General features: G+C 44.6%; 2 protein-coding genes across 3 annotated transcripts in view; both read left to right on the top strand.

Moving 5' to 3' along the window:
* Positions 1-5,698: 5,698 nt before the first annotated feature.
* Positions 5,699-31,367, top strand: SKA2 (spindle and kinetochore associated complex subunit 2). Its single transcript, XM_070945005.1, has 5 exons — positions 5,699-5,764; positions 20,528-20,617; positions 24,052-24,228; positions 29,835-29,921; positions 30,947-31,367. Exons 1-5 carry the CDS (start codon positions 5,699-5,701, stop codon positions 30,965-30,967), a joined length of 441 nt encoding a protein of 146 aa, XP_070801106.1. The 3' UTR covers positions 30,968-31,367.
* A 14,731-nt stretch (positions 31,368-46,098) lies between these two features.
* Positions 46,099-62,776, top strand: part of TRIM37 (tripartite motif containing 37) — a 60,375-nt gene continuing 43,697 nt past the window's right edge. The window contains exons 1-7 of one of the 2 annotated variants that reach the window (XM_070931991.1): positions 46,099-46,182; positions 52,199-52,300; positions 53,656-53,696; positions 54,691-54,807; positions 57,523-57,610; positions 58,741-58,863; positions 60,812-60,935. In XM_070931991.1, coding sequence (XP_070788092.1) covers positions 46,162-46,182; positions 52,199-52,300; positions 53,656-53,696; positions 54,691-54,807; positions 57,523-57,610; positions 58,741-58,863; positions 60,812-60,935 — 616 coding nt within the window. In that variant the 5' untranslated portion in view covers positions 46,099-46,161. The remainder of the gene's footprint in view (positions 46,183-52,198; positions 52,301-53,655; positions 53,697-54,690; positions 54,808-57,522; positions 57,611-58,740; positions 58,864-60,811; positions 60,936-62,776) is intronic. The other variant, XM_070931992.1, reaches the window with a different exon arrangement.

The raw sequence follows: 62,776 nt of genomic DNA, 5'->3' as shown, positions 1-62,776 counted from the left end.
AATAAAAAGAATTTTTTAAAAAAGAGGAAGAAATCAGATATCTTTATTGCCGTGTCTGACAAGTCTTTAGAATTTTTTTAAAAAGAAATAGTTTGAGACAGGGGGTGAAATCCAAAATGTTTCCCTACCGGTTCTGTGGGCTTGGTGGCTTGGTGGGCGTGGTAAGGAAAGGATATTGCAAAACCTCCATTCCCTCCCCACTCCAGGGGGAAGGATATTGCAAAATCTCCATTCTCTCCCCACTCCAGGGGAAGGATATTGCAAAATCTCCATTCTCTCCCCACTCCAAGGGAAGGATATTGCAAAATCTCCATTCTCTCCCCACTCCAAGGGAAGGATATTGCAAAATCTCCATTCTCTCCCCACTCCAAGGGAAGGATATTGCAAAATCTCCATTCCCTCCCCACTCCAGGGGAAGGATATTAAAAAATCTCCATTCCTTCCCCACTCCAGGGGAAGGATATTGCAAAATCTCCATTCCCTCCCCACTCCAAGGGAAGGATATTGCAAAATCTCCATTCCTTCCCCACTCCAGGGGAAGGATATTGCAAAATCTCCATTCCCTCCCCACTCCAGGGGAAGGATATTAAAAAATCTCCATTCTCTCCCCACTCCAAGGGAAGGATATTGCAAAACCTCCATTCCCTCCCCACTCCAGGGGGAAGGATATTGCAAAATCTCCATTCCCTCCCCACTCCTGGGGGAAGGATATTGCAAAATCTCCATTCTCTCCTCACTCCTGGGGGAAGGATATTGCAAAATCTCCATTCCCACCTCACTCCAGGGGAAGGATATTGCAAAATCTCCATTCCCTCCCCACTCCAGGGGAAGGATATTGCAAAATAATCCATTCCCACCCCACTCTGGGGCCAGCCAGAGGTGGTATTTGCCGGTTCTCCGAACTACTCAAAATTTCCGCTACCGGTTCGTCAGAACCTGTTAGAACCTGCTGGATTTCACCTCTGGTTTGAGGCAGCAATTTGTTATGGCAGTGGCTCTCAAATGGTGGTCCGCAGACCCTGGGGGGGGGTAATGTGCTGATGTCACAGAGGTTCCCTGAAGGCTTGAAGAAATATCATGATTTAAATCCTGAGTTTACGGTAAGTCTTGGGGTTCCGTGGCCACAAAAGATATTTAAAGAAGGTCAATGGTGAGAAGAAAAAAAAAGAGGTTGAGGACCACTGCATTATGGGGAAAAAAAGGATAATTAAATGACATATCTAATTATAGGTAGCCCTCAACTTGAAACCATTTGTTTGAAGTGACAACAGCACTGAAAAAAGTTACGGCTGTTTTTCACGCTGACGACTGTTGTACTTTCCCAATGGTCGCATGATTAAAATTCGGACTCTTGGCAAAATGACGCGTGGTTATTATGAGAACCCTGTTCCGGAGTCACGTGATTGCCTTTGACGGCCTTCTGATGAGCAACGTCAATGGCGAAGCCCGATTCACTTAACATCCGGGTCACTAACTTAGAAACTGCAGGGTTTCACTTAACAACGGGGGCAAGAAAGGTCGTAAAACGGGGCAAAAGCCACTTAACAACTGTCTTGCTTAACAGTGTATATCAGTGATGGCTAACCTTTTTGCCGTCGCATGCCAAAAGCAGGGGGAGTACAGGGGGGTTGCGCAGGTGCGTGCCCACACCCATAATTCAATGCGTCCCCCCCTGCACATGTGTGTGCAACCCCCCCCAATTTTGGCATGTGATGGCCCAGTGGGCCCGTTTTTCACTTTCTTGGAGCCTGGGGAGGGTGAAAACAGCCTCCCCCCCCCACCCAGAGGCCCTCCAGAGGCCAGAGAAAGCCCGTTTCCCAACTTCCGGTGGGCCCGGAAGGCCCCTTTTTCGCTCTTCCCAGGCTCCAGAGTCTTTCTAGGAGCCTGGGGAGGGCAAAAACGGGCTTCCCCACACCCCTGTAGGTCCTCCGGAGGCCAGAGACAGCCTGTTTCCCAACGTCCGGTGGGTCCAGAAGGCCCAAAAATCAGCTTGCCAGCATGCACATGCGTGCTGGAGCTGGGCTAGAGCAAAGCTCGCGTGCCCACAGATATAGCTCCGTGTGCCACCTGTGGCATGCGCACCATAGGTTCGCCATCATGGGTGTATATGATGGGTTCATTTGTGGTTGTAAGGCGAGGATTACTTGTAATCTGTTTCGGTGGATCTTGGCTGAAGTTCCTGTTATAAGAAGCATCAAGCAACTGAGTTATGCATTTCTTTTTTCTTTGTTAACCTGACCTTTCCAGATCTACCCAAACAAGAGGATTAAGAAGAAAACCAGAACCGTAAAACTGGCTTTCTCACACTCTGGACTAGGTTTTTTTTTTTTTAAAGTTTGTTATTTTTTAAGACAAACAAACATTTAATACATCAATGATCCCTCCCCTGTGACATCTTGGTATTAACTTCTTCCGTTCTTTTTGTTCTTCTTGTTCCAACAGTTTCTTCTCTCTTAATCGTCATCCAAACCACTATAAAAGTTCATTCCTATAACCATATTCTTGCCATCAAATTTTTACACACAGTTACAAAATTAATCATTTATATCTCTTTTCCAACCCACAATAGAAGTAATTCCATATTCTGAAGTATTCTGATTCTTCCCTATCTTTAATCAACAAAGTTAATCGGTTCATTTCTGCACAATCTAAAATCTTTTTTATTACTTCATCTTCCAAAGGTATTTTCTCTAATTTCCAATTTTGAGCATAAACAATTCTTGCAGCTGTTATTACGTGTATAATCAAATAACTCTCTGGACTAGGTTGTGGGCAAGGAAGACCAGCCACACGGAAGACTTCCAAAATTCAACACGACATACCGTGTTTCTCAGAAAATAAGACCGAGTCTTATTTTCTTTTAGACTTGAAAATTGGAGGCTTTTTGGCAAACGGGAGGAAAATGGGGAAGGGGATTTTCCTGCCTGCCATCCTTCCCTCAGTCTGTGCTGAGCTTGAGGAATGGATGACAGGCAGGAAAATCCCCCTCCCCATTTTCCTCCCATTCTTCAAAAAGCCTCCTGAGCGCCTTCCAAAGAGGTGTAGGAAGTTATCACCCACCCCTCTCCTAGAAGAATGAAATATTTTAGGAAATATTAAAAAAGGCAGAATATTATGTTTCCCTGGATGAGAAATGGAGAAACATCTTTTAAAGACTAAGCAGCTTTCTGCCTCCCACCTTTGTCAATGGACGATTAAGGCCTCAGACAAGCTCACTCATTCCCCCCACCTTTGTCAATGGACCATCATCTTCAACACAATAGGACCCATCTAGCAACAGAAACTCACCGCATGGCACCTGGGAAGATTACATCAGCCAGCAAGGCTAGCTAAGACCCCACCCCCTGGGAGTCTGACAACCAATCAGGATACTCTTTCTGGGCCCCAGAAGTTCAAAGCCAGAGAGGGCCTAAAACCTGGGGACTCACAGCATCTCCGCCCCTTTTCTGTTCAAGAACTCAAGCCATGTGATCCTGTCCACCATTAAACCATCTTTCCAAGCAATCTCCATGTTTCCAGTGTCTTTCCCCACTTGGAGCTGAACTCAGAAGGAGATTTCTTCCAACAGAGGGAAAAAGCAAAGTAGCTGGCCCAACAAGCAGAAGCGCTGCGCCCAGAAAGAGAAGGGCAAAAGCGGTATTTGCGCTGCCCCAAGGGGCCAGTGGGCTGCAGTTGCAGCCGGGCAGTTGCCCCCCCCGCACTGCCACTTGTTCTGGCCACGCCCATTCCCCCCCCAGCTTATTTTTGGGGTGGGGTAATATTAGGCCCACCCTCGAAAAATTAGGCTTGGGCTAATTATTGAGGTGGGTCATGTTTTCGGAGAAACACGGTACTAAATCCCCATTGGCCAAACACAAGGGTTCTGTTTACAGCACAGGCGGTCCCCAAACAAATACAGGTAGTCCTCGACTTACAACCACAATTTCTGTTGTTCAGGAAGACATTTGATAAGTGAGTCTTGCCCCATTTTACGACTTTTCTTGCCCGTTGTAATCACTGCAGTTGATAAGTTACTATGGTGGTGCAGTGATTAGAAGGCAGTACTGCAGGGCTACTTCTGATGACTGCCAACTGCCTGCACCTTGGCAGTTCGATCCTGGCTGGCTCAAGGTTTACTCAGCCACGGCTGAGTAAACCGAAAGGATGGAACGGGTTCCATCCTTTTGGAGGTTGGTAAAATGAGGACCCAGATTGTTGGGGGCAAAAGGCTGACTCTGTAATCTGTTTAGAGACTACTGTAAAGAACTGTGAAGCAGTATATAAATCTAGGTGGTAATACTATTGCAGGCTAACTCTGCTCACTGCCAGGAGTTTGATCCTGATCAGCTCCAGGTTGACTCAGCCTTCCATCCTTGGTAAAATGAGGACCCAGATTCTTGGGGGCAAGAAGCTGCTTAGAGAGGGCTGTAAAAGCACTGTGAAGCGGTATATAAGTTCAAGTGGTATTACTATTGCAGGCTAACTCTGCTCACTGCCAGCAGTTCAATTTTGACCAGCTCAAGGTTGAATCAGTGTTCCATCCTTCCTTACGAGGTCGGTCAAGTGAGGATCCAGATTGTTGGGGGCAAGAGGCTGACTCTGGAAAACCGCTTAAAGAGGGCTGCAAAGCATTATGAAGCGGTCTATAAGTCTAAGCGCTGTTGCTACTAACCCGGTTGTTAAGTGAATCCGGTTACCCCATGGATTTTGCTTGATTAGACGGTCGCAAAAAGTGATCAAATGACCCCATAAGGGTTGTATATATGAACCAGTTGCCAAGCATTTAAATTTTGATCGCATGAGGGTGCAAAAGTTGTGGTTTTGAAAAAACGGTCATAAGTCATTTTTTTCCCCCAGTGCCGTTGTAACGTTGAACGGTCACTAAACGAAACCGCTGCAAGCCGAGGACTACCTGTAAACCACTGCCCAAGTTCATGGTTGACCCATCCCGTGGACAAAACGACTGGATTCCCACGACTCACTGAACCCAATTGCTCACGTGTCGTGCGAACTTGCCCCAGTGAGCCGAGATTTTATGGCAGGAAAGGGTTTCCTGTCCAGGTCAGGATTCCTCGGGGACGATCCCCGTTCAAAACCACCCGGGATGAGCAGCCTCCCGAGATGCGAGTAGCCACGTCTGAACGCGCCTGCAGCATCGCCCACGCCGAGCAATTCAAACTCCGCCGGAGCCAATCACAGCGCAGCAAGTGTGAGCCAACGTTCCATCCGCCTCAAACTTCAATGGCATTAAACGTCTTTCTGATTGAACGGCCTTTCAGCGAATCGTCTTTTCCCGGTTTCCAACGCGAGCCAATCGGAATTAAAAGTCGGCGAGGAAGGTGGGGCCAACGAAAAGGGGAGGCAGAGCGAAAGGAGGGCATCGAGGAGCCGGGCCCGCCTTTGAAAATTAAAAGCTACGCCAAGGGCCAATGAAGCGACGCATGCTGACCCACATCAACCAATCCGGTCTCCCGGTTCAGTTTTCTCCCAGCTCGCTTCGCTATTAACCAACCAATAGGAAAAGGGCGTTAGCTTCCAAGCCACTCAATCGGAGCTCTCGTTTCATCTTGGGGCGTTATCCCAGGCGTTGTCCAATAGGTGTAAAGACGCCCTCGGGAGAAGCCAATGAGGAAGAGGATGGAATGACAACCGACCAATAGAAAGCGCCGTCTCTTCCGCTCAGCAAAGAAAAGGGGCGGTCCGGCCAGGGGAGGGGAGAATGCCACCGCCTGAGGAATGTCAACTATTCAACATGGAGACGGCGGTTACTACGCTCGAGACCATGGTAAGTCTCGGGACCGCTGGCCGGGCCGCCACCCCCGCAGAACGGAGCCGCCGTTCCCTTGAGGACCGAAAAGGCCTCCCGAAGAGCGGCCTAAACGAACGGAAGGAAACAAAAGGGGTGGAAAAGCCGCGGCTGAGGGAAGGAATGTAAGAAAACCTCCCCCCCTCCCCCTCCCCGCCGGATGCAACCATTCCTCACGCCTGGAAGGGGGGGAGAAAGCCCTAGAATAGATCTGGACGCGCCCATTATTCACCCCGAAAAGAGGGGGGGGTTGTGTGGGCTCGCTGCGTTCCTTTCTGCCGTCTTGCTCCAGGGGGGGCGTGGTCCGTCGGTGGGCGTGGCCTCTTGGGCTGGTCCATTTCTTCCCCCCCAAACTCGATTCCCGCGGGGGCGTGGCCAATACTGCGTGTAGGCGTGGCTTGTATGCTGGGCTGGTTCCCAGTGGTGGGTCTCCCCCTCTCTTCTCCTGCTCCCCCCAAGCGATGGAGGCCTTTGGGGAAAAAAATTGAAGGAAAAATGAAAAATGTTGGGAAGAGAAAGTCCATGGAGCTGGATGGGAAATGGCATTTGAAAAGGGAAAAAAAAAATCGCTTTTCTCTGCCTATAGATAGTCCTCAACTTAATGATAGTTCATTTACTCACCATCATCTTCATTTAATGACCCCATAATCCCTTGTGGGGTGGAGTCTTGGCCACTGAATGGAGCTGAGTGATTTCCTGGCCGGATGCCTTTCCTGTTGCCAATGCGGAGTCATATTCAGCAGATATATTCTTGTTGTGCCCAGAGAGAGAAATATCTGCCTCTACCTAGGATCGAACTCGCGGCCTCCTGATTGTGAGGCGAGAGCGCCACCTCTAGGCCACCGCACCAGTCTAATGACAGTTCATTTAGTCATCATCATCTTCGTTTAACGACCCCATAATCCCTTGTAGGGTGGAGTCTTGGCCACTGAATGGAGCTGAGTGTTTTACTGGCCGGATGCCTTTCCTGTTGCCAATGAGGAATTTTGTTCAGCAGATATATTCTCAGTGTTCCCAGAGAAAGAAATATCTGCCTCAACCTAGGATCGAACTCACAGCCTCCTGATTGTGAGGTGAGAGCTCCACCCCTAGGCCACCGCACCAGTCTAATGATAGTTCATTTAGTGACCTTTCGAAATTACAATGGCATGAAAAATCATTTTCCAAACTTAACGACCACTACGGTATCCCCATGGTCAAAAATTTCAGCCGCTTGATATGATTGACTCATATTTATGACGGTGCCAGTGTTTGGGGGGTCACCTTTTTTTGCCACTTTTTGACAAAGGGTCAATGGTGACGCCAGATTCACTGAACAACCGTGTTACTAACTGAACCCCTGGCAAGAAAGGTCGTAAAAAGGGACGGAGGTCGCTTAATGACTGTTTCGCTAAGCAACAAAAACATTGGGCTCAAATGGTCGTAAGTCGAGGACCGCCTGTATTGAAGTACCGGTGCAAATTATTGATTTGTTTTGTCATCTGAAAGGTTATTTATTCTTTTTTTCCTTATTTATTTCCTATTTTTCATTATCTGGAGCAGGGGTCTCCAAGCTTGTCAACTTTAAGACTTGAGGACTTCAACTCCCAGAATTCCCCAGCTTTGCTGGCTGAAGAATTCTGGGAGTTGAAGTCCACAAGTCTTAAAGTTGCCAAGGTTGGAGACCCCTGCTCTGGAGGGGCCATCTGGCCTCTAAATCCTATCCTCTACCCCAGGGGTGGGCAAATGTGGCCCTTTTACAACCTGTGGACTTCAACTCCCAGAATTCTTGAGACAGCCAAGCTGTCTCAGGAATTCTGGGAGTTGAAGTCCACAGGTTGTAAAAGGGCCACATTTGCCCACCCCTGCTCTACCCGTACAAAATGCTTCCTGGGGTTGATTCCTCTTGCAATGTAGCAGATCTGGAAAGTACCAGGTTGAGAAAGGCAGATGTAGCACATTTCTACCCATAAGAGAACTGAAAATAAGTTCACGATGTTGTACGGCACCCTGTATTCAGTGCCATTTTCAGCCATGAATGGATTTTTTTGCCATCCTAGTTGGCATTGCACAATTATTATGAGGCTAAATGGCAATGAGAGCCAGTTTGCTCTAGTGGTTAAGGCACCAGGCTAGAAATCAGGAGACAGTGAGTTCTAGTTGTCCCTTAGACATGAAAACTGGCTGGGTGGCTGGGCCAATTACCAGGAGACAGTGAGTTCTAGTCCTGCCTTAGCCATGGAAATCAGCTGGGTGATTTTTGCGCTGGCTGAGTGGGCCAATCAGCAGGAAATGGTGAGTTCTAGTTCTGTTTTAGGCATAAAAGCTGGCTGAGTGATTTGGGGCCACTCCCTCTCTCTTGGCTCAACCCACCTCACAGGGTTGTTTTGGGGAAAATAGGAGGAGGCAGGAGTATTTGGTGTCTTTCCTATCTTGAGAGTTAGTTGTAAAAACAATAAAGGCAGTAAAGAAATAGTAAGGGAACCCTACATGCTGTTTGAGCATCTTTGAGAAAGGGCAATGTGACAATTGGGAAGAAGCCAATGAAGGAGACAGCGTTTAGGGAATGAAGTTCAGTGTAGAGAAAAGGAAAGTTTTACACTTAGGCAAGAAAAACCAAAAGGACACGTAGACTGGGTGAAGCCAGGTTTAATAGCAGGAACTGTGAGAGGGATCTTGGAGTCTTAGTGGACAGCCAGCTAAATATGAGCCAGCAGTGTGTGGCAGCAGCCAAAAAAGCCAACGCAATCCTAAACTGCATTAACAGATACAATCAAGATCAAGGGAGGTACTAATACCCCTCTGTAAAGCCTTAGTAAGGCCACACCCTAGAGTACTGCATCCAGTTTTGGTCACCACACTACAAAAAAGATGTTGAGGCTCTAGAAACAGTGCAGAGAAGAGCAACAAAGAGGATTAGGGGACTGGAGGCTAAAACATATGAAGAACAGTTGCAGGAACAGGGCATGGCTAGTCTAGTGAAGAGAAGGACCAGGGGAGACAGGAGAGCATCTTCCAATATTTGAGGGGCTGCCACAGAGAGGAAGAGGGTCAAGCTATTTTCCGAAGCATCTGAAGGCCAAGCAAGGAACAATGGATGGAAACTGACCAAGGAGAGATTCAACCTAGAAATAGGGAGACATTTTCTGACAGAGCAATCAACCAATGGAACAGAAGTTGCATTAGGAAGTTGTGGGAGCTTCATCAATGGAGGCTTTCAAGAAGAGACTGGACTGCCATATGTCAGAAATAGTGTAGGGTCTCCTGCTTGGGCAGGGGACGGGTTGGACTAGATGACCTACAAGGTCCCTCCCAACTCTGTTAATCTGTTAAAAGTAGGTGTAGAAAAAAGCTGCTCAGAAAGAAGACTTTGTATATCAAATATATAAATATATTTTAAAAATAGATTAATGGAAGAAAACGGAGAAAGGTGAGGGAAGAATAAATGATCTGGATGAGCCAATATTTCACCTTTCTGTATGGTTGTGTTGGAATGGTTATATTACAGGCAGTCCTCGATTTAGGACCACAATTGAGCCCAAAAATTCTATTGTTAAGTGAGACATTTGTTCAGAGAGCTTTCCCCCATTTTACAACTTTTGTTGCCACACTTGTTAAATGAATCACGGCAGTTGTTAAGTGTATCATGTCACTGAGTGAATCTGGCTTTCCCCCCCCCCCGACTTTTCTTGTCAGAAGGTCACAAAAGGGGGATCATGTGACCCCAAGACACTTGCAACTGTCATAAATATGAGTCAGTTGCCAAGTGTCTGAATTTTGATCACCTGATCATGGGGGAAGGCTGCAAAGGTCGTAACTGTGAAAAACAGTCATAAGTCATATTTTTCAGAGTCGTCGTAACTTTGAATGGTCACTAAACGAACTGTTGTAAGTCCAGTATTGTATCCATTTTAATAATGAATATTGTTCAGCAATAGAAAGTTAATATTTTACATACACATAAACACATGTATACAGTTTTATCACTAGAAGCTATGGGGATTATTCTTATTCTTTGCCCTGGAGTTGTGAACTGTCAGACACTCTTGTATAAGAAACTTGCAGTGTGTGCTTTTTCATCCTAATGAATGCAGCAAAAATGGGAGATAATTCCTCTGGATGTTGCTACTGTTGGAAGAAATGTCCTTTTGGGTTCAGTTCAGTGGTGGATTCCTCCTGGTTCGGCCCGGTTCGGCCGAGCCGGTAGCAGTGACGATATGACGTCACCGAACCAGTTCTCTTTGTTCGGGAGCTGGCCCCACCCCGCCCCCCGCCCTGCGTTATTCTTACCTTTTATTTGGCCCCACCCCCAATCTATTCACTGCCTCCTGAGTCCCAGCTGACTGGCTAGAAGAAAAAACACTGTTTAAACTCTTGCCCCGGGGCTTCAAAGGGCCGGCCTACAGCTGAACAGTGTTAAAAGGCAGTGTGGTGGTAGATTGGTGCCTCCAAAAACGAATGAGTAGACTGGTGCCTCCAAAAACGAATGGATAGATTGGTGCCTCCAAAAATGAGGGTAGATCGGTGCCTCCAAAAACGAATGGGTAAACCAGTGCCTCCAAAAACGAATGGGTAGACCAGTGCCTCCAAAAACAAATGGGTAGACCAGTGCCTCCAAAAACAAATGGGTAGACTGGTGCCTCCAAAAACGAATGGGTAGACTGGTGCCTCCAAAAACAAATGGGTAGACTGGTGCCTCCAAAAACGAATGGGTAAACCAGTGCCTCCAAAAACGAATGGGTAAACCAGTGCCTCCAAAAACGAATGGGTAGACCAGTGCCTCCAAAAACAAATGGGTAGACTGGTGCCTCCAAAAACAAATGAGTAGACTGGTGCCTCCAAAAACGAATGGGTAGACCGGTGCCTCCAAAAACAAATGAGTAGACCGGTACAGGTCTGCAAGCAGTTAAAAGCCTGGTAGACCAGTATCTCTGCTAAATCCTAAAGAATTGTCATGTGACCATCAAGCCATGCCCACAAAATAAGCCATGCCCACAGAACCAGTAGTAAAAAAATTTAGAACGCACCCCTGGATCAGTTCCAAGTGGGGGAAAAAACACTGGAAACATGGTGGCTGTTTGGTTTAATGGTGGACAGGACCACGTGGTTTGAGGTCCTGGGCAAAAAAAGCATCCTTCCAAACAGCCAGCAGGTTTCCAGTGTCTTTTTCCCCACCTGGAACTGAACCCAGATGGATATTTCATCCAACAATTTGGCACCCCGGATGGGACTCCAAGCTAACGTGACCAATGGACCTGGCCCAGGTAAGCCTCCCTTGCTGGCAGCAGACCCATTGAGTCTGTGGGTGAGTTTTCCTGGGCCTTGGCCATTTGGAACAAGGGGGTTTGAGTGTTGGGCTCAAAGGCTGCTTGGAAAGAAGGTGAGTATCTCTAAATTTTCATTTTATACCCCGGAAAAGTGTGGGAAATGTGTGTATGCCTGTGTGTGTGTGAGTGAGAGGATCCTTCTCCGAATCACAGCTGGACCTTGCTTCCTCTGTGTGTTCTACCAAGAGAGCCTGAAAAGTATAGGACAGTGATTTAATTTAATTTAATTAATTCAATTTATATGCTGCCCCTCTCCGAAGACTCAGAGCGGCTCACAATACATTTAAAAAAAAAATTAAAAAAACATTGAAAAATTAAAAACATTAAAAACTCATTCACACCATTCATGGCCGGATCTCGCCAGATCACAAGAGCAAGATCAACGGCCAGAAAGCCAGGTCTTCGCCACTTTTCAGAAGGCCAATAGGGTGGGGATGGTCCGGACCTCAGGAGGTATGACTAACCGTTTCCAGACTGAGTGCCCAAAGCGCATGCATGCACACGAGAACCCCCAAAATGCAATGCACGTGTGGGCCCCCCCGCATGTGCCCCACATATGGGCGTTGCGACTTTCCTTGCCACGGCTCTTAAGTGAATCACTGCAGCTGAGCAGTTAGGAACCACGGTGGTTAAGTGAACCTGGCTTCCCCGTGGACTTTGCTTGTCAGAAGGTTGCAAAACGGCAATCCCGTGTCCCCGGGATGCTGCAACCCATCATAAATATGAGCCAGATGCCCAGCATCTGATTTTGATCACGAGGATGCTGCAAAGCACGTGAGTGGTGCGGTGGCCTAGAGGTAGAGCTCCCGCCTCACAATCAGGTAGCTTCTTCTAGACCGCCTTCTACCGCATAACTCCCAACGACCAGTAAGATCCCACAGAGTTGGTCTCCTCTGGGTCCCGTCAGCTAAACAATGCCGATGTCAGCATTCTGATGCTGCCATAAAAAGATGAGGCTTGACTTTTCACCTACTTATTTTCTCTGTAGATAATATCCCCTAGGAGATGGGACGGGAGGGGGGAACATTCCTGTGGGGTGAGGTCAGAAGCTGGGGAGACTGACTTGGAAGATGGCCAATGAGAAGATGAGAATTGGGGAACGGAAAGGGAAGGGTTTGGGGGTCAGAGGGTTAGTATCGGCTACGACGAAGTCGGGGCCAGATCTGTCATACTCAATAAATGGAATATTTCAGCAAAGATTAATTGTTTGGGAGTGCAATTTATTTGAGATGACATCGAAACCTGACAGCCGGCTGGCGGGCCCGCGGGAGAGGGCCTTCTCTGTGGCTGCCCCAGCTCTCTGGAACCAGTTACCTCCTGAGGTCAGGACCATCCCCACCTTATTGGCCTTCCGAAAAGCTGTGAAGACCTGGCTTTTCCGGCAGGCCTGGGGCCGTTGATCTCGCTCTTGCGATCCGGCAAGATCCGGCCATGAATGGTGTGAATGACTTAATGTTTTTAATTCTTAAATGTTTTTTATAATGATTTTAAATGCATTGTGAGCCGCCCTGACTCTTCGGAGAGGGGCGGCATACAAATTGAATTAATAAATAATAAATAAATAATAAATAGCTGTGAGTTTGATCTTAGGTAGAGGCAAGATATTTCTCTCTCTGGGCACAATAAGAATATATCTGCTGAACAAAACTCCACATTGGCGTCAAGAAGGGCATCCGGCCAGTAAATACTCTGCTAGCTCCATTCAGTTGCCCAGACTCTACCCCGCAAGGGATTATGGGGTGGTTAAATGCTGCTGCTCCATGGCCGCGTTTATCCAGCAACCGGGCAGAGAACCCCTTGCTAAAATTTTTCAAGGCCACCCCTGAGTAGCCCCCAAACCTTTTGGGCACCACGGACCAGTTCCATGGAGAGAGGCTTTTATTTATTTATTTATTGGTTCGATTTATATGCCGCCCTTCTCCGGAGACTCAGGGCGGCTTACAATGCGTTAAGCAATAGCCTTCATACTTTTGTATATACCTGCTTAGTAGGGCTTTTGCCCCCCCCCCCCAGCGGTGTTCTTTTTTTTAATACAAAGTCAGCTTATTGCCCCCACAATCCGGGTCCTCATTTTACCTACCTCGAAAGGATGGAAGGCTGAGTCAACCTTGAGCCTGGTGATATTTGAACTTGCAGTAATTGCAGGCAGCTGGTGTTACCTTAACAGTGATTTAAGTCTGCTGTGCCACCAAGGCTTTTTTCCATGGACCGGAGGGGTAATAGTTTTGTGTGCTGCCTGCATGCTCTGGATGCGGCTTTGTTTGTTTGCGCGGCCCGGTTTCTGGCCTGCTGTGGCCCGCTGCCGGTCCACGGTTCCTAACCTCTGATCTAGAGAAAAGAAGGACCAGGAGTGACACGATAGCAGTCTTCCAATATTTGAGGGGCTGCTACCAAAGAACAGAGGTCAACCTATTCTCCAAAGAACGAGAAGCAACGGATGGAAACTGATTAAGGAGAGAAGCAACCTGGAATTAAGGAGTAACTTCCTAACAGTGAGAACGACTAACCGGTGGAACAGCTTGCCACCAGAAATTGCGGGTGCTCCCAACACTGGAAGTTTTTAAGAAGAGACTGGACAGCCATTTTCTTGAAATGTTATACGTTCTCCTGCCTGAGCAAGGGTTGGACTAGAAGACCTCCAAGGTCCCTTCCAACTCTGTCGTTCTGTCTTTTCTATTTCCTGGATGGGGAGAGGTGTCCGTCCACTGCCCTTTTTATGTTGTACTACTAGTGAGCATGCACAAAAAGCAGTGCAATGTTAAAAGGGCATTGGCCGGTAATGCTCAGTCAGCTAAAAACCCACAACGTGAAGGGAAATCCTGTTATCGTAAAGATTTGGGAGGCTGCACGATGGCTTAAAACGATAATGGAAAATCCCATCTTCCTCTCTGACCTTTTTTTTTTTTTTTTTTTTTTTGAGTTTTGCCACGGAAGCATTAAAACACGAGTGCGCTTTGGCCTACGGTACAAGTCCACCAAAGTTTCCTCTCGGCGAATCCAGGCGTCCTTTGCCTATAAAAGAGCCTCCTTTTCTTGCAGAATACTTTGTCTAAAAAACAAAACTCAATTCCCCAGATTATTGAGAATCAGCTCTTCCTCCTGAGAGGCCAATGGCCGCATTGGGAAGCTCCATCTGCAGGAATGAAACTCCCGCTTGTAGCGCCTGTGTTTTTTTCATCCTGTCTGTGTGTCTGCACACCCATTTCCACCCCGGCTGTCCCTCGTGCCGGCATCCAGGACCAAGGAGGACTGTGTTTATCTCCTACTTTTACCGATAGCAGTAGCACTTATATACCGCTTTACAATGCTTTACAGCCCTCTCTAAGCGGATTTAGAGTCAGACCTCAACAATTTTGGGTCCTCATTTTACCCACCTCGGAAGGATGGGAGGCTGAGTCAACCTTGAGCTGGTCAGGATCGAACTCCTGGCGGTGGGCAGAGTTAGCCTGCAATACTGCATTCTAATACCTGCGCTTCCAGAGAGAGAGGGAGGGAGGAATGAAGGAGAAAGAAGGGAGGAAGGAAAGGAAGGAAGGAAAATAGCAATAACCCTTGGATTTATATATCACTTTACAGTACTTTATAGCCCTCTGTAAGCGGTTTTACAGAGTCAGCATCTTGCCCCCAACAATTTTGGGTCCTCATTTTACCCACCTCGGAACGATGGGAGGCTGAGTCAACTCCTGACTCAGCATCGAACTCCTGGCTGTGGGCAGAGTTAGCCTGCAATACTGCATTCTAACCCCTGAACTTCCAAAGAGGAAGGAAGGAAGGAAGGAAGGAAGGAAGGAAGGAAGGAGAGAGAAGGAAGGGAGGGAGGAAGGAAGGAGAGAGAAGGAAGGAAAATAGCAATAGCACTTAGACTTATATACCGCTTTACAGTGCTTCACAGCCCTCTCTAAGAGTTTACAAAGTCAGCCTCTTGCCCCCAACAATCTGGGTCCTCATTTTACCCACCTTGGAAGGACAGAAGACCGAGTCAACCTTGAGCCTGGTGAGATTCGATCTGCCCAATTGCAGGTGGCCGGCAGTCAGCAGAAGTAGCCTGCAGTACTGCACTCTAACCACTGCGCCACCGTGCCTCACAATAACTCTCTTATTGGTCAGACCACTTGAATCCGGCTGATTTTACCCAGGGAGAGATGGGCCCTCTGAATTTGGCGAGTCCAAACCAGGAAGGAACACCGTCTGTCCGTTGGAATAAGTTGTGCTGCAGGTGGTGTGGTTTGAACCGAGCTGGTTCTTCTTTTGGAGGAGAAGCGAAACGTCTTCAAAAGAAAAAAAAGCAAGAAAAGTCCAGTTGCCTCCTGAAAAAAGCACCTTTGGGACGATCAAGGCAAGAACACGCAGCAAGGAAGCTCAACAGCATCGCCTCCCATCAATCTGCTGTGCTAAATAGCCAACTTCTGCATCCCATCAAGAGGGGCGAGGCTGCCTCCACACAAGTAATCAGGCCAACCTTCGCTGCTCCTGCCTTTTCTCTGCCCTACGGGCTCGTGGATCAGGTGCAGAAGGCAGTTCCTCTTCCTCATCGCCGGCCGGTTGCAGCTGCAAGTGTTCCTCACCTGAAGCCTCAGGGATGTTTTGCTGTACCTATGCTTCAGCCAAATCCCTCTTGGAGCCATTGACCAGCTCTTGACGTGCCTCTGGAACTGGTTCATCCTCCTCCGAACTGACCACTGGAGAGGAATCCGGCCAAGTTATCACACGCTGGAGGTTCAAATAAAGGAGAATATTTGTAGCTCAGGGTTGACATGCTTCTTTTCTTGCAGACATTTCAGAATCCTACATACCCTAGCACTGATGACGTTACTTAGTTTGGGTCATGAAACCTCTGCAAGAAAGCACCCAAAGCTCAGCGAGCACCAAGGACCTCACAGTTTTCAGTCCTGAGCTACAAATATTCTCTTCTATCAGCAGTACACACAGACAGACAGACACACAGAGCCTATGAGCACCAAGGACCCCACAGTCCTCCTCTTCCTCCACTCTTCAAAACCCACCTTCTAGCACTGATGATGTTACCTAGTTGGGTCATGAAACGTCTTCAAGAAAACAACTAAGCTCAGGGAGCACCAAGAACCCCACAATTATCCTCCTTTTCCTTCTTTCCACTTCTAACACTGATGAAGTTACCTAGTTGGGTCATGAAACAACTGCAAGAAAACAACTAAGCTCAGAGAGCACCGAGGACCTCACAATTATTCTCCTCCTCCTTCCCCCTTCTAACACTGATGAAGTTACCTAGTTGGGTCATGAAACGTCTGCAAGAAAACAAGAAAGGACCTCACCCTGGGGGTTTTTTAAGAAGAGACCGGAAAATCATTTGTCCAGAACGTTGTAAGGTCTCCTGCTTGACCTCCAAGGTCCCTTCCGACTCCGTTATTCCGTTTTCCCCAAGCCTTTTCCTGCTGACGGGGGCTCTGACTTCATTGCACTACTGTACTTGCCAGCTAGCAGTGCAATAGTATTGTCAAAGCACTTGCAAGCAGAAACTGCAACGGCGGCCTGGTGGTATCTCTCCACGTTTCTCCAACCCTCCGTGGCTGGATAGGGAGCAATTTGGACTCCAAAGGATCTGGGCTCTCACGTGACTTGTCCATAAAGACAAGTCAACTTTAACCGGTCAAAGAATAAAAAGAAAAGGGTCTGGTCGGTAGGTCCGTTTTGCTGAATGGGCAGCTGGGAGAAATTGCTTCAACTGGTTTCTGAAACTGCCTGCGGTGGAGGTCCAAAGGTTTCTCCTCGGTGAGGCCTCTTCTATGGCTTCACAGTTGGTTGGGTCCAATCGACGAATCCTGCAATGACCCTACAATTTGTTCACAGGACAATTTATTTAATTAATTTTAATTTATTGATCTGCTAAAAAAATTTTTATCCTGCCTTTATTGTGTTTTATATAATAACTCAGAGGGATTCGGTGGCTAAGACGCTGAGCTTGTCGATCGAAAGGTCGGCAGTTCAGCGGTTCGAATCCCTAGTGCCGCATCACAGGGCGAGCTCCCGTGACTTGTGCCAGCTTCTGCCAACCTAGCAGTTTGAAAGCAGGTAAAAAATGCAAGTAGAAAAATAGGGACCCCCTTTGGTGGGAAGGGAACAGCGTTCCGTGCGCCTTTGGCGTTGAGTCGTGCCGGCCACATGACCATGGAGACATCTTCGGACAGCACTGGCTCTTCGGCTTTGAAACGGAGATGAGCACCGCCCCCTAGAGTCGGGAACGACTAGCACATATGTGCGAGGGGAACCTTTACCTTTTACCTTTATATAATAACTCAAGGTAACGAACATGCATAACAACTCTTTCCTCCTTCTGTTATCCGCACCTGTGAGGTGGGTTGTTGGTAGAAGGACTGGCTGAAGTCACCCAGCCGGCTTTCATGCCTAAAGCGGGACTAGAACTCACCGTCTTCTGGTTTCTAGCCTGGTACCTTAACCACGACTACCCCAACGAGCTGAAGGACAGAATTTCTCTCTCTTTAAAAGTTCTCAGTTCCCACCTTCTGTTAACAAGGCCTGGTCTAATCCTAATCCTAATCCTAAACCCTAATCCGTTGGTATATGAAATCTGTCTTGTCTGCAAACGCTGCTGAAATCACAATGGCTTTATATATAGGTAGTCCTCGACTTGCGACCACAACGGAGCCCGACATTTCTGGGGCTAAGCGAGACGTTTGTTAAATTTGGTGTTTTGCCCCTTTCTTGCCACAGGTGTTAAGTCCTTTCTCAGCAGTTGTTAAATTAGTGACACGGTTGTTAAGCGAATCTGGGTTGCAAAAGGGGATCAAGCGACCCATCAATGGTCATAAATGTGAGTCAGTTCTGAATTTTGACCAGGGGGATGCTGCCATGGTTGTTAAGTGTGAAAAATGATCATAAGTCACTTTTTACAGCGCTGTCGTAAGTTCGAACGGTCACTAAACGAACTGTTGTAAGTCGAGGATACCTGTAGATGTCAGGAAGCGATCCCGCTGCCAATTTGCCCTGCCTGACTCCGTTTCCTGCAGGTGCCACTTATTCCGTAACTCAGGCAAAATGACCAAAATTCATCATCTTCGAAACCAGACTGAGTTCGTATCCTCAGGGAATCCTGCCTCCTTAGCCTGTGTTTGCTGAATGCAATTTGCGCACCATACGCCACAACATTTATTCATGTTGTAACTGGATGCTTTGATCGAAACCGGTCCTTAAGGTGTCATTAAAGTGAAGTATGGACATTGAAGTAAATGCAATAGCCATAAAAGCATTACCTTAAAAAAAAATATACTTATTTATGGAAGTGTTTGCGATCGTGAATCTGCAGAAAAATCAGGGGTGAAATCCAGAAGGTTCTGACAGGTTCTGGAGAACCGGCAGCGGAAATTTTGAACAGTTCGGGAAACCTGCAAATGCCACCTCTGGCTGGCCCCCAAGTGGGGTGGGAATGGAGATTTTGCAGTATCCTTCCCCCGCCACGCCCACCAAGCCACGCCCTGCCCGCCAAGCCACGCCCACAGAACTGGTAGTTAAAAAAAAAATTGGATTTCACCACTTGAGAAAAATTAAACGCTGGAGTGTGTAGTCAGTTGAAAGAAAAGAAACTGAGATGGGGGAAAAAAAATAGTTTATTTTATGAGTTTTAAATGCCCTAGCCTAGTGTGTAAGTTGAACAATGGGCCCTATATCCAACAACATTCATTTCATTTCATTTCATTTATTGGATTTGTATACCGCCCTACTCCCGAAGGACTCAGGGCGGTGAACAGCCACAGAATAAAACACATAAATACAAAATTTAAAAACAGAATAAAACCGAATTAAACAATTTGGCCGAGACAGATTTAAAACACCCAATAATTTAAAAAAACAAATTAAAATTTACATTTTAAAGGGGAAAGATTTAGGCCAGGCCGGCTTGATGGAATAAAAAAGTCTTGAGAGCGCGATGGAAGGTGCGCAGATCCGGGATCCTCCATATCTCCGGGGGGAGCTCATTCCAGATAGTAGGTGCCCCCACAGAGAAGGCTCTCCCCCTGGGGGCCGCCAGTTGACATTGTTTGGCCGACGGCACCCGGAGGAGCCCCTCTCTATGGGAGCGTACCGGCCGGTGGGAGGCTATTGGTGGTAGCAGGCAGTCCCACGAATAACCAGGTCCTAAGCCATGGAGCGCTCTAAAGGTGATAACCAAAACTTTGAAGTGCACCCAGAAGACCACCGGGAGCCAGTGCAGCTCGCGCAGGAGAGATGTTGTATGGGAGCACCATGCGGCCCGCATTCTGGACCAGTTGGAGCCTCCGGGTGCTCCTCAAGGGGAGCCCCATGTAGAGAGCATTACAATAGTCCAGGCGGGAGGTGACGAGGGCATGAGTGACTGTGCGTAAGGAGTCCCGATCTAGAAAGGGAGTCCATGTAACTTAATGTGGAGAAAAGCAAAACCTGGGTAAAAAAACCCCAAAATTACGAGGACATATGAGGCGAAAGATAGCTCAAAAACAGTCACTGGGAGAGGGACCTTGGAGTCCTAGTCGACGATCACTTAAACTGAAAAGAGTGACTTGTGGCCGTTTTTCAGACTTAACGACCGTTGCAGCATCCCCAATGGTCAGGCGATCAAAATTCGGATGCTTGGCAACTGGCTCCTATTTATGACAGTTGCCGTGTCCTGGGGATCGCGCGATGGTACTCTTTTGCAATTTTCTGACAAGCAAGTCCATGGGGAAGCCAGATCTGCTTAACAACCGTGTTACTAACTTAACGACTGCAGCAGTTCAAGGTGCGAGGACCGGTTGGTTGTAAGTCCCTTTTGTTTTCAGTGCCATTGTAACTTTGGTCGCTAAACGAATGGTTGTAAGTCGAGGACTGCCTGTATTCTCTTTAAAAGAGGGTGAAATGCCATCAATGTGGATATGGTTACAATTCAGTGTATTCTTTCTTTTGTTCTTTCTTTCTCTCTCTCTACCTCCCTCCATCCCTCTCTCTCTCTCTCTCTCTCTCTTTCTTCCCTCCCTCTCTTTCTTTCTTTTTCTTTCTCTCTCTCTCTCTCCCTCCCTCCATCCCTCTTTCTCTCTCTCTTTCTTTCTTTCTTTCTTTCTTTCTTCCCTCCCTCTTTCTTTCTCTCTACCTACCTCTCTCCTTCCTTCCTTCCTTCCTTCCTTCCTTCCTTCCTTCCTTCCTTCCTTCCTTCCTTCCTTCCTTCCTTCTTTCTTTCTTTCTTCCTTCCTTTCTTTCTTTCTTTCTTTCTTCCCTCCCTCTTTCTTTCTCTCTCTCTCTCTCTCCTTCCCTGTTTATGTATTTATATATGTATTTATTTAATTTATTTATTTATTATGCGGCCTATCTCTTTTATAAGGTGATCTTACGCCATCTTCCCTCCCCAAATTCGTAACCAAAGGCATTTGGTGGAAGCCTTCTCGCTCTGTACATCGTATTAATGGGGTGTGATCATTTTTTCATGTTTTAGTTCCAGAAGGCCGAATCTGATCTGGATTACATCCAGACAACGTTGGAGTTTGAAATGATGAAACGGCTCCCTAACGGACTCGCCCAAGAGGTATCGTCCTTAGGCTTATGCCTGAAAGCATTGCTGACATCCTCTGAGAAATATTTTAAAGCCTCATCGTTAAGGTTCTTAAGTGTGATCATGTTGTGGCCCTCCAGCCAACACAACTGAGGTTTGCAAAAATATTTGGATCCAAACAAGCTTCCTGCACTCTGTAGTTACAGTCAGAATAGATTCGAGAGTCTACATCCCAAATTCTAATATTCGATCTTAACATCGTCCAGTCAAATTGATTAACAAACAGCATAGAATGAGCCGAAAAACAAATTCCTCCTTGTATATTGTTTGGTGTCAGTTTGGGGAATTGGCAAGAAGAAGCTACTTGCTTTGTTTTCCATCAGTTCCTTCACATTCTTGATGATTCTTTGTGTCCCAAAGGTGCTTTCTTTTTTCAAGAAGCAACTGGGTTTTTTTTTATTTTTCTTTGAAGATGTTTTGCTTCTTATCCAAGAAGCTTCTGTAGCACGAAGAAGCTTCTTGGATGAGAAGCGAAACGTCTTTCAGAGAAAAATCAGAAAGTCCAGTTGCATCCGGGGGGGGGGGGGGACAACCATTTATTTATTTATTTATTAGTTCAATTTATATGCCACCCTTTTCCGGAGACTCAGGGCGGCTTACAATGCGTTAAGCAATAGCCTTCATACTTTTGTATATACCTGTTTAGTAAGGCTTTCGCCCCCCCCCCAGCGGTGTTCTTTTTTATACAAAGTCAGCTTATTGCCCCCACAAACTGGGTCCTCATTTTACCTACCTCGAAAGGATGGAAGGCTGAGTCAACCTTGAGCCTGGTGAGATTCGAACTTGCAGTAATTGCAGGCAGCTGGTGCTAGTTAACAGCACTTTAGTCTGCTGCGCCACCAAGGCTCTTATGACCTGGATGACTGAGAATCTCCATAGACCAGGGGGTCAGCAACCTGCGGCTCTGCAGCCGCATGTGGCTCTTTCACCCCTCTGCTGCGGCTCCCTGTCACTCAAAATATGCATCGTAACCGCCAATGTGTGACATCCGCCGGCACGCAGTTTATTGAGCTTTTCAACCCCCAGTAGGTCAGCCATGGATAAATCCAAGAAAAGAAAAGTTTCAGAAGAAAACAGAACGTTTAACTCAACTACATAGGCTAGTTTTGTGGCCGTTCAGGAAATAGTCAGGCACGGGAAGGGTTTTGTGGCTCCCGGTGTTTTCTTTTCTGTGGGAAACGGGTCCAAATGGCTCTCTGAGTGTTTAAGGTTGCCATAGACATAAGGCCGTGATGGCGAACCTATGGAACGCATGCCAGAGGTGGCACGCAGAGCCCTCTCTGTGGGCACGCACACCATCGCCAGCTGCTCTTCTGGTTTCTGGCACGCATATGCACCCTGACCAGGTGGTCATGGCGAGCGCCGGAGCAACTGAAAACGGTCCCAAAAACGGCCAAAAAACAGGCTGTTTTTCGGGCCGCTTTCAGGCCATTTTTCAGGCCAAAAACCTGGAAAACGGCCCCAAAAACGGCTTGAAAACAGCCCCAAAAGCAGCCGGAAAATGGCCAAAAACCAGGCATGTGTGCACCAGCCAGCTGTTCTTTGGGTTTACGGTGCTCCGGCGCGCACGAAGACCAGCTGGCCGGCGTGAATGCGTGAGCTGGAAACCCGAAGGCCAGCTGGTCTTCGGGTTTCCAGGGCGCACACATGCACACATTCCGGTTTGGGCACTCAGTGCCGGAAAGGTTTGCCATCACTGATGTAATAGATACTTCACTGTACCTTGGATCAGGGGTGAAATGCTCTCGGTTCGGACCGGATCGCCCGATCTGGTAGCGATGGTGGCAGGTGGTTCAGAGAACCGGTAGCAAAAATCCCTGCCCCCGCCCCCTCCGTCTATGCCAGTGATGGCTAACCTTTTTGCCATCGCGTGCCAGGAGAGGGGGGGGAGGGTCACACGTGCATGTGCCCACGCGCATGCGTGCGGAACCCCTCCCCCCCCCGCTCCTGGCACATGATGGCCTGGTAGGCCCGTTTTTCTTTCTTACCTGGTTCCAGATCATCTCTCTGTATCTGGGAAGGGCGAAAACAGCCTTTCCCACTCCCTTGGAGGCCCTACGGAGGCTGAAAGGGCCCATTTCCCAACTCTCGGTGGGACAGGAAGTGACATTTTTTGCTGTCCCCAGCCTCCAGAACCTCTCTAGGAGTCTCTAGGAGCCTCTCTAGGAGACTCTAGGAGCCTCTCTTTCAGCCTCCGTAGGGCCTCCAAGGGAGTGGAAAAGGCTGTTTTCGCCCTTCCCAGATACACAGAGAGGATCTGGAGCCAGGTAAGAAAGAAAAACGGGCCTTCCCCACCCCACCCTCAGGCCCTCCAGAGGCAGGAAACAGCCTGTTTCCTTACTTCTGGTGGGCCCAGAAGGCCCGAAAATCAGCTGGCCGGCGCACGCATGCGCCCCAGAGCTGAGCTGGCGTGCCCACTAATATGGCTCCGCGTGCCACCTGTGGCACGCGTGCCATAGGTTCGCCATCACGGGTCTATGCCCTGCTGAGCCGTGCGATCATCAGAGGCTTTTTTTTTTTTTTTTTAACTTTTAAAAGCATTTTTTTCTTCAGCCGAAAAAATGCTTTTAAAAGTAAAAAAAAGAAAAGCCTCTGATGATCGCACGGGTCAGCTGGGATTGTCAGAGCCTTTTAAAAGCATTTTTTTTACAACCCCTTCGGCCGAAAAAATTGTAGAAAAAATGCTTTTAAAAGGTAAAAAAAAAAGCCTCTGATGATCCCAGCTAAGCCGCGCGATCGTCAGAGGCTTTTTTTTTTTACTTTTAAAAGCAATGCTTTTAAAAGTAAAAAAAAAAAAGATGGCGCGCCACAGCTGATTACCCCTCCCCCCCCACGCGCCGTCATGCCTCTTGGCGTGCACTGCGTGCACGCACCTCACATTTGGTGCGTAGTGCACACTGCGCCTGCGCAACCAGCGAACCGGTAGTACAGTGGTCCCCAACCCCCGGTCCGCGGACTGGTGCCGGGCCGTGGAGTACCTGGCACCGGGCCGCGCAGCAGCCGGGGGCCATGATCGCTGCAGCGGCCGGGGGCCATTATCGCTGCAGCGGCCGGGGGACATGATCGCTGCAGCGGCCGGGGGACATGAACGCTGCAGCGCAAAGGCTCCTGGGCCGTGCGCAAAGGCTCCAGGGAAGAGAGCCCCGCGCAGGTACGCACATGTGTCGTCATCAATGTGTCGTCGCGAACAACGCCCCCCACCCCTGCGCGCGCTCAGCGGGCCACGGTAAAATTATCAAAGGCTGATTGGTCCGCGGCGATAAAAAGGTTGGGGACCACTGCGGTAGTAAACCGGTTCAGATTTCACCACTCCACCTTGGATCAATGTACAGGTTTGTTAATGATGTGCTTGATGCTTTTGGTCTTTCCTTTCTTATTCTGCTCCGGACTTCTTGCTTTGGAAACAGGAAAATCATCTGGTCATGATACAGCAGCTGTCGGTAGTGAAGTTGCGTTTCAAAACCTTGTGCGAACAGCTGCAGAAGATTTCCGCGGAGCGGCGAGAGTCCATACGTTCTATCCGGGCCACTTTGGCGAAAACAGTGAAGTTGGTCCAGGAAATTCAGCAACATGCCGGTACAGAGGTAATGCTCTGGTCAAGATTTTGCCTTCTCTTTCTTTCTTTAGAATAATTGTGACTCTATTCCAGGTTCCATTTGAATGTATTGGGTGAGTAACAGAAAAACTTCCTAGGGATTAGCGTGCCTCAGGCCAGCATTTATTTTATTTTTTATTTTATATCCAATTTATATACCGCCCTTCTCCCTGAAGACTCAGGGCGGTGTACAGCCGAATAAAAACATAAATTACAAACATTAAAATAGTATTAAAAGAATATATATAAATTTGGCCCCGTAATTTAAGAACAATAACAAACCCGTTTAGAACATTTAAAAAATTAAGAAAAAAAGTTAAGCCAGCCCGGCTTGCTGAAAAAAGAAGGTTTTAAGGGCATGGCAGAAGGCACCGAGGTCTTGGATTCTCCTTATCTCTGGGGGCAGTTGGTTCCAGAGTGTGGGTGCCCCCACAGAGAAGGCCCTTCCCCTGGGGGTCACCAGCCTACATTGTTTGGCTGATGGTACCCCGAGGAGGCCCTCTCTGTGGGAGCACACAGGTCGATGGGAGGCCGTTGGTAGCAGCAGGCGGTCTCGAAGATATCTAGGTCCTATGCCATGGAGCGCTTTATAGGTGATAACCAACATCTTGAAACGCACCCGGAAGACCACTGGGAGCCAGTGCAACTCACGCAGGAGAGGTGTTGTATGGGAGCGCCATGTAGCTCCCGTAACTACCTGCGCGGCCGCATTCTGGACCAGTTGGAGCCTCCGGGTGCCCCTCAAGGGGAGCCCCATGTAGAGAGTGTTGCAGTAGTGCAGGCGAGAGGTGACGAGGGCATGAGTGACTGTGCGCAGGGCATCCCGATCAAGAAAGGGCCGCAACTGTCGTATCAGGCGGACCTGACAAAAAGTCCCCCTGGCCACAGCTGTGCTCATCATCAATCAGAGGTTTGGTGAGATAGTACCACATCTCAAATAATGCTAGTAGAAGAGAATATTTGTAGCTCGGAGTTGAACTATGGAGTCCTTGGTGCTCTCTGAGCTTGGTGTTTTTTCTTGCAGACGTTTTTTTAAAAAAGTTTTTTATTTTTTTAAACAAACAAACATTTAATAGATAAGTCATTCCTTCCATGTGACATCTCGGTGTTGTCTCCAAAAGTTCTTTTTGTTGTTTCTTCTATCTTCCTTCTCTCCATTACAACAATCCGTCACTAACACAATGTTCTAATTGTAGCATTTTTATACATAAATTTACTTATTTGTATCTCTTTTCTAACCAATGGTAAAATTGATTCCATATCTTAAAGTATTCTGAATCTTCTCTTTCTTTAATCATCAAAGTCAATCCATTCATTTCTGCACAATCTAAATTAAAAAAAAAATTATTTTTGCAAAAAGTTTTTTTATTTTTTAACCAAACATACCAATTACATCTTTTCGGAACCGAGCTTTGATCCGGTCATCAATTTATACAATTTTTGTCATCTTTAACAAAATTTTATATATTCTATTTTGCCATAAGACTTATTTCTCAATCTTAAATCACTTATTCAACTAATACCATCTTAAAAAGAGTTTACTCTTATTTACTTAATCAAAACAATTACCCTTCTATTAACCCACCTAAAATATTAAATCAGTTAATAACTCATAGTACATTTATCAAATTTAAATCTTATCTCTAATCTTAAAAATATAGCAATTTAACATTTGACATTATTTGAATTAAGAACTAAATTTATTTTATTTTTTTTAAATTCTCCTTCCAAAGGTATTTTCTCTGCTTTCCAATTTTATGCACAAACAATCCTTGCAGCTGTTATTACATGTATAATCATGCTCAGAAGCTAAAAACTATTGGAATAAAATTAAGATATGGCCGGAAGAAATGATACAACAACGTAATGATTTAAAACCAGAGCTGTTCCTACTGGGTATCCTCCCAGAAAAAAAAATAGTAAAGAAAATATTCTTGAAGACGTTTGATTACCCATCTAGGTAACATCATCGTCAGTGCTAGAAGGAAGTGGGGTTTGCAGAGAAGAGGAGAAGGAGGAAAAGGAAGAAGAACAAGACAACTGGGGGGGGTCCTTGGTGCTCTCTGAGCTTGATGGGTTTCTTGCAGACGTTTGATTACCCAACTAGGTAACATCATCAGTGCTAGAAGGGAATGTGATGTTTGCTCCCTCTTTTTATACGTTGTTCTGTCCCCAACCCCACGCACACACACCAACAGACGTTCAGGAGTTAAAGACCAAACCAGCCGGCAAAATCCTTTTCCTTATGATAACGGAACTTGGCAACAACCTCGTGGCTGCCTGCCAAGAGTTTATTATTTACAAAGAGGAGAGATAACTTCTTCCCACTTCTGATACATCAAAGGAAAGCAGCTCAATAATTACAATCAAGTCCAGAGATAATCCAGCAAAGTCTATAGCAAAAAGTCCGGCAATGCAGAATAGCGTGGAAGCTTTCAGCTTTGTTCGTCACAAGGTTTGACTGGCCACCACGCTCCCTTTTATACCCTGTGGGGTGTGGTCCAGTGACTCAGCCTAATCTCGGGCACGCCCTTTCTTCTGTTGCGCGCGCTTATCTCTGTGACGCTGGTGTGGATCCAGCCAAGACTCATTACCCTCATCACTGTCCATCTGTGGCTGCGTGGACGTGCTTGGCCCTGGCCCTATCTCTTGCCCTTCGGCGGACACCGAAGGCATTGCCAGAGAGGAGGGTCCTGGAGAGGGAGGCCTTGCCAACTCCTCCCCTTCACTCTCGGAGTCCTCTCCTGACGATGACACAGGCTCTGGTAACGGAGCCACAACATACATGGCCTCCCCTGTCAGTGTTGGTGGGGATGTTTTCGGTGATTCTTAGATTAGGCTGTTGTTTACGATTTGATTGGGGGTTCACCCATGAACACCAACTAGCAGGAAGATTTGATGAAAACTCCTTAATTTCACAATATGCAATCCAGGAGTGGGTTCCACTTACCTTTACTACCGGTTCGCATGCGCAGATCACCCATGATGACGTCGTCTTTGTGGGTGGGCAGAGCTTCCCGCCGGTTTTACTACCGGTTCTATAGAACCGGACCAAACCGGGAGCAACCTGCCACTGATGTGATCAGACTTCACCATAGTTTCAACTGGGAAACGGAGATCTTCGACCAAGCCAAATCCAAAACTGCTAGAAGATTCCTGGAACCCTGGCACTTAGGCAAATCAAACCTCGACAGACGCAAAGAGATAAATCAAATCTATTTAGCGTTCAAAATAGATGAGCAAAAAAGAAAAAAACCCAAAAAGCCTGAATAGCTCAACAGACAGAGCTCTGTAATTTAAGACCAGGTGTCTGCAGTTAAAGTAAGATCGAATCTCGCCAGGCTCAAGGTTGACTCAGCCTTCCATCCTTTCTAAGGTAGGTAAATTGAGGACCCAGTTTGTGGGGGCAATAAGCTGACTTTGTATAAATATAGAAAAGTATGAAGGCTATTGCTTAGCGCATTGTAAGCTGCCCTGAGTCCCCGGAGAAGGGCGGTATATAAATCAAAAGAAAAAAAAGAAAAAAAGAAAAAAAAAGAGCAAAACACGTCCTTGCCAGCCATCAACACTCAGAAAGCAGAGATTAACCCCAACACCAACTAGACCCGTGATGGGGAACCTAAGGCACACGTGCCGGAAGTGGCACACAGAGCCATCTCTCTGGGCATGCTAGCCGTCACTCTTTTGGGTTCTGGCGCACACATGCGCACCGGTCAGCATGGGAGCGCTGGAAACCGGAAGAGCAGGTCCCTGGCATGTATGCACACGCCGGGAAGCTGAGCTTCCTGTTTCTGGCATGCGCATATACGCCAGCCAGCTGTTCTTCATGGGTGCCAAAAACCAGAAGACCAGGTGACCAGTGCGCACGCGCACACCAGAAACCAGAAGCTGAGCTTTCTGGCGCTCCCGCGTGTGCGCGCTGGGGAGCTACTCTTCCGCTTTCTGGCGCTCCCCGACCCGTTTCGGCACTTGGTGCCGAAAAGGTTCGCCAACACTGAACTAAATCAACAATCAAGAAAAAAAAACCCAATACCCCGATAAAGTAACTACCAGCTAAACAAAAGCCTAATCAAGGAACCACCAAGAGCACTCCCATCAACACTGACAGGACAAGCCACTTGTATACAAAGAGAGAGCAAACCTCACTCCTTGCTAGCTCTGATGATGTTACCTAGTTGGGTCATGAAACGTCTGCAAGAACACAACCAAGCTCAGAGAGCACCAAAGACCCCATCTCAAATAAGAGCTCGGCAGAGGGCAACTCTTTATTACGTTCTATAAGAGATTCGATCGCAAAGTCGGCAGTTCAGCGGTTCGAATCCCTAGTGCTGTGTAACGGGGTGAGCTCCCGTGACTTGTCCCAGCTTCTGCCAACCTAGCAGTTCGAAAGCAGGTAAAAAATGCAAGTAGAAAAATAGGGACCACCTTTGGTGGGAAGGGAACAGCGTTCTGTGCGCCTTTGGCATTGAGTCGTGCCGGCCACATGACCATGGAGATGTCTTCGGACAGCGCTGGCTCTTTGGCTTTGAAACGGAGATGAGCACCGCCCCCTAGAGTCGGGAACGACTGACACATATCTGCGAGGGGAATCTTTACCTTTACTTTATAAGGGATTCTGCCAACTCCAAAAACTGCCTTTGAGCAGGTCTTTAAGTAATCTGCTCAGCCAATTAACCTAAAGGCAATATGCTAAACCATACATTATAATTAACTGCTGTGTTCATAGAACAAGCTCAGTCAAATCAAATCTGACAGGGAAACACGTTACTCTTAAGACGTAACTGGTAACCGCTACGTCTTAGCGGTTGCAGTTTATTAACAATTTATGATTTCTTTGTCATGTTTTAATCGCCTTATTGTGCGGACACAGTAATTGTACTTTATGAACTCTAATTTACGGTTTAAAATCAAGCAAGGAATGTCAGAAGCAAATTATCCGTGGCCAACTTTGGCAGATAGATTATCGTTTCCTTTAAAGTTTTGCCCGTTTACTTACATGCATGTCTTGCTTTTCTCCCAAATGGCCATCAAAGCATCTAAAAAAGTTAATAATAAAAAGCAAACACGCATTGGGAATTAAAAGCCTCTATCAGTTTGTTGCAAAGTTTCATTGAGATGAACCAATAGATTAGGCAAGAAAGCCAGCTGAGTGATTTTGGGCCAATCACCAGGAGACTGTGAGTTCTAGTCCTGCCTTAGGCATGAAAGCCAGCTGAGTGACTTTTGGTCAATCACCAGGAGACTGTGAGTTCTAGTCCTGCCTTAAGCATGAAAGCTGGCTGGGTGACTTTGGGCCAATCACCAGGAGACTGTGAGTTCTAGTCCTGCCTTAAGCATGAAAGCCGGCTGGGTGACTTTGGGCCAATCACCAGGAGACGATGAGTTCTAGTTCCACTTTAGGCACAAAAGGCGGCTGGGTGACTTTGGGCCAGTCCCTCTCTCTCACCCCAACCTATCTCACGCGGTTCTTGTGGTGGGGAAAATAGGAGGAAGGAGGGGCATTATGTATGTTTGCTGCCTTGCGTTATTGATAAAAATAATAAAGGCAGGATATAAATAAATTAAGTGAAATCAACTCCATTTTCTTCCCCCTAGATCTCTTCTCTGACTGAAGAACAGCAGCTTGCGATGCAGCACTTACTGTACCAGACTCCTGAAGTGATAGAAAGTTTGACAGAACAGGTAATCCTTCTTGTGGCCCGCCAGCGGATCTGGCAGCAGACTCAGACAGTGAGGAGGCTGGGGAGGACCATGGGCCAGTCCTGGAGTCTGGGGAGGGCTCCGATGAGAGGCCCTCAGCCTTTTGGGCTGGGACCGGTTCCATGGAGAACAGTTTTTCATGCTGCCTGCATCCCATGGATGGAGCTTCGCTTGTTTGCGCAGCCCAGTTGCTGGTATGCCACGGGCCAATGCCGGTCCACGAACTAGAGGTTGGGGACCTCTGCTATAAAACACATTACAGGTAGTCCTCGACTTATGACAGTTCATTTAGTGACCATCTGAAGTGCAAAAAGTTACTTACAACCAGTTTTTCACACATCCGTTGCAGCATCCCCCATGATCACATGATCAAAATTCAAATGCTTGGCAACAGACTCGTATTTATGACGGTCGCAGCGTCCCGGGGTCACGTGATTTTCCCCCTTTTGTGACCCTCCGACTAAGCAAAATCGATGGGGAAGCCAGATTCACTTAACAACCGGGTTACTGATTTAACAGCTGCTGGGATTCCCTTAGCGACGGTGGCAAGCCGGCAAAAAATCACATTGGGCTCAAATTGTGGTCGTAAGTCAAGGACTACCTGTATTTCTTGTCCCTAGTACTGATGAATTTTTTTATTTTATTTTATTTTTATTTATTTTTATATGCCGCCCTTCTCCGGCATAGACTCAGGGCGGCTTACAATGTGCTCAGCAATAGCCTTCATACTTTTGTATATTTTTATACAAAGTCATCTTATTGCCCCCACAAACCAGGTCCTCATTTTACCCACCTTAGAAAGGATGGAAGGCTGAGTCAACCTTGAGCCTGGTGAGATTCGAACTCGCAGTAATTGCAGGCAGCTGGATGTTAAATGCTGCCTTAGTAGGAGGCATTAGCCTCCTACGCCACTCAGGCTCCTAAAGTGGGCTGCCTGTACTTTTCTTTTTGCGAGAAAATGGGGGCTTTCTTTCATGCTTAAAATGGTCTCTGTTCTTTTCCTACAGAATTGTCCAAAAGAACATTAAATCCACGGATACTTTGCTGAACATTTCAGAAAGAAACTCCCAGTGGGAGGTGATGAACGAGGCCATGTACCTTTTCGTGTATATTTTTTTTTTTTACCCGTTGGGAGATTGTTCCTATGTTTGGTCCCCAGGTTCCCCAGACACCATTAGATGAACAAGGGTGTAAAAAGGTTTTGAATTATGTGCTGGTGTCGATATTGTATCTTTAGTCAAAGGGGAAAAAGTTTACAAAACGATCAGCCGGTTTACATGATCTGAATGCTCTGCCCAAAGGGCAGGTTTTGTGTTGTTGTTTTTTCCGCTTGTATTACTGGTGTAAGCAAGCCTTGCCCTTCTAGTATTTACACGAGACTCAGGGTAACTTTCAATAATTATGATTAATTTCTGACCTAGCTGAACATTCCGGAAAATTAAAATAAAATAAAATAAATAAAATAAGGTGTGTGATTTTATTTTGTTTAGCCAGAGGCTATTTTGTTGTTGTTAGTTGCAAAGTCGTGTCCGACCCATCGCAACCCCATGGACAACGTTCCTCCAGGCCTTCCTGTCCTCTTATCATCCTCTGGAGTCCATTTAAGCTCACGCCGACTGCTTCAGTGACTCCATCCAGCCACTTCATTCTCTGCCATCCAGTGGTGGGTTCCTCCCGGTTTGGTCCGGTTCGGCTGAGCCGGTAGCAGTGACGTTATGATGTCACCGAACCGGTTCTCCCCCCCCCCGCCCTCCCACCACCACCCCCACGTTATTCTTACCTTTTATTTGGTCCCACCCCCAATCTATTGCTGCCTCCTGAGTCCCAGCTGATGACTAGAGGGAAAAAAACTGTTGCCGCGGGGCTTCAAAGGACCGTCCTACAGCTGATCAGTGTTAAAAGCAAACAAATGAGTCGGGTCGTAAGCGCGAGGACCTTCCAGAAATGACTCTGACCAGCCAGCCACGCCCACCTAGTCACATGACCTCCAAGCCATACCCACAAAATAAGCCACGCCCACAGAACTGGTAGTAAAAAAATTTAGAACCCATCCCTGCTGCCATCCCCTTCTTCTTTTGCCCTCCATCGTTCCCAGCATGAGGCTCTTCTCCAGGGAGTCGTTCCTTCTCATTAGGTGGCCAAAGGATTTGAGTTTCCTCTTCAGGATCTGGCCTTCTAAAGAGCAGTCAGGGTTGATCTCCTCTAGGACTGACCGGTTGGATTGCCTTGCAGTCCAAGGGACTCGCAGGAGTCTTCTCCAGCACCAGAGTTCAAAGGCCTCCATTCTTTGGCGCTCAGCCTTCCTTATGGTCCAGCTTTCACAGCCATCCATTGCAACTGGGAAAACCATCGCCTTGACTATGCGCTCTTTTGTTGGCAGAGTGATGTCTCTGCTTTTTAGTAAGCGGTCTAGATTTGCCGTAGCTTTCCTCCCCAGGAGCAAGCGTCTTTTAATTTCTTGGCTGCAGCCCCTATCTGCGATGATCTTGGAGCCCAAGAAGATAAAATCTGTCACTACCTCCATTTCTTCCCCATCTATTTGCCAGGAATTGAAAGGGCCGGATGCCATGATCTTAGTTTTCTTAATGTTGAGTTTCAAGCCAACTTTTGCACTTTCCTTCTTCACCCGCATCAAGAGGCTCTTTAGTTCCTCTTCGCTTCCCGCCATTAGAGTGGTAGCATCTGCATATCTGAGGTTGCTGATATTTCTCCCGGCAACTTTTGATTCATCTAGCCCCGCCTTTCTCATGATGTGAGAAACTTACATGATATATCATATAAGTTAAATAGGCAGGGTGACGGTATACAGCCTTGCCGGACTCCTTTCCCAATTTTGAACCAATCGGTGGTGCCAGAGGCTACACAGAACCAATAAAGGAGACGACAATCCAGAATTCCTCCTGAGTTCTAGGTTGCTTCTCACCTTGATTAGTTTCCATCACAATTCATAAAGGTGCAACCTGATTCCCTCTTCAAATTTTGATAACATGAAGTTGGATGGTCCTGTAGCTGTTTTACAGTTATTTTACTGAACACCTTAACGTTCTGGTAGCGTCATTGCAACTCAGCCGCTTCAAACCTCATTCTCTGAAGTGGGCGCCAATGAACTTAACCCTTGAACGTTTGAAGCGACTTATAAGAGGAGTCAAACATTCTGGCTTCAAATAAAACGCACCGACCCAAAACAACAAATTTTGTTGTTGATGGACATTATATCAGTACTGTGGGTGGGAGGGGCAGATATGGCGGGAGCAGGGGGCCATATGTTATGGGAGTGCACACTCGCTGTCTTCGAGCGGTGTCACGCTCCGGCCTCCAATGCTCCTCTCGTTGCCCAGGTTGCACAGACCCTCAGGCCCTGGGCCTTCGGCTGATGCTATGCAACGCCAGATCCATGGTAAATAAAGCCCCCCCCTCATTTGTGATCTAGTTGAGGGGGGAGCGACCTGGCGGGTATTACGGAGACCTGGTTGGGCCAGGAAGGGGGGGTCCCCCTCGTTGAAATGTGCCCACCTGGTTTTCGTGCATTTCATTAGCCGAGGTCACAAGGGAGGGGAGGGGTGGTGGTGGTTGTTATTAAAGAGGGTCTTTTTTCCGAGGGAGGCCACTGTTCCTCAGACGGCCGGATGCGAGTCCCTCCTTGTGAAGTGGGGTCATGGGGTGCAGATGGGCTTGCTGGTTACGTACCTGGCTCCCTGCCACGTGGTGGCAGCCCTGCCCGAGCTGCTCAACGTTATAGCCGCGGTGGCGGTTGATACCCCTAGGCTTATGGTCATGGGGGATTTTAACCTGCCATCTGTCGGTGAGGTGTCTGAGATGGCTCGGGAGTTCATGGCTTCCATGACGGCCATGGAACTGACCCAGTTAGTTCATGGCCCTACTCACCAGGGGAAACACGCTGGATCTGGTTTTTGTCTCTGATCAGTGGTTGAGTGATCTTGAGATAGGGGATATAGTGATCGAGCCCTTGTCATGGTCAGATCACTCCCTCCTTCGCTTTGACCTTCGAACCGTCACACCCCGCCGCAGGGAGGCGGAACCGACGAGGTGGTTTTGCCCCAGGTGCCTGATGGATCCGGATAGGTTCCACACCGAGCTTGGGCCATTTCCTGAGGCTCTGGCTCACGGCTTGACTGAAAACCTAGTGGCTGCCTGGGATAGGGTGGCTGCTGGAGCTTTGGACCGGGTCGTGCCTTTGCGGCCTCTGACCCGGCGCCAGTCTTGCCTGGTTCCTTGGTTCACTGAGGAGCTGAGGGAGATGAAGTGCTGGAAAAGACGCCTGGAGAGCAGTTGGAGGGCCAGCCGTTCTGAATCCGACTGAACACTGGTAAGTAAGGTCTTATATTAAGACCTACCTGGTGGTGATAAAAGCGGCAAAATTTAATTATTTTTCCACTCTTATTGCGTCATCAGATAATCGCCAGGCCGCCCTGTTTAGGGTGACCCGCTCCCTGCTCCACCAGGAAGCGTGGGAGGACCCCTTGGAGGGTAGAGCCGAGGACTTTGTACAGTATCTGTATGACAAAATCGCTCAGATTCGGGAACACCTGGACTCTGGGTAGATTCAGGGGGGATGATGGAGGCAGGTCTTGAGAATATTACCTGGGAAGAGTTTGATTCTGTGACATCCGAAGACGTGGACAGGATACTGTGTAGACTGAATGCGGCCACATGTTTATTGGACCCGTGTCCCTCCTGGTTGGTGCTGGCCTCCTGGGAGGTTACGCGAGGCTGGCTCCAGGGAATTATTAATGCTTCTTTGAATGAGGGTGTCTTCCCCGCCGCCTTGAAGGAGGCAGTGATGAAGCCTCCTCAAGAAGCCTTCCCTGGACCCGGCAGTGTTAGCTAATTATCGTCCAGTCTCCAACCTTTGCTTTGTTGCAAAGGTTGTTGAGAGTGTGGTAGCGCGACAGCTTCCTCAGTACCTGGATGAATCGGCTTATCTAGATCCGTTCCAGTTGGGCTTCAGGCCTGGGTACAGCACGGAGACGGCATTGGTCGCATTGGTCGATGATCTCTGGAGGGCTCGGGACAGGGGTTGCTCCTCTGTCCTGGTCCTATTAGACCTCTCAGCGGCTTTTGATACCATCAATCATGGTATCATGCTGCACCGGTTGGAAGAGTTAGGGGTGGGGGGCATCATGTTGCGGTGGTTCTCCTCCTTTCTCTCCAGTCGCAGTCTGTGTTGACAGGGGCAGAGGTCAACCCCAAGGCCCCTTGTATGTGGGGTGCCACAGGGGTCGGTCCTCTCACCCCTTCTGTTCAACATTTATGTGAAACCGCTGGGTGAGATCATCCGTGGTTTCGGGGTGAAGTACCATCAGTACGCTGATGACACTCAGCTGTACATCTCCACCCCGGATCACCCCAATGATGCCCTTGTCCTGGAGGCTGCATGGATCTGATGGGGAGAAACGGACTCAGGCTCAACCCATCCAAGACTGAGTGGCTGTGGTTTCCGACATCCCGATATAGTCAGTTGGTGCCATCACTGACCATTGGGGGCGAATCGTTGGCCCCCACGGAGAGGGCTCGCCACTTGGGTGTCCTCCTGGACTCACGGCTGGCTTTAGAAGAGCATTTGACGGCTGTGGCCGGGAGGACTTTTTATCAGGTTCGCCTGATCTGCCAGTTGCATCCCTTTCTGGATTGGGACTCGTTACGCACGGTCACTCATGCCCTCGTCACTTCCTGCCTGGACTACTGTAATGGTCTCTACATGGGGCTCCCCTTGAGGAGCATCCGGAGGCTCCAACTGGTCCAAAATGTGGCCGCACGGGTGGTTACGGGAGCAACGTGGCACTCCCATGTGACTCCCCTCCTGCGCGAGCTGCACTGGCTCCCGGTGGTCTTCCGGGTGCACTTCAAGGTTCTGGTTACCACCTTTAGAGCGCTCCATGGCTTAGGACCGGGGTACCTACGAGACCGCCTTCTGCCACCAATAGCATCTCACCAACCAGTACGCTCTCATAGAGAGGGTCTTCTCAAGGTGCCGTCGGTCAAACAATGTTGACTGGTGGCCCCCAGGGGGAGAGCCTTCTCTGTGGGGGCACCCGCCATCTGGAACGAGCTCCTCCCGGAGATACGGAGGATCCCGGATCTGCGCACTTTCCGCCGCGCCCTCAAAACATTCTTATTCCAGCAGGCTTGTCTGGCCTTTTTTAAATTGTTTTTAAATTGGTTTTATAATTGGGGTATTTTAAATTTGGCCAAAGTATTTAATTTTATTTTAAAATGGTGTTTAATGTTTGTATTATGTATATTTTACTTTTTGGCTGTTCACCGCCCTGAGTCCTTCGGGAGTAGGACGGTATATAAATTTAATTATAAATAAATAAGTAAATAAATGTAAAAATAAAACAAATGGCTGCAATTGTGGAATTGGGGGATATCTCTGTGGCTTTTAAAAAGGGATTTTTTTTGTGCTGCAAAAAATGCCCACAAGAAATCTCAATTGAATTCTTTCTTTGGTAATAAAAACTCCCGAGACCCGAATTGGGACATTTAATAATGGGGCTGGAGCTTTTTGCCTCAAAAGATTTGAACGGCTGGTAAAAATATCTCCTTGCATCTGAAAAAAAATAAAAAGAGCAGGTGCAGCTGAAACCTGGCTAGACTTCATAATAACATACCTGGATGCATCAAATTATATATCCAGTCCATATAATTATTGCTTGCATTCTACTAAGGCTCTTCTTATTTTTAAGAAGAAGAAAAAAAATACTCCGGTTTTGTTCAGTCAGTTGTGCAATGTTATCTAACAGACCTCTAGAGATCTTCCCTTCTTCAACCAGTCGATTCTACTATAAGAATGATGGAATCACCTGCACATTTAAGATCTAAATCATGGTGGGGCCAACCTTTTGACTTGCCTGGGCCGCATGGCGTGAAGAGACATTGTCTTGGGATGCATATAAAATATATAATACAGTGAATAGCATTTAGCAATAGCACTTAAGACTTATATACCACTTCACAGTAAGCGAATGGTTGTAATGGGAATAAGGTAGGAATCATACAGGGTCAGCTACATGAACACTAAAGGACCCTCTCTATTCACATTATTATATTTATTTATTTATTTATTTATTTATTTATTTATTTATTTATTTATTAAATTTTTATACCGCCCCCTCTCCCGAAGGACTCGGGGCGGTGAACAGCCAGAATTAAAAACACACAATACAAATATTAAAATATATTAAAACATTATAAGAGAGAAATGTGCTTGTTTGGAGATTACATTAAAAATCAGCTAAATCCCATTATTGGTAATATATCTTCTGATGAGGCCTAGCTGTCACGGAAGGACAGCTATATGGAAAACATTTAAGGGGCCTCACTGTCAAAGACACCAGGACATGTATATTACAAAGAGTTACTTAATCCAATAAATTTACCTAAGGACAGCAATAAATCTCCCATATTAGTAATTACAGAACTAAGGAAGGTTATCTAGCTAAAGATAATCTTATAAACTAGAAACTAATGGTTTAGTAATTAGGAAGTGTCAATTATCATATAACAAGTGTATGTTAACCATATATGGAAAATCCATGAGCTCACCAATGCATGAGCTCACCAAATCCTTTGTCTTGGATATGTATAAAAACAGTTGTATCAGAACTCTTCCTTTGTTCAGAATTTCAGGTACAAATCTGGCTCTGAACCTGCGCAATAAACTGTATCTGGCTGACCCAGGAATGTTTTTTAGTCTTTCATTCCATAACAGTTGTAAGTCGAGAACTACCTAACCCTACTTTTTCTCCTGTTATTCTTTTTTTCAGTTGGACAAGATTCAAACAACAGGATCTTTTTTTCCAATCTTTTCCTTTTGGGTCCAACATATTTAAGCTTCAGTTTTAAAACCTTAAAATATTTTGGACCCCAAAATATCCCTATTAATCCTTCCAGTGAGTCATCTTCATCGTCTTGAATAGATCTTAGATGGAAGGATTTGTTCGTAGTCTCCCATATTCTCTTCAGTATTTTGCTTTATTCAAAATATTCTGATGGGGACCATATGTTCCCACGTGGAAAACAATGCCCTTGTTTATGTTGTCAGTGTGATGTCTCTGCACTTTTGATATTTTGTCTATATTAGTCATCATCTTTAAGGAGCAGATGTCTCTTTATTTCGTGGCTGCAGCCAACATCCCTTTATAGAGGGGATGTTTCAGCTTCTCCAGCTACTTTATTTTTATTTATTTTTTATTTATTTTTTATTTATTTAATTTTTTTTAAATAATCTTTATTTACATTTACATTTACATTTTCCAATAAAAACAAACAAAAAATAACAACACACCATATAAATAACATACAACACAAAAAACATTACAAATAACAAACAAGTGATAGGTGCAGATAGCACCTTAGCAACTAAATATTCGATATAGTATTACAATCTAGGGGAGATAGAACAACTTATATCTCTTTATATTTCAATTAGGTCTAACCGACCTCGCTTTCCTTGTATAATATAGTTTTCTCCATAACAACTTTTCCTCTTTTTGTCTGGGTTATGATTTTCTCTTCTCTAGCCAAGTATATAGTTTTTCCCAGGATAAACATGTTTGTGTTTGGTCTCTATCTTTTAATTCTTTGGTCAATTTATCTGCTTCCGCACAGTCCCAAATCTTTTTTATAATTGCTTCCTCTGATGGGATATTTTGATTTTTCCAAAGTTGAGCGGATGTCAATCTCGCCGCTGTGATAATGTGAAGGGCTAAATACCATAAATCTTTCTTAATCTTATCCGGTTTGGAGCCGAGCAGGCATGTCTCTGGTGACCATTCGATTTTTTGATTTAAAATCTCATGCAGCCATTTTTTTTATTTTTCCCCAAAATTTTGTGCTTCCGGGCATGTCCACCATTGATGATAGTAAGTGCCTCTTTCTAGCCCACACTTCCAACAATCAGCCGATTGTCCAGTAAACGTTTTTGGCCAGTCTATCAGGGGAGAGGTGCCACCTATATATCATCTTGTAAATGTTTTCTTTGTATGCCGTAGAAACTACTAATTTCATATTCTCCCACCATATCCCTTGCCATTTGTCTAAGTGGATTGAGTACCCAAAATTTTTCCCCCAGGCGATCATTGTGTCTTTAATTATCTCATCACCTATCTCTAATCTCATTAATAATTTATAGCTTTTGGAAATCATGCCTTTTTCTTGGCCCATCATGATTTTATCTAATTCTTGTAGATCCACATATATATTCCTTTCCCATCTCTGTTTTTTTTAAATTTGGATTGGATCTGTCAATAAGTCCACCAATCTACTTGTATTCCTAATGTATTCAATTCCTGTTTAGATTTTAATTTTCCCTGTACGTTCAGTAGGTCTTTGTATGTTAATTTCTTTGTTGGGTTATAAAGTTTGGGATGTGTCAATGCTTCCACAGGTGATATCCAACACGGTGTTTTAATGTAGTATTTTTTGCTGACCTTTTCCCAGTTTCGAATTAGAATGTTTCTTATATAATGTCTAGTATTTTTTTTTATTTTTTTTATTTATATGCCGCCCTTCTCCGGAGACTCAGGGCGGCTTACAATGCGTTAAGCAATAGCCTTCATCCTTTTGTATATTTATACAAAATCAGCTTATTGCCCCCCCAACGTCTTCCCATGGAGTGAACCCAGTCTTTTAGTTCTGCAGCTGTTATCATGTGAAACCAAGATTGAAGGATGGCTTCTATTAACTGGGTTTTATTGCTGGGTCGCCTGTGACTAACAAGTTTCTTTAGTCGGCTCCCTAGATTTTCCATTGGGTTAAGTAAGGTCTGGGCTATTCCCAGACCACTCCAGCAGTGGAATAGGATTATCTTGAAACTCCAAAAAAAAAAAAAAAAGGTGGTATTAGCCATCAAACCTCAAAAATACACTTTTCCCAAAAGGTTTCCACAATTTTGGCCACTACTTTAAATTTAAGGTCAGATCAGTGCCAAATAATCCCACTTAAGTGCACACCAGAAAGATAAGTGAAGTTTTGCAAAATCCTTCCTCTTTTTTTTTTAAAGAAAGTTTTTTCAGTTTTATTTCTTATACACATAATAGAAAATGTACATTTTCTTATACATAATTAATCCTACATAAACATCTTTTCCTTAAAGCATTAAAATAAGGCATTTTAATTACATTACTTTCTTCCCTCATTTCGCAACAAACCTTCTCCTTCTTCTCCTTTCTTTCCCTTCCTTCCCTCCTCTCCTCTCCTACTTTCTCCTTCCTCCTTTCCTACCTCATCCTACTTCCCCTTCCTTTCCCCCACTCCTCTCTTCTTTTCCCTCTTCTCACCTTCTCTCCTACTCCTGTCCCCTACCCTTCCTTCCTCTCCTTTTCCCTTTCTTCATTCCTCTCCCTCCCTCTCCTCTTCCTACCCTATACTCCTCTCTCCTTTCTATCTTCTTTGCTGTGGAATATTCTCCTGGTCTGGTATCCGAGCAACTCCTGTATTCTAATCATATATACTTTATTTCAGTTTCTTTTCAGATTTATTCTATCTATCAGTGTTATCATCATACTGATAATGAATGAATGAATGAATGAATGAATGAATGAATGTATAATAATCCTTCCTCTTTAAAGGGATGGGAAAATGTTCGCTTGCTGGGAGAGAACTGCTCAATTTGTTGCTTGGAGCTTCTGGTAACTCTGAACAACCAAGCTGCAAACACACAGAAGGAAAAGCATCACTTATTATATTTCCCTACTCAAGGAAGGATCAAGTTAAATTCACCTGGGCGCCTTTGAACCATAAGTACAATCGGATCTCAGCGTCTTGGGAGGTACGGTATCATTCTAACTTATTTTAAAAAAAACCACCTCTTTGTATTGCTAGAGAAAATCAAGGCATTTAAGAAAAATAACACCGTTCGATGGATGGGGGCTGAAACGAAGAGAAGTAGTCTTCTTATGGTCACCATGGGGGCCTAAAAATTCCCGTGGCTAAAGCGAGACATCGGTTACGTGAATTCTGCCCCGTTTTGCGACTTTTCTTGCCCTCCGTTGTTAAGCAAATCGCTGCAATCATGAAATGAATTTGGCTTCCCTTTTGATTTTGCTTCGCAAAAGGGGATCACCTGATGCCAGGATATTGCAGCCGTCAGAAATATGAACGCTGGGGACGCTGCAGCGGTCGTTAAGTATGAAAAAATGGTCGTAAGTCATTTTTTCCAGCGCTGTTGTAACTTCAAACAGGTCACTAAACGAACTGTTTTAAGTCGAGGGCTCTCTATACACAGTCTAAATGTTTAGCCAATGCAACAATGAACGTAGCCTAATTCTAGCTATGTTTACTCTGAAAAGATTACACTGACCAAAAAGATAGAATGATTGTTCAACATTTAATATATTGAGGTGGGGGGGGGTTCTTTTTTAAAAACACGTAAGGGAGAAACAGACCTATTTAAAATATTTCTTCAACTGGGTAAATAAATAGTGCTACGTAATAGATGGATATCTTAAGATGTGGAGACTCTAGAAAGAGTGCAGAGAAGAGCAAGAAAGAGGATTAGGGGACTGGAGGATAAAACATATAAAGAACGGATGCAGGAACTGGGTATGTCTAGTTTGATGAAAAGTAGGACTAGGGGAGACATGATGGCAGTGTTCCAGTATCTCAGGGGCTGCCACAAAGAAGAGGGAGTCAAGCTATTCTCCAAAGCACCTGAGGGCAGGACAAGAAGCAACAGGTGGAAACTCATCAAGGAGAGAAGCAATCTAGAAGTAAGGAGGAATTTCCTGACAGTGAGAACAATTAACCAGTGGAACAACTTGCCTCCAGAAATTGTGAATGCTCCAACACTGGAGGTTTTTACAAAGAGATTGGACAACTATTTGTCTGAAGTGGTGTAGGGTTTCCTGCCTAAGCAGGGGGTTGGACTAGAAGACCTCCAAGGTCCCTTCCAACTCTGTTATTCTATTCTATTCTATTCTATTCTATTCTATTCTATTCTATTCTATTCTATTCTATTCTATTCTATTCTATGATAAAAACAAAGTTTTCCCTTTGTGGAAAAACAGGTTTTTTGACATGTTGTTAAGTATATGTCATTGATTGATTGGCTGGTTGATTGATTGACTCTTTATACAGTCAAGTCCAGAAATATTGGGACATCGACACAATTCTAACATCTTTGGCTCTATACACCACCACAATGGAGTTGGAATGAAACAAACACAATGTGCGTTAACTGCAGACTGTCAGCTTTAATTTGAGGGTATGTACATCCAAGTCAGGTGAACGGTGTAGGACTTACAGCAGTTTGTATATGTGCCTCCCACTTGTTAAGGGACCAAAAGTAATGGGACAATTGGCTTCTCAGCTGTTCCATGGCCATGTGTGTTATATTCCCTCATTACCCCAATTACAATGTGCAGATAAAAGGCCCAGAGTTCATTTCAAGTGTGCTATTTGCATTTGGAATCTGTTACTGTCAACTCTCAAGATAAGATCCAAAGAGCTGTCACTATCAGTGAAGCAAGCCATCATTAGGCTGAAGAAACAAAACAAACCCATCAGAGAGATAGCAAGAACATTAGGCGTGGCCAAAACAACTGTTTGAAACATTCTCAAAAAGAAGGAATGCACCGGTGAGCTCAGCAACACCAAAAGACCCGGGAGATCACGGAAAACAAGTGTGGTGGATGACTGAAGAATTCTTTCCCTGGTGAAGAAAACACCCTTCACAACAGTTGGCCAGATCAAGAACACTCTCCAGGAGGTAGGTGTATGTGTGTCAAAGTCAACAATCAAGAGAAGACTTCACCAGAGTGAATACAGAGGGTTCACCACAAGATGTAAACCATTGGTGAGCCTCAAAAACAGGAAGGCCAGATTAGAGTTTGCCAAACAACATCTAACAAAGCCTTCACAGTTCTGGAACAAGATCCTATGGACAGATGAGACCAAGATCAACTTGTACCAGAGTGATGGGAAGAGAAGAGTATGGAGAAGGAAAGGAATTGCTCATGATCCTAAGCATACCACCTCATCAGTGAAGCATGGTGGTGGTAGTGTCATGGCGTGGGCATGTATGGCTGCCAATGGAACTGGTTCTCTTGAATTTATTGATGATGTGACTGCTGACAAAAGCAGCAGGATGAATTCTGAAGTGTTTCGGGCAATATTACCTGCTCACATTCAGCCAAATGCTGCAGAACTCATTGGACGGCGCTTCACAGTGCAGATGGACAATGACCCAAAGCATACTGCAAAAGCAACCAAATAGTTTTTGAAGGGACAGAAGTGGAATGTTATGCAATGGCCAAGTCTATCACCTGACCTGAATCCCATTGAGCATGCATTTTACTTGCTGAAGACAAAACTGAAGGGAAAATGCCCCAAGAACAAGCAGGAACTGAAGACAGTTGCAGTAGAGGCCTGGCAGAGCATCACCAGGGATGAAACCCAGCGTCTGGTGATGTCTATGCGTTCCAGACTTCAGGCTGTGATTGACTGCAAAGGATTTGCAACCAAGTATTAAGAAGGGAAAGTTTGATTTATGATTATTATTCTGTCCCATTACTTTTGGTCCCTTAACAAGTGGGAGGCACATATGCAAACTGCTGTAAGTCCTACACCGTTCACCTGAGTTGGATGTAAATACCCTTAAATTAAAGCTGACAGTCTGCAGTTAAAGCACATTGTGTTTGTTTCATTCCAACTCCATTGTGGTGGTGTATAGAGCCAAAGATGTTAGAATTGTGTCAATGTCCCAATATTTCTGGACCTGACTATATATATAGAAACTCTGAGCTACATAGGTTCTCTTCTATCGGATGAATGTCAACAGCATGGATGGAATGTTAGGACAATCAGTTCCTCACAGGAAAATGTGAAAAGGGCAGGCTGGGAAGAGATTGTCCTGAAATAAATTTAAGTACCTACTTGATGGCATAGTACCTGTTGAGCCTGGGTAGCTCAACAGACTAAAAGCCTGTTATTAACATTCAGCTGTCTGCAATTATTGCAAGTTCAAATCTCACCAGGCTCAAGGTTGACTCAGCCTTCCATCCTTTCTAAGGTAGGTGAAATGAGGACCCAGTTTGTGGGGGCAATAAGCTGACTTTGTATAAATATACAAAAGTATGAAGGCTATTGCTTAGCACATTGTAAGCCGCCCTGAGTCTCCGGAGAAGGGCGGCATATAAATCAAATTAAAAAAAGCCATGATTTAATTGCTTTAGCCCCAGTTTAAGAACAGAGGCAGTCCTTGACTTATGACTGTTTTTCACACTAATGACCATTGCAGCGTCCCCATGTTCACGTAAGCAAAATCCAGATGCTTGGCAATTGACTTGGGGGGGTGTGTGTCATGTGATTCCCCTTTTGCGACCTTCTGATGAGCAAAGTCAATTTGGAAACCGGATTCACTTAACAACCATGTTACTTCACAACGGCAGTGATTCACTTAACAACGGTGGCAAGACAGAGCGTAAAACGGGGCAAGGTTCACTGAAATGTCTCACTCAGCAACGGAAATTTTGGGTTCAGTCTGTGGTTGCTAAGTCGAGGATTAGCTCTGTACTTCTAAAACGAGCCACCTTGATGACGGGTTCAACAAACCACAATCAAACCAGGTTTGTTCCTTGAGACAGGATGCATCCCCATCCATCATACCTGAGTGGCGATTTACACCTGAGGTTACTTGGCAACCCAGCTTCCTCCTCCTGAGTTTTTCCAACTTGGCTACTTGAAGATGTGTGGACTTCAACTCCCAGAATCCCCCAGCCAGCTGGAATCTCGACTCTTTATATAACTGCTCTGTTTGATAAGCACTGTTATAAAGTAACACACCCAGGGGTGGGCTTCAAAAATTTTAGCAAGGGGCTCTCTGCCCAATTGCTGGGTGGGCGTGGCTAGTCGGCCTCCTGCACAGGGAGGGGGGGGCGTTTTTGCCCTCCCCAGGCTCCAGAGGCTTTTCTTGAGCCTCCGGGAAGAAGAAAACAGCTTCCCCAGGCTCCGGAGATCGGAAACAGGCCTGTTTCCGGCCTTCCCAAACTTCCAATAAGCCCGTTTTTCACCCTTGAGGCTCTGTTCATGCCTTGCACTTACCTGCATCCAAAATGGGCTGCGTAGGGATTTCTGGGAGGGGTGGGGTGGGTGGGGCCAGCCAGGAGTGGGATTTGGGGGTTCTCCGAATTGCACAGAATCTTAGCTAGAGGTTCTCCCGAACCCTTGCGAACCCCCAGCAGCCCACCCCTGTCTTATACAGATAGTCCCCAAGTTACGACCACCACGGAGTCCAAAATCCATGTTGCTCAGTGAAATGCCTGTTCGGCGAATTTTTTTGCCCTCCCCACCCCCATTTTACGATCTTTCTTGCCAAAGTTGTTAAGCGAATCACTGCCGTCGTTAAATTAGTCGCCCAGTTGTTAAGCGAATCTGGCTTCCCCATTGGCTTTGCTGGTCAGAAGGTCGCGAAAATTGATGTCCGGACATTGCAACCGTCTTAAGTACATGCCAGTTGCCAAGCCTCCGAATTTTGACCATGTGACCATCGGCGGATGCTGCAACGGTCGTAAGTGTGAAAAACGGTCATAAGTCCGCCGTTACGGTCGCTAAATGAACAGTTGTAAATCGAGGGCTGCCTGTATCCCCTTTGCAGCAACGCAAACCACCTGAACCCATTGAAACCTGTTACCTGTTCCTATTCACCTGCTCTATAGGCTGCCCCCAAACAACTAGCACTTAGCGCATGCGTACCATTACTTTTTCTCTCCCCCCTCCCGCTTCTGACAAATCCGGAGAGAAACGATGAAGCTCCGGCAAATCCGAACGGTCGCTCAGCCCCGCGCAGGCGCACTGAGGCGCTCTAAGCGCGCGCCGGCTAATGCGGCACCTTCGGTTCCCCGGTTGGCGAGCATGACCGCGCAGGCGCAGTAAGGCGGCAGAGGGGGATTCTTTCCCTCCCTTCTTCCCCCTCCCCCCCCTCCGTCTCCACAGCCGCAAGACGCGAACCGGCAGGGCCGTTAATGCTTTCCCCGTTTTCTCCTCTCGAGGGGAGGGGGAGGGGGAGAAGAAATGGCCGGGATTGGGGCGGGAGAGTCTGTGGGATGAAGGAAAAAGGGGCGGAGGGGGAAGGATAAAAAGCGGGACCACCCCCCAACCCCTCGCCCCCACCCCGTGGCTTCACACGCCGGTCGTTTCTCCTCAGGAGAGGAAACTGAGGAGACGGAGGCGACCCACCTCGAGGGAGAGGCGCTTTCCAGTCATGGACGAGCAAAGTGTTGAGGTAAAAAAAAAAAAAAACCTTCGGAATTGCGGTAATAACAATAATAAGGGCGGTGGGGGGGGGAGGGGTGCACCTGTTGGAGCGGGGGAGGGGCTTCTTTCCCTCAGACTGCCCCTCCCCCAAAGTTGGGGGGAGGAAAAGGTCCTGTGGCGGGGGGGGGGAAGGTCGTCCTCTGGGGGGGCTCCATTTGGGGGGAGGGGGAGGACAGCCCACCCTTTTCCCACCCAGGATTGGAAACCCCCCCTCAAAGGTGGGGGAGGGAATCTGTGAGGGAGGGGGTCTTATCCTGGGTGGGATAGGGGTGGCTGCCCTCCCCCTCCCCCCAAATGGAGAGCCCCCCCCAAGGGAAGACCTTCCCCCCCCACAAATTGGACAGGACTCCAAATGAGTTTTTTTTTTTTAGGGGGAAGGGTCTTCTGAAATGGGGGGGGAAAGGGAAATTCCTGCATGTGTGGTTATTTATTTGACATAATAAGCGAACATGATTTGCCTTTCTTGTTTTGGGGGGGGGATATCTAGAACGGCAGTCCTCGACATAACGACCACCATTGAGCCCGGAGAACTTCCGTCGCTAAGCAGGGCGGTTAGAATGACAGAATGACAGAGTTGGAAGGGACCTTGGAGGTCTTCTAGTCCAACCCCTTGCTCAGGCAGGAGATCGTATAACATTTCAGGCAAACGGCTGTCCGGTCTCTGAAAAACCTCCGGCGTTGAGGGCACCCGCAACTTCTGGTGGCAAGCTGTTCCACTGGTTAATTGTCCTCAATGTTAGGAAGTTTCTCCTTCATTCCAAGTTGCTTTTCTCCTTCATTAGTTTCCATCCATTGTTTCTTCTGCTCCTGCCTTCAGGTGCTCCTTGATGCCCTCTTCTTTGGGGCAGCCCCTCAGATACTGGAAGACTGCTATCATGTCACCCCTGGTCAGGGGTGGGCTTCAAAAACTTTAGCAAGGGGTTCTCTGCCCGGTTGCTGGGTGGGCGTGAGGTTCCCCCCGCCCCCATTTTACCACCTTTCTTGCCACAGTTGTTGAGTGAAAGTAGTCACAGCGGTGGTGGTTAAGTGAATCGGGCGTCTCCGTTGACTTTGTGTTGTTAGAAGGTCTCCAAAGGGGGAAAATCGCATGACTCCGGGATACTGCAGCCGTCATAAATATGGAACCAGTTGACGGGCGTCTGAATTTTTATCGTGGGACCATGGGGATGCCGCAATGGCGGTAAGTGTGAAAATGGGACAAAAGTCACTTTTTTCAGTGCCGTTCTAACTTTGATGCTAAATGAATGGTTGTAAATCAAGGAATACCTGTACAGATTTTTTTAAAAAAAAAAAAGGGGGGGGGAGATAAAGATCCAACCCAAGAAAATGAAGAATTGGAAATCTACCTCTGAAAACCAGTCCCAGGACGATTGAGCAAGAGAAAAAGCAGCAGCTCCCTGCATGGCCCTGAAAAACCAGTAAAGGAAACTGGCACCCCAGGACACAGGCTTGGAAATTGGAGTCATCACCAAGAAGATTCCTGCTTTCTACCACCAAAACCTCCTGAGCTTCTTGTCTGTGGAGGTTCTCAGTCATCCCAGGCCATGGTTGTCCATTTGCCTCTTGAGAAAGCACCTTTGGGACTCCTGAGCTTCTCTTTCTCCTAATGGAATGGACAGGCATGAGTACTGGAAAGAGGGTAGAAAAAGGTCTTTTGTGGGGGTAGGTGAAATTCAGTGGTTGTCAATTTACAACCAATTAACAGTTGGAAGGGACCTTGTATGTCATCTAGTCCAACCCCCACCCAAGCAGGAGACCCTACACCATTTCTGACAGATGGCAGCCTAGTCTCTTCTTGAAATCCTCCAGTGATGAAGCTCCCACAACTTCTGAAGGCAACGTCTGTTCCATGGGTTGATTGTTCTCACTATCAGAAAGTTTCTCCTTATTTCCAGGTTGAATCTCTCCTTGTTCAGTTTCCATCCATTGTTCCTTGTCTGGCCTTCAGGTGCTTTGGAGAATAGCTTGACCCCCTCCACTCTGGGGCAGCCCCTCAAATATTGGAAGACTGCTATCATGTCTCCCCTGGTCCTTCTCTTCACTAGACTAGCCATTCATTTAGTGACTGCAGTTACAATGGCACTGAAAAAAGTGACTTATGTTCAGTTCTCACATTTATGACTGTTGAGCATCCCCACATTCACGTGATCAAAATTCAGGCACTTGGCAACTGTCATGCATTTATGAGGGTAGCACTGTCCTGAGGTGATATGATCACCATTTGTGACCTTCCCAGCCAGCTTCGGACAAAGTCAATGGGGGAAGCCAAATTTGCTTAACTGCAACACAGTTTACTTAACAGCTGCAATGATTTGTTTAACAACCATGGCAAAAGAGCCTTGGTAGTACAGTGGTCTAAGGCACCTTGTTATTAAGCTGGTTATTAAGACCAGCTGCCTGCAATTACTGCAGGTTCGAATCTCGCCAAGGCTCAAGGTTGACTCAGCCTTCCATCCTTTCTAAGGTAGGTAAATTGAGGACCCAGTTGTGGGGGCAATAAGCTGACTTTGTATAAATAAATATACAAAAGGATGAAGGCTATTGCTGAGCACATTGTAAGCCGCCCTGAGTCTCCGGAGAAGGGCGGCATATAAATCAAAATTTAAAAAAATAAATAAAAAAAAAAGGTTGTAAAATGGGGCATGACTTATTTAACAATTGTCTTGCTTAGTGATGGAAATATTGGCCTCAGTTGTGGTCATGTTAAGGACTACTTGTAGTCCTCTCATTGTGGTTACCCTTCAAAACCTTTAGATTTATTTATGGCTTTATTATTATTTATTTATCACACTTAGAAACTGCCAATCTCCCTCACAGAGCAACTCTGAATAGTATACCAATCAGACATAAAAACATCACAACTGTATAAATATTATAATACTTGGCAGATTAAAACAACAAAAAATTTCATTCAAGGTGATAAAATTGGGCAAAATGTAACCTCGTGAATCTTCTCTGTTTTGGGTTCTCTGCGCTGTTTACTGGTCCATGATTTCAAGTGTTGGAGGGGAAAAAAATTACATGTTGCAGGAGAGAGTAAAGGAAAAAAATAGGAATAGAGACACTGAAATTAACAGAAATGTTATTGATAAGGTGCATGGCAATCATGTTTAACCACAATATTTAAGAAAAAACAAGTGCAAATTATACAAAAGTAGTACAAACAATATTTCTCTTTCTCAGTCAAAGACCTCTGCGGTATTAGGGTTATTTAATATCCCACCTTCATTATTTTTTATAAAATCTCAAGGCAGCAAACATATCTAATATGCCTCCTTTCTCCTATTTTCCCTACAACAATCCTGTGAAGTGAGTTGAGCTGAGAGTGATTGGCCCAAACTGACTCAGTTGCCTTCCGTAGTTAAAGTGGGATTAGAAGTCACCATCTCCCATTTGCTAGCCTGGTGTCTTAATCACTTACCTCACTGGAGAAGAGCTAAATGGTGGGAAAGATTGAGGGCAAAAGAAGAAGGGGACGACAGAGAACAAGGTGGCTGGATGGAGTCACCGAAGCAGTCAGCGTGACTTAAATGGACTCCAGAGGATGGTAGAAGACAGGAAAGCTGGGAGGAATGTTGTCCATGGGGTCGCGATGGGTCGGACACGACTTTGCAACTAACAACAACAACAAAATCTCCCATTTTCCAGCCTGGTGTCTTAATCACTAGACTAGACCAAACTGACAATAGTGCTGACTATTGTCTTATTTAAATAAGCCATCTTGTTAATTAATAAATACTTTTCCCAGATTGCCACTTTGATATTCATAATTTAAATTCACTTTTGTTATAATAATACTTTACATTTCTAGTTTCCAAGGTTGAGTAGAAGGTACGGTATTATTGTTCTTTGGGTTGGTATAAATTCAGCACACTTGGTCTCTTTTTTTCCCCGATACATGAATTATTGCAATGAAGTCAAAAGAGGAAAGGGGTACTGTGGTTCATGAAAGTTTATGAACTGATAAATCTCAAGTTTCAGCTGCTGCAGGGAAATATTAATACAACAAATTAATGCAGTGAAGTCACAGATCCTGGATCTGATAATTTTTTCACTCTCCCTATATGCTGCCTCTTTAAACAGGCAGGAATCTACCGTATGATGCTAGAGTTTCTCTATTTCTGTGTTTGGAGTGCTCTGTTTTGTTTGAGAATGTTTTGACACAGAGCTCCCAAAACCTTTTTCTATGGGTAAGGTTATGGTATCTAGAGCATGCTCTGTTTTAGCATCAGAACTCCTAGATCCAAACTTGAAATTGCCCTAAATCTCCCTTTTCATTCACTGGATGGGAAGGGCCCAGAAATGGAAGAATCAGCAGTCTCAACCTAACAAGGCTGTTATAAGGATAAAATTAGAGTGTGTGTTAAATATACAGGTAGTCCTCACTTACTGACTAATGTAGGGGTGTCAAACTCAATTTCATTGAGGGCCACATTTGCTAGTAGTTTGTTTTGCTAGCACTCTGTCAGCGAAAACAGAGCTCGGGGGGGCCCGAGTGCTCCATTTTTGGCTATGATGGCCTCCTGTAGTCCTCTGCCAGCGAAAAGGGCCACTATGTGTGGCCCTCCTGAGCTCCGTTTTCGCTGGCAGAGGCACTGCAGGCCAGTCATTCGCTGTTTCCAGTGTGGCCCCGCAGGTCAGATCTAAGCACCCTGCGGGCCAGATCTGACCCATGGGCCTCGAGTTTGACACCCCTCTCTAATGGAACCAAAATTTCCATCACTAAATGATCCAATTGTTAGATGAAACATCACATGACCAAATAGCTTAGCAGTGCAGTTGTTAGGCCAGGACCACACAATTCTCCCATACTTGTCATGCTTGCATCTGCTTCAGCTTCCTCCCCATTTCCCTTCCCATCTTTTCCCTTTTGGTTGCCCCGCACTCCACCATCTATCCCTGCCTTCCCAACTGATCTTCACCACCTTCTTCCTCCTGCTGCTGATGACATGCACCTGGCGGAGACAGCTACTGGCCACTTGGGAGGCCGTCGCACACTGTGATTGTAAATGCGGGCTGGTTGCCAAGCATCCAAATTTTGGTCATGTGACCATAATGACCATAACTTTAAGGACTGACTATAAGTGCTAGTTGTTCAGTGTTGTCATAACTTTGAACGGTCATTGAATGAATGATTTTTAAGCAAGGACTACTACCTTGAGCTCCTGAAGGGAAGTCGAGATGAGTTTAACATGTAAATGTATAAAAGTGCAAATTTTGGATTATACTGTATTCCACAGAACTAAGAAAGCAAGAATAAAATGTGATTTGTTTCCATATCTTTCTGAATTTTACCTTAAACAAAGAAAGTACTGTGCAAAAAATTACATTCTGTTGAAATGTGCATTTTATGAATCATATGCATTTCAGTCCATCTCAGAAACATACCAGCAGATTATGTTGGTTTATATGTCCTCTTCCTCCTTATAGTGATATTTGTATTCTGCAAGATTATAGAGCAAATGTGTCCAACCTGTGTCCCACGGTCACAGCCCTGGACCATTAGTAATGCAAGCCCATAAGATTGTAAATCTCTTAACAATATTATGTGATTTATATACATTAACTATATTATATATTTTATAGGCGACCCAACACAATTCCACTCATTGTGGCCAGGCAAGCCAAAAGTTTGGACACCCATATTCTAGAGTGTCTTCTAAACAATTATATACATACTTTTTTTAATATACATTTTATACACATTTTATACAATTATATACATATTTTTTGCTCTTTTATTGTAGTGTTAGCAAGATACTGAAGTGTGTATGTAGATGTAGCAAACCTTTTTTTCCCCTTTGATTTAAACAAAGACATTTAAATTACTTGTTGGTTCCTCTCCAAACACGGTTGTATAGTATCCCGGAGCAATATAATTGAGCCGAGGTGTAAGTAAAATGTGAGTTGATATGAATAAGATAATGTGGGTGCAATTTACAGATAAAGCTGACCCATATTTGTCTTGATTGTGTTTCTTGCAGAGTATTGCTGAAGTATTTAGATGTTTCATTTGTATGGAAAAGTTGCGTGATGCACGCCTGTGTCCACACTGCTCCAAGCTATGTTGTTTCAGTTGTATTCGGGTAAGTAATCACAAATTTGGAGCCAAGTTACTCATGTGGAGATAGTAACTGGATTTTGGATGTGGAAGTGTTTTCGAAAATACTTCAAAACAGATGTAAGTGTACAAGAATTCTAATTCATTGGCACACTAAGAAAAACAATTTTAACCTTTTGTTCTGGTGCCTGCCTACTTTCCATTTACTAGTAGCCATGCCCAGAGAAACTATTGGAATAATAGGCAGTTCTGAATATAAACTGATATTCTTTCAAAACTAAAGATTAATTCTGACTTGTTTTCATCTTCTCTTTCAACCCAAGAGGTAAAAAATGTAGCTTTCTTTTCAGGTCTTTCAACCAGTTGAATTTATTCCCAGGATTATCCTTAGATTTGTATCCCCAGAGGTGCTTTTTTTCAAGAGGAACTGGACTTTCTGGTTTTTCTTTGAAGACGTTTAGCTTCTCATCCAAGAAGCTTCTTCGGCTCTGACTGGATGGTGGGGAATGGAAGGAGCTGAAGAAGTTTCTTGGATGAGAAGCGAAATGTCTTCAAAGAAAAACCAGAAAGTCCAGTTACCTCTTGAAAAAAAGCACCTTTGGGACAACCATGACCTGGATGACTGAGAATCTTCATATACACTTAGTTTTGTATGTTGCTGTTAAACTTCTTAAGAACCCAGAAATTTATTACAATTGCAATTGTTTTGGGACTAGTGAATTTTACACATTTAATTTTCTGAACAAAATAATGAAATAGGGTTGGACGAATATTTAGGATTACAACATTAATAACATACAAAGAAGTGCCATGACCAACTTTCTTGATTAATTGTTGGCTCCGTGTGTGACTAACGGACAACAAGTTCATATCCCACCTTAGCCATGAAAGCTGGTTAGGTGAACATGGGACAGTCCCTCTTTCTCAGACCAACATACCTCACAGGGTTGTTATTGTGGGGAAAAATAGGAGGAGGAAGCTGTGTTAGATATATTTGCTGCCTTGAGTTATTTGTAAAAATAAGAAAGGAGGGATACAAATAAATAAATCTAGACTGGGTTTGCACAACATTTTAGATTAAACTGGGATTGGCTAGTTTATATGTTAGCATATTCTGGGAATTCAGCCATTGTCTTAGCATGTTGTATGATCCAGGCTATTCAACAAGGTATAATTTGGTATTGGGAGTCATTTTCTGAGTGCAACAGTATACAGATACAATAAATAGGGATAGACGGCAGCATTTGTGTGTTGTGTGAATCCCATTCAAGAATAATTTACTTATGTTGAAGAAATACATCCAAATTTATTCTAGGATTTAAGCTTTTCTAATGTTTCTGGAACTCTGGTGTTTTATAACATGCCTGTTTTGTTTGACAGCGTTGGCTGACAGAACAAAGAGCTCAGTGCCCACATTGTCGGTAAGCTTTCACTTGAAGCCCTTTGGACTGTTGTGATAACCAAAGTAAATTCTTTATTTTAGGTGGTTTTTGTTTCTGATATTCACAATACATGTTTGGGAGGAACAGACAGGTTATAAATTGAATTTGGCACATGATAGAATGTTACCTATCTTGACCTTCAGTCATGAATGAAAGTTTAACCAAGGTACAATTTTAAAAATTGTCCACCATTGTCACTCATTGGGGATAAAAAAGCAGTTTTAAAAAGTTCTGAGAGAGTCAGATCCTTTGATGTCACTTAAAACAATTCTCCCTGGGTCAAAATATAGATAACCTGGTTCCCTCTAATACAGGGGTCCCTAAACTTTTCGTCATCATACCTCCCTTTACTGTAATCTTTATGTATACTTATCTAACTAGCCAAACACCAAAATGAGCACAAATGGATATTGAAAACAATACACTGAAACTAAAGATAGATTTCTTGCAACACTATACTTAAAGGTTTTAAAGGTTTTCTACATCTTGCCTGGAATAGGTCTGCATCTCCCCAAGGGAAGTATTTCACAGTTTGGGAAGCCCTACTATAGTACCTTTGACTTCAGGTTCTGCGATTCCCATCCCATGAGCCATCATGACCAGTGCAAAGAATTGGTCTCTTTGCATGCTGTAAATCTCAAACTTACGACTGCTATTTCTTCTTTAAATCTATTTATTTATTCCCCCTAAATATTTTTTTTAATTCCTGGTTTCAAAATACCTGGTAGACAAGATTTCCCTCCTTGAATGAATATGAAATTATTTACCGTTCTTCATTAATTAGCTTCCTCTGAATGTGGAAAAAATTAGAAGGAACATTTCAAGTTAGAGTGCCTGAATTGTAGCTTATTAATGAACACCCCCAACTTCTAATAAACTCCTGTTTTCAATTTTATATCTAATAAAAAGAACGTTATTCTATCCTATTTTTTTCCTCTAAAAAGCAGGATTTTTACTCAAATTTTCCTTGCAGGGCTCCACTTCAATTGCGAGAACTTGTCAACTGTCGTTGGGCAGAGGAGGTGACCCAGCAACTTGACACACTCCAGTTGTGTAATCTGAGCAAGCATGAAGAAAATGAAAAAGACAAGTACGTAGATTTAAATGGCCTGTTGACTGAAGGGTTTGTCATGCATTACCCCTAAATTCGTTCATAATCAGACATTTTAAAAACTGATGAATTTTTCTCCTGTAAATAGCTATATAAGGAGTGGATTTACAGTTACATTATGTGAGATGTTAAAATGGAACGTTGGTATTTACTGTGAAGTTTGTTTTCTGTAATGGATTGAGGGTATCATTGGTGTGCCAATCATCCTCCCTCTTGCTTTAGTTCTGGGGTGTCAGAATTTTTAGATGTAGTCATGGGAAGGAAGACAAACACAGAAGGCTCTACTACAAAACAGCAAAAAGTTAAACTAAGTAAAAACACTGATCCTCCTCAGGGTGGATTTGATTTAAATCACAATTTAAATCATGATTTAAATCACTAGTAAAAAGGCTTGATTTAAATCAACTCGATTTAAATCATAATTTTTAAAGAGCAACTGTTATCTCTGCTACTCCTTTGACCCACTGTTGACTCACTGATAGTCCCAGTGTTGCAGAATATACAGCCTCATGCTACATAACTAACCTCTATTTCATGCTGAATAAACTAAATTATTTATGTATCTTAAATAGAAAACTATCTTACGATAGATTTTTACCCCAAAAGTTTTTTATTAAAATAAATTCAATAAAAATCAAAAAAATCCGATTTAAATAAAAAAAAATCCGATTTTTTTTTTAAATCATTGATTTTTATCCACCCTGATCCTCCTCCTATTTCAGTGAACAATGTGCTCCATCCACTACATGGAGTTTTTGACTTAGGACTGTAATTGAGCCCACAATTTTCATATTAAATCATGATGATCGTATTGTGGGTTACCATGTGACCAGACTTAATTTTAGACCTAATTTTTTGCAGCAATCATAAAGCAAACACTGTAGTTGTTAAACAAACCCATTCTTAGCTATGCGGCTTTTTTTTTTTTGCTGGAAAACTGGAAGTAAATGTAGGTTTCTGGCAAAAATGTTGTTAATTGCAATCAAGTGACCATGGGGCACTGCAAACAGTCGTTAAATGCAGGCCAGTTGCCAAGCACCTAAAATGTAGTCATCTAACTGCGGGGGTCAGGCTTTGGCTAAGCGCCAAAGAACTGAGGCCTTTGGTGCTGGAGGAGACTCCTGCGAGTCCCTTGGACTGCAAGGCGATCCAACTGCTCAGTCCTAGAGGAGATCAACCCTGACTACTCTTTAGAAGGCCAGATCCTAAAGATGAAACTCAAATACTTTGGCCACCTAATGAGAAGGAAGGATTCACTGGAGAAGAGCCTCATGCTGGGAAAGACGGAGGGCAAAAGAAGAAGGGGACGGCAGAGGACGAGGTGGCTGAATGGAGTCACTGAAGCAGTCGGCATGAGCTTAAATGAACTCCAGAGGATGGTGGAGGACAGGAATCCCTGAAGTGTCCATGGGGTCGCCATGGGTTGGACACGACTTCACAACTAACAGCAACAACAAACTGCAGGGGAGGGCAGATGTTGGAACTTCGACTCTGGATCATAAGTAACATTTAAGTTAAGTAACATATATAGTTGGTTTGCCGCAACGTTGAACAGTAACTAAGCAACCAGTCTTTAAAACTACTTGTAAAGCAAGTAGTAAACTTGTATTCCACAGTTTACAATTTCATATTCATAATGGTAGTAGGTATCCTTCACTGGTGCATACCAAGCATTCTCCAAAGGAGGCTTGAGCTGAGGTTAAACATAGAATTTATAATTCTTAATTAAAGATGACATAGATAACCTGGTAGCTGTCATCTAAGAAGCATTTGTTGGAAAATTAGCTGGATCTCTGTGCTCCTGGTACTACAGTATAAATGTGCTCTTCCAGAACAGCTTTTGAGTACAATTTATACCCCAAAGTGATGAAGCTCATGTCTGTTTAAAGATAGCCCATTTGTAGTGAAGAAGGGCATCAGGAATGTAAGCAGAAAAGCAGACTTCCTCCATTCTAGCAGGCTGGATGTTGGTGGTTCTCCAAGCGTCCAGTTTGTACTAGTCCGATGCCAACCTGGAATTTTGCCTAGAATAGGAGAAAGCATTTGATGAAAGGATAGAAAATAAAAGGACTTTCCTTTTGCGGCAAGAACAAAAAGTCTTTGGGGTGATTTTATAGAGAAGCTACGGGAGAAGCTAAGCTAACTTGCAGTACATTTCAGATGTAACCTAAACATTGTAGCTGGAACTGTTCAGTTTCTATGTGTGTAACTAATCTGCACCTTGATAATGGAAAGACTGAACAAGAAGCTTGTGAAAAGCAAGCCAAGTCTTTATATATATATATTTTTCTTAATTTAAAGTACATAAATTTTTATTAAAAATTTCTGAATATACAAATGAAAATGAAAACAATGGGGGAAAAGGCAAGGGAAAAAGGGAAAGGGAGGGAAAGGATGAGAAGAAGAAAAAGAAGGATTTTATTAAATACAGGAGGAATTTGGTACAAAAGCATTCAGTGTACTTGCAAAAAAACAGAGAAAAATAATAACTGAATTACTGACTTGAAACTTCTCTATGTCATTTTACACTGTTTCCTATTTTTAACAGCATTTCAGCAGTAACTCATTTTGACTGATGTAAAGTAAAAATAAGCTCCTTAATGGCACTTTGTTAAAATGATTGAGGAAAAAAAACTTACAATGACTGCTGTTCCATCTGTCTAATTGCAATGTTTACTTTATTTTTTTTTTAAGGTGCGAAAATCATCATGAAAAGCTTAGTGTATTTTGCTGGACATGTAAGAAGTGTATCTGCCACCAGTGTGCGCTTTGGGGTGGAATGGTGAGTAAAAAAATTTATGTATAGATGAAGAACAAAGAGTTATCTGTACAATGTTTATTTTATAGAAACAGAAGCACTGCCCTTGTGTTATTGAAAAGTTGTAATTAGAGGAATAGTTTCTGGGGTAGCATTGTAGGAGGTGAATCTTTTGTAACTTAATATGAAATTACAAGTAATCCTTGACTTCTGGGAACAGAATTTCCATTGCTAAGCAATGGGAACAGAATTGGGAACAATTGGGAACAGAATTTCCATTGCTAAGCAAGGTACTTAAGTGAGTTGCACCCAGTTTTATGACCTTTTTTGTCATGGTGGTAAAGTGAATCATTGATACTTAAGTGAATTCAGTCATTAAGCAAATCTGGCTTCACCCATTGACTTTCCTTGTTGGAAACCAGCTTTTTTCAGTGCCTTTGTAATTTCAAACAATCACTAAATGAATGGCTATAAGTCAAGAATTACCTGTAATACAGTTATTGAACAAAGAACAAAGTAATTCTTCAAGTATAATATGCATATAATAAAACGTATTAGCTTGCAAGAAAAATATAAAGTTCTGTTTTTATTTGAGGATGGACCACAATCAGAAAATCTTCCTCCCCTTATTTAACACCTAATAACATCTATTCCCCACTATTTGGCATGGATTTCTCAAATGACTCTCACTCTGATATGCTGTGCTGACATAATGTTCATGTAATGTAAGATGCAGCCATTTAAAATCAATTAATGAAGATCAGCTTTGACAAGAAAAGCATGTCATGTACCTTTTACTATTTAAACCTTGAATTAAGCATTTATAAGAAGTGTTTCTGGGGAATTAATTTAGCTTTTTCCTGAAATATTAACTTCAGACATCTACCTTTAACAAGGCAACAAGCTAGACAGTTTTACTTCAGTTATGTATTCGCTAAGAATCTGAATAGATTTTTGTGGGAAGTGTGACTGGAAGAAAAACCAGATTCAGCAGGTTGAAAAGTGCTTTCTTATCGGAAGAAAGCACTTTTCAACCTGCTGAATCTAGTTTTTCTTCCAGTCACACTTCCCACAAAAATTTGGGATTCACTTTGGTAAGAGCGTTTTGAGCTGGTACAATGAAGCTACCAAATTCATCTGTATCTTTCTAACAGCACGGCGGACATACTTTTAAGCCTTTAGCAGAAATATATGAGCAGCATGTCACAAAAGTGAACGAAGAAGTGGCAAAGCTTCGCCGAAGACTCATGGAGTTGATAAGTTTGGTACAAGAAGTGGTGAGAACAGCTCTTCCAATTTTGTTGACGTATAATTCTCATATTCAAATATATCTGCTTATCAAAAACTCCACATTAGCAACAGGAAGGGCATCCGGCCAGTAAACACTCAGCTCCATTCAGTTGCCTAGACTCCACCCCGCAAAAAATTATGGGGTCGTTAAAAGAGGATGATAATTCTCATATTCTCAAAGCCCTCCTACTGGGATCATTGTTTGAAGTTGGAAGGTGGTTTCTAACCTCGGGCAGTTGGGAGAGAAGGACAAGGTGAAAGAAATAATTGTTTTCCAGGTTGTAACAGTAATAAACAGTTTCACAGCTTTCACTAAGATGAGATGTGGGTCTCTCAATCTCCAGCTTAGCATTTTCAGCCTTGGCAAAAAATAATGCAGATAATCCTCAATTTACAATCACAATTGAGCCTAAAGTTTCCTTCGCTCAGCAGAGCATTTGTTAAGTGAGTTGTGCCCCATTTTACAACCTTTCCCCCCTGGTTGTTAAGTGAATCACTACAGTTGTTAAGTGCATTGTGCAGTCATCAAGTGAATCTGGCTTCCCCTATTCATCTTGCTTGTCATACGTTCCTTGGAAAAGTTGCAGATGGCAATCCCAGGGCTCCAGGATCCCGTATCCATCATAAATAGATGCTGGTTGCCAAGCACTGACTGTGGGGATGCTGCAACAGTCATAAGTCAGAGAACTGATTACAAGACACTTTTTTCAGTGCTGTTATAACTTTGAACAGTCATCAAACAAATGGTTGTAAGTCGAGGACTACCTTTATCTAGAGAAGGAACTTCCTGGTTAATGTTTTCAAGGTGGGAATATTTTTAATGCTGCTGCTTTAAAAAAAAAAAAACGAGCAAAGCGTCATCTATTTAATGCCTCCCAAGTTACTTATATCGAGCTGCAGCAACCAGACAGTGGTTGAGAGATGGTTTTTTTTTTTTTTTAATTTTGATTTATATGCCGCCCTTCTCCGGAGACTCAGGGCGGCTTACAATGTGCTCAGCAATAGCCTTCATCCTTTTGTATGTTTATACAAAGTCAGCTTATTGCCCCCACAAACTGGGTCCTCAATTTACCTACCTTAGAAAGGATGGAAGGCTGAGTCAACCTTGAGCCTTGGCAAGATTCAAACCTGCAGTAATTGCAGGCAGCTGGTCTTAATAACCAGCTTAATAACAGGGTGCCTTAGACCACTGTACTACCAAGGCTCTTATAATAAAGTGAATAATAAAACTGTCACACCTGTTTTTCTGGGTTTAGAAGGGGAATTAGTGTTATGTATAACAACCCTGAGGTGCAATCCAAGGTGACATTCTCCTGATATAGAGGGGGAAGTAAAAGATCCTAGTGACAGAGGCAGATGTTTTATATTGCAATTATAAGTCTTAGTTTCTCTTTCCTCCTATATGGACTTTCCTCTTTCCAAATGAAGGTGTTAGCTGCTCAGAAATTATTCCAGCCTCTACTTTGAAAGCCAGGTTAATGTACTGTACTGGTTAAGGCACCAGGCTAGAAACCGGGAGACGGGGAGTTGTAGTCCTGCTTTAGGCACAAAACCTTGGGCCAATCACATTCTCTCAACCTCAAAAAGAAGGCAATGGAAAACCACTTCTGGAAAACATTGCCAAGACAATTGCAGAGACTTGTACAGTCAGTCTCCATGGATCAAATGTGATTGAACAGAAGAAGAAAAAAATATTCTATTTCTTCCCATTCAAGCAAAGTGGTTGCGTAGGTAGCCAGGGGCCTATGCAAACAGCTGCTGAAGTTAGAGAAAGACGTAGCTGTTTTAATGACTTCGAAGGAGGTGCTACGTATGCTCTCCCACATGCTCGGTTCACTTCTGTTGAAGGATTTACACAACCTAGAATGCCATTCCCATGTAAACAAAGAAAATCTGTCCCGGCAGTTCTAAATTGATGCCATGTGTGTTTTTCAGGAAAGGAACGTCGAAGCGGTACGCAGTGCGAAAGATGAACGAGTCCGAGAAATCAGGAACGCTGTGGAGATGATGATTGCTAGGTTAGATACCCAGCTGAAGAACAAACTTATAACACTAATGGGTAGGTTTGTCTTGTTTGGGGTGTGTGTGTTATATTTTAGGACAGCAATTGAACTTAGCACTTGACAGATGTGTCTTTGTTTATTATTTATTATTTTATTTATTATATTTATTAAATTTTTTATACCGCCCCCTCTCCTGAAGGACTTGGGGCGGTGAACAGCCAAGATTAAAAAACATACAATATAAACATTAAAATACATTTAAAACAAAATTAAATCCAAAATGGCTCCCCAATTTAAAATGCCTTACCCATAACCCTATAATGTTTATTTTATTTATTTATTTATTTATTTTTAAATTTATATACCGCCCTTCTCCCTGAGGACTCAGGGCGGTGTACAGCCAGAATTAAAAAACATGAAATACAAATATTAAAAACAATTAAAATATAATTGAAGGTTGAATATGTTGAAGGTTATGCTCTCTTGCTATTCATTTATTGAGAGGTATGTGCCAGTGGTTTGTGAAATTTCATTGAACAGTGCAGTTGGTCCTCACTTAGCATCACTTGTTCAGTGACCAAATTTATGACAGCACTGAACAAGTGGTACTTATGATGGTCTTCAAGAGTTCCAGCCATTGCAGCATCCTCACAGTCATATATGTCAACACAGTCAGGGCGCTTGGTACCTGGCTCATGATTACGACGTCACAGCATCATGAAGTCATGTGGTTGCCGTTTGCAACTTCCTTTGCCAGCTTTTTACAAGCAAAATCAATGGGGAAGCCAGCAGGTGGTCACAAATGGTGACCACGCGAGGTTGTTGCTTAACAACCTGTGGTGATTTGCTTAACAACGGCAAGTGGAAGTTCTGGAATTTCCAATGGGATTATGTGGTGTTGCCCTTTACAAGCATGTTGCTTAGGAATGGAAATTCCAATTGCCATCATTAATTAAGGACTGTGTTTTGGTGCAAGAAATGGGACTTCCCATTCTGTCTCCAAGACTATTTATGTATTTATTTATGCCACTTGGCATTGGCTTTGTCCCCACAGCATGCAACAATGCATGAACAAGGTGTTTCCTCCATATTCCAACAATAGGAGGGGTGGATTATTTTATAAGAAGGTTGAGTTGCTTATTAGTCAAAGATGGCTCAGCCTTGAACTGAGCAGAAATTCTCTTGACGTAGGATTTGGCTATAATTTGATAAGTCTGGAAATAATTAGACATAGAAAGCAGAATAGATACCGTAATTGATGCAAAACTCCTGCTCTGTTTTTCAATAGAAAATACCTATTCTTGTATGTGACAGTCTTTTAGATATTTCTAAATTGTTCTCATATCCTCTTACGCTTTCTTTTGCAAGACAGATCTTCCCTGCCCCTTTAAATTTGTGTATTTAGTTGACTTTAGCTCCATCTTGCACTGGTTTTTTAGTGCTACATCACAATGTATGTGCATGTTCACCTAATGGTCCTTTTTGTCATAAGAGACTTTATATACAGGTAGTCCTCGAGTTACACCAGTTTGTTTAGTGACCATTCAAAGTTACAACAACGCTGAAAAAAGTGACTTATGACCATTTTTCACAGTTATGACTGTTGCAGCATCCCCATGGTCATGTCGTTTACATTTGGATGCTTAACATATTTATTCATGCTTAACATATTTATGACGGTTGTAGTATCCCCGGGTCCCGTGATCCCTGTTTGCGACCTTCTGACAAGCAAAACCAATCAGGGAAGCCAGATTCACTTAACTGTGTTACTAATTTAACAACTGCAGGGATTCACTTCACAAATGTGGCAAGAAAAGTGATAAAATGGGACAAAACTCACTTAACAAATTTCTCACTTAGCAACATAAATTCTGGGCTCAGTTGTGGTCATAAGTCG

Source organism: Pituophis catenifer, unplaced genomic scaffold (genome assembly GCF_029215685.1).
Source record: "Pituophis catenifer annectens isolate HBS135680 unplaced genomic scaffold, rPitCat1.0.hap2 SCAF_1, whole genome shotgun sequence".
NCBI classification, from domain to species: domain Eukaryota; kingdom Metazoa; phylum Chordata; class Lepidosauria; order Squamata; family Colubridae; genus Pituophis; species Pituophis catenifer.
The sequence above is the reverse complement of the archived record's forward strand: the minus strand, read 5'-3'. Positions and strand labels throughout refer to the sequence as shown.

Excerpts from the sequence above, each read along its gene's own strand:
- SKA2 (XM_070945005.1), top strand. The coding sequence starts at position 5,699 with ATGCCACCGCCTGAGGAATGTCAACTATTCAACATGGAGACGGCGGTT. Across the intron at positions 20,618-24,051 it reads CTAACGGACTCGCCCAAGAG|GAAAATCATCTGGTCATGAT; the intron begins GTATCGTCCTTA and ends CTTTGGAAACAG. Across the intron at positions 29,922-30,946 it reads TAGAAAGTTTGACAGAACAG|AATTGTCCAAAAGAACATTA; the intron begins GTAATCCTTCTT and ends CTTTTCCTACAG.